The 72,089-nt window shown below is 39.0% G+C and overlaps 1 protein-coding gene across 1 annotated transcript; it reads right to left on the reverse strand.

The window, feature by feature from the left end:
* Nucleotides 1-10,359: 10,359 nt before the first annotated feature.
* Nucleotides 10,360-53,249, reverse strand: FGF9 (fibroblast growth factor 9). Its single transcript, XM_070943910.1, has 3 exons — nucleotides 52,973-53,249; nucleotides 34,087-34,190; nucleotides 10,360-10,605 (listed from the first exon to the last, which is right to left on the reverse strand). Exons 1-3 carry the CDS (start codon nucleotides 53,247-53,249, stop codon nucleotides 10,360-10,362), a joined length of 627 nt encoding a protein of 208 aa, XP_070800011.1.
* Nucleotides 53,250-72,089: the final 18,840 nt, after the last annotated feature.

The raw sequence follows: 72,089 nt of genomic DNA on the forward strand, positions 1-72,089 counted from the left end.
GCAACTGTCCATTTATCTGGATACAGGATGTCTCTGTTGCAAGAAAACCTGTGCACATCCACCAATCCCTCATTTTGTACTAGCAACTAACAATTATTTTGCTCTTCAAAAATAACAGTGATCCCTACTATTAGGTCAAATTCAACAACATCAGAGATAAACCAAATATATTATGACAAAATAACGCTTCCAGCGTAACAATTTACTTAGAGTAACTCAGTCTACATTAAAAAGAGAGAGAATGTTTTGAAGTAGATCCGAAAATGGCTCTTTTTCTGATTTTTGACTCTGTCTTCAACAGTAAGCATTATGCTTCACTGAATTTGTTTTGGAGTCAGCAGACAAGCACAGTTGTTGGCATAAAAATGTGAATTCCTCTCCACTGCAAACTGACAGATGTTACTGCAAGATTTTCTTGCACTTTTGCTGACTCATTGCAGCACTGATATTTTTTTTAAAGAACGTGCATAAAAAAGCCATTAGCACATTAGATAAAACTCAAGATCTGCCAAAATGACTTGTGAATCAGCTTTTTTAATGCATAAATTTACATATTTATAATACAGGGAATCAGTTCTCCATTAATTCTATACTGTCATATACTATCCCCACATCATCCTTGCTAAGAAAAAGAAAGAAGCTAAGGATTAACTGAAATATAGCAAGAAGATCAATTTCATGTGGCCGCAGTGACTAATGCTGACATATAGCCTTCATGTCCACAACAGTGTAGACATTTAATGGGCCAAGAATCAAACATGCCAAGAATTAAAGGGCAAAAAAGCAAAGTGCTAGGTTGACTTGAATAATGGTCTTCCTGGAGTAATTTGAGTAGCCTATTTTCTGTAATCACTGTTGATCAGTATCTTTCGGTAGAGGCTAAGAGCTTCCAGTATAAAACTCTTTGTTTAGAACTCTTAAATGTTGGAACACTTTCTACTGTTTGTGGCAGGCTGATTTCAACATTCTGCATTTTGAAGTGTCTTTCACTATTATTTATTTGACCTTTGTTGATGATTTCCTGCCAAACTACTGAACTTGCAATTGATTAGGAGCAGTACTTTTTCCTATTATTTTTACTATAATTGCCTCCTTAGTTTTGACCCTGAATTGTCAGCCTATAGCTTCTACCCTGCCATGGGAACCCTAAAACAGGCCAATCCTGCCTCTAGTTTGATTAATTTTGTGCATATCAAAGGTTACATGAAACAATAATTGAAATTGTATACTATTTATGGTTCTAGGTTTAGCTATAACAACTGATATTCTTGACAAAGTATTGAGACATGGCAAGCTTTCTTCTCCATCCATAAAAAGATGCTTTCTGTTTGTTTATGTTGGATAAATTATAGAACTGATTTCATTAATACAGATTAAATCTGCAGGTCTGAAAATTCTCAGCCATTGTTTGGTCAAATTAAACAGTACACTGTTCAGTGTTTTTTGAATGTGAAAAAAAGTGAGATTACACCAGTGGCACATTAACAGTAGCACTTAGACTTAATATACTGACCCATAGTGCTTTACACACTCTCTGAGCGGTTTACAATATTGTCCCCAATATTCTGGGTCCTCATTTCATTGACCTCAGAAGGATGGAAGGCTGAATCAATCTTGTGCTGGTCAGCATGAAACTCCTGGCTATGGGCAGAGTTGGCCTGCAATGCTGCATTCTAACCACTGCACCACCATGTCTCACATAAAGACTTCACTCTGTTCCCTATGCACATACAGACTTTATATATGAAAAAGATTATGCTTCTTCTTGGATATCCAACTGTGTGAACATAGCTATGCACAAGTTCTAGATAGTCATATGTGTGTATAGGAGTATGTTACAGTATATTACATATAATATGTCACTTTATGATATTATTATTACATTACAGAATATAGATGTATGGTCTTAGATGTGGCCACTCCTTTCCTCTGTGTATGTTTAGAAAATTCTGCGAAATCTAACTATCTATATTTCATCCATTTATCCATCCAGCCAAGGGTTAAATGAAACATAATGCCTTCTGTGTTATAAGTCACGATACTCTGATATGCACTACTGATGTGTTAAAAGGTCTGGCATATTATTTAGTATCTGGCATTTTATTTTTTCAGTTGTTGACAAGTTGCTCTGAGAATAAGTTTTTATTATTTGTGAAATGAAAACCTGCAGTGAGAACTTACCAGTGCAATGCTTTATGCTTTTTGACTGCTGAAGACATCTCCAGAATTTAAATTCATTGCCAAATGCAGATTATTTATGGTAAATGACTGTTGACATGACTGGGGCAAAAAAATATATAAAAATCAGGAACTAGGAAGAGCTGATTCATGTGATCAAGAATGACGTGGATGGCCTGTGACAGGGACAACCGGTAGTGATTTTTAAGTGAGAAAAGTTGATGATCTGATTAAGGACAATTGCAAAAATTACTTAAAGGGAAACTATTTCAAGTCTCGCATTTTCTAGAATGTATGGGTCACATTACCAATTTTTTTCCAATATCAGAAGAGTTGTACAAGACGGGTTTCTTACATGCTGATGGAGCAGATGAAAGCTTTAAGTATCAAAATATGCCAGGGATTGTTGTCATGCTATAAGAAGCTGAAGAATTTCTTCATACTATTGTTATAGCCAGTGAAACATTGGTTCATCATTATGACCCAAAAAATTTGTGTAAGTCTATGGGGATGTCACCAAGTTTTAACTGTGTGTGGGGGGGGGAGAGAATTCAAAACTATACTTTGACAGGAAAAGTCATGATTACTGTTTTCTGGAATCAAGATGGTGGTATTTACATGGACTGCCTTGAATTTGGCACCACTGTCAACTCTGGGTGCTAGATCACAACATTCCAAACTTTGAAACAACGATTAAGTTCAGGAGCACAAGCAGGAAGTTTATCTTCCTTGTTGCATAAAGAGAGAGAAACTCTAAGGGGCTCTACAAATTAATTCCTTGAAAAAAATACTACCGTAAGTAGATCAGGGAAAAATCTTATTGGAAAACTACTTGTCTTCTTTACTTCTGGTAGCTAACTTAAAGAGATATAAATTAGTTTAACAGCCTCTGAAAATGAGACCTAAAAACTTTAACAGGACCAGACCTGGGTAATTTTTTAGATAATTAGGGACTTACTGGGATCTACCTAACAGCAGGACTTAAGTTTCTGTCTCTGTCATGCTATCAGATTTAAACACAATTTACTGGTTTAAGTTGACAAAGATGTTGACAAAGATGTTGACAAAGATCAATAATGACATCTAGTTTCACCTACCTAGAAAAAGCAATGCAGCTGACTTTTTCTCATGTTTAAGAGATGTACTCTATGATATAATAATGCTCCAATGCTGTAGTTCTTAAGATCTGAATTGCCTTAAATTGCAGTTGGATGATTTTTATGGAATTCTAATGATGTTTAGTATTTTAATTATGCTACTGTCCCTTAATAATTTTATAACTGCAAATTGGGTGCTTTTGTATGAATGGGACAGAAGGGGGAGGAGAAATTTACTACATTCAATGACTATTAAAAAGTGGGTTTTTGTGAAATCCAAAACTAAGGCAGCTCTGAATAAAATGTTGTTACAGAATATTCAAAAACTTTTGTTAGCTTCCATGAGTGAATTAAAGTCAACCCTGTCTATCTTGTAAGCTGAGATTAATCGGTGTTCTATATGCAAGAATTTATCTCCAAAGTGGTGACAGGGAGATGAATCAAGGAGATTTTGGTTCTAAACAACTGAAAAGGTGAATCTCTAGAAACTGGTTTAAATGCTATTATCCATAATTATAATAGAGGTAGATGTGAAATCTGCCTATTTTATCAAAAAAGAGTGTTTTGAATGCAATAAACAATTTTACCCTTTACATAAAGACTGTGTTGAATACAAAAGCAGCTCTCAGTCTAGCAGTTGAAATGAGAACAGGAATATGCATCCTTATTCCTTATATCAAAAGGAAGGATGAAGAAGTGAATTCATCTATTCTAAAAATAGCATATAGATTCTTTACTTAAATGGCATGTTGAAGAATTTACTATGTCAGTTAGCTTCATCTGTGTTCTGCAGAAATGGTCCAAATATTTTTGCCATAAGGCTGATTCGTTAATGGAAAATGGGAGAATCTCACTGATTTCCACAAGAAGAGATTGGTCCTTTAATATCTGATAAATAACATACAGAAACCAAAGTTAGGCATCATGAGTAGCTCCATGGATTCCAAAGTATATCTAAAGAACACAAAATTGCCCCACAAAATTTAAGAGGTTTCACATGACAGGCAATTCTGTGAGTACAATTTGATGGCAAAAAATCCTAACAATAAATATGTACAAAGCGCAAATCTTTTTTGTCTTCATAGTTTCATGTAATCAGGTAACATTAACGGATTTAGCATTTTTGTCTGTGTGGATTATTAAAAAGTGCCAGTGTTATGTGTTTACTTGTGTATAGAACTGAATAGCAACAATAAAGGTTTCTTCATATTACTAAATAAATAAATAAATGTCTCTCTAAAATCAGTAGGTTATAGTAAAATCAAGATACTGACTGTGGTGGTGTCATTAAAGCTTGCTCTTTATACACAATATATCCCTGACTAGAAACCAGGAGACTGATGTCTATGGAGATTCTCAGTCATTTAGGTCATGGTTGTCCCAACGGTGCTTTTTCAAAAGCCCAGACTGCCAGGAATAAAAATCCTTCCATTCTCCACCATTTAATTAGAACAGAAGTAGTTTATTGGATGAGAATCAAAATATCTTCAAGGAAAAACAAAGAAAATCCAGTTTGCCTTTTGAAAAAGCACCTTTGGGACAGGATACGGTGAGTTCTACTCCTGCTTTAGGCACAAAGACAGTAGGATGACCTTGGACCAGTCACTCAGCTTCCAGCCCTAGGAAGGAGACTATGGCAAACGACTTCTGAAATTTAGCCAAAAAATTTACTCCAAGCGGTTATGATGGAATGTAGTCCAGATTTCCGGGAGGGAAAGAGAGCATTCCAGATGAGCAAATCTGGAATCTCTGAGTTAAAACCACTCCTCCATAGTTGTTCTCAGAGTATGAGTTTAATGGCGGAAGTAGTCTATAGGCCAAGAACCATTTTAAAAAACTGTTTAGAAAAACCTCATCACCTCTTTGTTTTTAGAGCTCAACGGGCAGTCAAAAGGAGCCAACACTAACTTTAGATCCCCAAAAAAACACATATACCATCTTGATTTTTTCTGCCATACTTGGAGAACCCTCTCTAATAGAAGGCACTTTCTTTTCTTTTTCCAAATGCATAAGTGCTAGATGTAGCCTTGTCAAGTCCTCTTTGGAATAAGCCATCATCTGTAAGGCCACACAATTACCGGTAATATAAAAACAAATATCTATACACCAAAGGTCAGTAAAGGATGCAACCCTTGATACAGTATTTACTTGCTTGATGCCTTATCGGGAGGAAGATAACATTTATCTTAAACCCTATTTTGGAATTATTGTATTCTGCTTAGAGGAATGAATGGATAAGAGTGATACGTGAAAAACAGTGTCTTGCTGAATAGAAATTGTTAAGTCATTGGTGTCTTTGGTTTTACTTGTTTTTCATATGGTACAAAAAGCTCTGAAGTCTGTTGCTATGAGTCGAAATATCCATGTCCAAGAAAATATCTATAATTCCGGATCTCTAAATATTCAAATATCCAACACAACACTATGGGTTATTTGAATATATTGGTTATAGTTTATTGTATCAACTGCCACAAAGTCATAACATTTTTTTCTTGCTTATTTTTAGTCCTTTCTTTAAAAAATACAAAAAAATAAATTAAAACACATTAAGTAATATTAATGATCTGTCTGTGATCAATCCCTCCCTCCCCCCCCCAGCAAATTCCACATTAAGGCTAAAAATATGGACTTGTTTATTCTGGTCAGTTGTGGCAAAGCTGACCTTGTTTATGGGTGTCCTTAATATTTTTGTGGACATAGTGCAAATCTGGATGCTTATTGCTCCTTGAATCCATCTTTATGCAACTACACAGGTAGACATACATACATACACACATACCTATATCTATCATACATATAGATAGATATACATATACATACTTTTATCCATATAGATATACATGTGTACATCTTTCTGCTACTAGATGTTGAACATACTGTCTTTTATCCCACTTCCTCGTAAGATGATCAATTTACCGTCTAAATTTTAAGGATACAGTTGAAAAGTAATTTATATTTAAAGTCATCTTAAAAACTCTTTATCATTTTTCCAATGAAAGTGGTTTGACCATTAGAACAAGAGGTCTGTACAACTTGTGAACCATCAAGTTGAATACAGACCAGCATTAAGGCTTATCAGGTGCTTGACATGCCACCTATGTCTGCAGTCTCTGGCAGGCAATTTTATAAAGCTGTAGATGGGTTGCTCATGCGCTGCCAATGAGCTTTGATCTTGTTACTTAATACTGTATTGCATGTGCCTACTTTATAGATAAAGATGCAACTGATTCATTATTTCAATGTGAAGCAAAGGTTAAAAAAGATAACTGACAAGTGGTGATAAAAAATGTTATTACAAAATAGAATAAACTTCTTAAATAATTGGCTCTGAGCAAAAATTAACAGTTCAATCCTGGTCATACTTATTAAAGAATAAGTTATTCTGGATTTCAAAGGGTTGATTCTCAGTTCAGTATTCAAGATACCATTCAAGCTATATGTATATAGTCTATAGGTTTAATTGGTCTGTAATTATGTTTGGTGTTTCTTGGGGTCAATCTAGGTGTCGGTTTGAAAGGATTAATCCTAGTCTAATTTTCTTAGCAATTCAAACTAAATTCAGAAAGTCTTACATTTGGTTATAATATGAACTGAAAATAGATTGATAATAGCCTTTTCATTTTAATGTCATGGAGAGCTCTCATTGACCCTAATACAATGAACATTTTTTGGTGCTAAACCAGCAATGAATAATGTACATATTAGGACATTCAGCAATGTCTTGGGAAAGGGTGGAGGTGGTTTAAAAAAAGGCAAGATGGCATCAAGGCATTACAAGAGACACATGCAAATTCAAAGATATACACAAAGGGGAAGAGTTTCTACTGTGCTGTCATGACCTCATCTTGACTTTTTTGAGGCCCTTCTCCCTTGTGGATGCTGCTTATGGCATTCACACCAATACAGCTAATAATTATATGGGACAGCTCTCCAACAAACTAATCATGAATAGCTGCATCTTATCATATCTAAAAATTACCCAAGACTAGGTGTTGTAGATTAGCTAACACTATGGATACATTTGACACAAGGTTATTCCTAAAACAATAGTCCCATATTTGTTTTCCATTTCCCATAGTATGTATGTCTGTGTCTTCATAATTACAGCCTTGCACCATTGATTATTTTAGAAATGGCAGGAAAACATTTAACTCACTGACTTCAAGGGTAGAGATGGTTTAATACTTCAGCAGAACAAGTAGAAAATAAGAAATTGTTCTGACCTAAAATTGATCGTATGAATTCACTGCATTTTCTTGTCATCTTTCTTTCCAAAGGGCACCATACAACCAATTAAAAGAATATTTAATTCATCTTGAATATATTAACCATTTTTTTGGTATATTCGTAAGCACATACATCAAGATTTATTCCTAATTGATTGCTACTTCAGACCTGAAACTGCTTGCTGTTTGAGAAGACCTTCTTGTGGAAAGTCAGGGTATAAATATATGGTTCTGAGATTGCTTCAATAGCAATAGAAATAGCACTTAAGACTTATATACCACTTCACAGTGTTATACAGCACTCTCTGAGCAGTTTACAATGTCAGCATATTGCCCCCAACAATCTGGGTCCTCATTTTACCAACCTCGGAAGGATGGAAGGCTGAGTCAACCTTGAGCCCGGCAGGATTGAACTCCAGACTGTGGTCAGAGATAGCCTGCAATATTGCATTCAAACCACTGCACTACAAGGGCTCCTAGTAGCTTCCAGTAGAACAACTGTCCTGCTTTTAACAGAGGTCGAGATGGATTTTGAGTTCACAATGAGCAACTCTTTACTTTCTAGGAAATTATTTTGCACTGCAGCACAATCAATGCATATAGTATCCTCTTACAATTCCTTTAGGCTTGACTATAATGCAAAGCACACATTTCTTATGTATACTACTTTTTGCATCTAATTCTAATCCAGAATTTTTAACCATGTTTCATTAAACATCAATCAGTTTTGCAGCTGAAATATATATAATGATTTGTTTTCCAACTCCTCCATTTTTTTTATTGCAAAAACAAAAACAAAAACCCAAAACAAACAAACAAAAAAGGCAGGATTCTGGTATATGACAAAGTATAATGAACAGAAGCCAGATCTTCTTGTAACTCAGCAGCAATATTAATTTTAGACTGAGGTTTGCTGCCCCCCAAAAATACATTTTCTTTATTTATTGGGGCCATTCTGTATATTATACATTATGCATGTTATTCACTAATCTTTATTGTATGGCATGGTGTTATGTGCATATCCTGCTACAGAGAACAAAAGAGCACTCCATTTTACACAGAATCCAGGCTATAACCAGAACCATGTTGAGCTGACTGTATTACTGTAGTCTAAACTCCCTACATTTCCTCTGCCAACTTTTATTGAAATGGTATGTACATGTAAGTGCATGAACTGCAGTCATTGTCAAGGTTTCTGCGGCCTCTGTTGATCTTAGGGCTTTATGACAAAGCCTCTCCTCTATGGGTAAGCCCAAATTATAGCTACTAACAAAAGATATGCTTGCACTCATTATGTTACACAATCCTCACTGATACACATTATGCAGTGCAGCCAGCACAATATGCTTTAAGAACATTTGAAACATAATTTAAGTATAGTACTTTCACCCACATTGTAATTCTCAATAGAAATGTACTCTTGTCATCTGCAAGAGTCCTATATGTATTATGATAGACCACAATGAAAGCATTTTTCCCATGAAAGATAATAACCCCCATGGAACTTGTGTAATTTCAGAGTAGATAATCAAGTGCACAATTAAACAAGTTTACAAGAGTGAGAGCCTTGTCTCTGGCCTTTGTTACTACTTGTGTGAGAGAACCTTAATTGGTACAAAAATATCCTAATAGACATTAGAATGTTTCTGATATTCTGCTTAAGTAAAAAAAAAAAAAAAACCCATACATATTTATGATGTAGCTTTGGTATTATCTGCAGTAGGTTTAACAAGTAGAATATATCATATACCAACCCTTTGTTTTATTTCCTTGTGTTTTATATTCCACAATTGGGAAGTTTGTAGATTTAAGTTTGATAAGTTGCCTATCAAAGAGGAAATACTACAGACACAGAATTAAAGTTTTGAAGACCCAGTTTTATCTTTAATCCTCAGTAAGAGAGGGAGAGGAAAGGGGGAGATTTTAAGCTATGAAACAAGCAGTCAGAAGAGTAAGCACTCAAGAGTCATGAGTGGTGTGCATAATTTTACAATAATATGGGCACAAAAAATATTGTTGCCTTTAGTACATTAGGATCCCTAGATTCCTCCTTGCCTCCATGCATCTTTATGTTTGACTTGTATGACCGTCGTAGCGGTCTTTGCTGTTGAAATGTTTTCCAGAGCCTATAGCTTCCAATCTGCCTATCTGGCCTGTACATATGTCATTAAAAATAAACTCTATATAATAAATAAATATATAAAATAAATAAAATGTTGCCTTTGGATTTCTATAAATAAATTTAACTTTTTTAAAAAAAAAAAATCCTGTATTACTAAGAGGTCTTTACTTGAAATTCATTAAGGGGTGACTCTCAACTGAGCAGTCAAACTGAAAATAAGTCTCTTTTTTTTTCCTGTGTGGATTTTAGACAGACCATACCCTCCATGCCTTTACTTAAAAAAAAAAAAAATGCAGCGTACACTTGAGCAGGCCACCAGCCAAAATTCTTCATGAGTCAAAGTATGGCAGCTATGCTGATCTAGGATGAAGTATACAACAGACCAAAAAATTTAAAAGCGTGTCTATTTCCCAGCATGCATCAGGCCTTTCCCACCTTCCTTCCTTCCTTCGTTCTTCAGCTTCTGCTTTCACTCTCAAACATTCTCACTCTTTCTTTCTTTCTCACTCAATAAATCAAGCGATGGGCATAGGCTCTCTTCCAGAAGACAAACCTTTTAAGTGCAGTACACCATCAGCAAGTTTCATCCAAGCCTCCATCATATATTATGCATGCGACATAGTTTGGCAACAGTGGAGCTGATGTGATGACACAGCTAATCAATTAAGAACCCACCGCATGAAACCTTTATAGTGGTTGTTGGTTTTTAAGGGCTCAAGTGAAGGAAATGTCTTTGTCAACTTTGGCTTAAAATATCCTTATATAGTTCAGGGACTTTCTCAGGGTCCACTGGCCTAGGTAAAAAATGCGTGAATTTCTGATGCCGTTTAGTCCTGGTCCCTTCTCTGGGAGTTCCATCTCTATTTAATGCGACATAATATCGTCTTCCAGTGTCCACATGCTTATATAGGTTTGATGAGTATGTGTTATACCAGTTCTCTTCAAATTGCTCTCTGAACACACACTCCTGGGTTAATTTATCCTGTAAATATAAGAGAGAGAAAAAAGTCATGAGTGGATTATTTTCGCACAAGGGTGTTGCATTTAGAACAAAGATGAATAAAAGTTTTATTTCCCCTTTATTATTTTTAACTCAAAGTGATGAACAGAGTCAATACTCCTTTTTCCTTTGATTTTCCCCATAACAACAACCTTGTGAAGTTGAGTTGGGCTGTGAGTAACTAACCTAAATATTTTGTGCCTCCTATTGGTTTCTAATTCATTTATTTCTTAAGCATCTGAATCTTTGACCAGCTCATAGCTCTACATTATTACTATACTCTTTTCTCAGCTACTGCCCTTCAAATCTATTGGATTACAGCATTTCTCATTCAGCAATCTCCCAGGAAAAATCATATCTAAACGCCACCTGAGTGGGAAGGCTAAAGTATTAGGATGCATAATTAACTAGGTCTTCAGTAATTTCTAAATCCTAAACATTTAACAATAAAAACATCTTTTGCTTAAAAAAAATAGGATTGTCCAATTTGAACAGTGTTGCTACAATTATAAAGATATATATTAAAAAATGCTTAGAATATATTTCTGCCAGTGTTTTCCAAAGATATTTCCATGGTCATGTGGCCAGCATGACTATACACTGAGACATATGGAACACTATTACCTTTCCACCAATATGGTATCTATTTTTCTACTCGCATTTGCATGCTTTTGAACTGCTAGGTAGGCAGGAGCTGGGGCAAGTAACGGGAGCTCACCAATTGCACAGCACTCCGGTCTTGAACCCAGGCTATCAGCTTTCCAGCTGACAACTCAGCGTCCTTAACTGCTGAGCCACCACACCCTTCGGAATAAAATAATAGGATAATATTATGATGCAATATTGTAACAGGGTGGGTTTTTCTGTTTACACATAGCATATAATCTAGTAGTTTGTAAAATAGCAAGTTGTAGGGCCACAACAGAATGAGGTGGCTGGATGGAGTCACTGAAGCAGTAGGCGTGAGCTTAAATGGACTCCAGAGGATGATAGAGGACAGGAAGGCCTGGAGGAACGTTGTCCATGGGGTCGCGATGGGTCGGACATGACTTTGCAACTAACAACAGGGCCCTTAAACCAACACATTTATTGAGATATACTCTTTAAGAGGGGTTATATACCTTCAAGATTCTTGCTCCCTAACATTGGCTTAAAATAGATATTTTAAAAATCCATTGAATGACAATAAAAGAATAAGACAACACTTCTACATTCATTAAGTGTTAGATCTTAAGAACAACATGTAGCAACTAAAAGAAACCTCTACTATCAAGGAATTAAGAATGTAATGGGAAGAAAGGTTAATGAAGTGAAAAGAAGAAAACAAAATTAAAGTTACTCTTTAGCTCAAATGCTAATAATATGCTCCACACACAACTTCTTAAATGCAAGACCATGCTTTGCCAGATGACACATTATCTGACACTACATTGGCTGCATACAATGAAAAACTTTTTAAAATAAAACTCAGTTACTGTACCACATCCCATCAAAAAATATCAAGTGGTTTCCAATACATTTCTATATGAAATGTACAGTGCAACACAATTATAATCCATATATTTTCTTTTCAGGACAGTTTCATTTATAGCAAATGTATAGCTTTGAGGTAATCTCAGATAGTTGTAATTATTTCAGTATCTATATATACTCCTTCAAGCTGGTCAAGAAGCTGCTTTGAATTTTGAATAAAGGAAAAGCAATGTAGAAATTTTATACATAAAATGATGAATAAAAATGTTTATATTGCATTGCAGATGGTGAACATATGGGCTTATCTGAAAGGGAAACATCCACTTATATTTCCCATAATGAATTCAAGAGCTGTTTAGGCAGTGATAGTTACAAGCTGAACATATTTAGTGAGAATGACTACACCATTCCCACCACACACAGAGATTATGTATTAAAAGGACTAGAGATTTCAGTACTACAACCAAGTGGAAGATATCATTATTCTCACACTCTACATATGAATTTCCTGAAAGTTACTCATTGAAGGAAGAGAGTTTTATTGAAACATATTTGGCCATAATAATTATTCTTATTATGGTCTTAAACTGCCCTTTTGGTAGTGGGAAATACCCTTCAAAGACCCAATGAAAGACAGATGTTCTCAGTTCCAGATATGACCTTATGGTGTACACAAATCTTTTCACACTGATTTTTATTGTGCTCTTAAATTTAAAGTACGTTTTTTTAGGGAGGATTTGCCATCCCATGTCTTTTTTCAACTTTTCCCCCCTCTGGCTTCCTAGCAAGCTTGGCTGACCTTGAAAGAAACTAAAGAGAGGTAGGCCTGGTTATTACTTGGATTGAAAACCACAAGGAAATCACAAAGCTGTAGGCTCAACTGGAAAATTAAAAAAAAACACAGACAAAGGATATGGTAAACCTCTTCCACATTGTATCAAAAAAAACCCCACCCTTCACTGTGATATCCATGTAACCACCATTAACTGAATTTGAGTTTAGGATGTTTTACCTTTATGTTAAATTTACAAATACTGTAAATAATTTTCCATTGTTCCTGCAATTTTAACTACCAAAGTAGTTGTTCATATAATCAATTAATCATTGTAACCCTCACCATGGATTTCTCAAAACAGCCTTAATATCATATGCTATAAACAAACATACATATTAATCAGTATGGAGGGGGAAGATCCTTACAAAGGCTTAGAATGGATAAGCACTTTACCCATTGTGATTATTAGATCTACTTCAACCAAATTTTTTTAATAGAGAAAAAGAACCAACTCTGATGTTTCAACCTCATTGTGCAACATCAATTTTACTGTATTCTACAATAGGTAAGAGTTGAATGTGTTCTAATAGCCTCCCACAGCTTATCTAAGAAGAAGAATGCAAGCAGCTTTGTAATCAATCTCTTCTTTTTATTTGCTGAATAGTCTTTAAATACAGCACTTGTTGTCTTAACTGGTTCTTTGAACAATTTTTAAAATTACTTTGAGTTCTTTCAATTGTAAATCCAGATGCTGTATAGAAGTCAAATGCACTGGCAAGAAACTTAATGGTTTTTTTTATTCTTATTTTCTTCAGGCAAATTAGATCATATAGAGTTACACTGCAGAATGGCTTCTGATATTAAAAAGAGGCATGATATTAAATGCCTCTCAGTCTATTCTTGAGTCAGTTATTCATTTTTCCATACATATTTGATGCCATGATTTGAAAATAAGTTGCATCTGTAAGATAATTTATTTGTTCTTCTGAAAAACTTAAATTAATTATAAACACCAAAGGATAGTATCAGGCTTCCATTTTGAAGAGAGAATTTGATTATTTCTATAAAGAATTATAACAGAATACACAACAGGATGGTCTATGATAAGACATAGCATCAGATGAAGAAGTTAGTTCATGATTATCCAATCTTTTGACTTGCCTGGGCCACACTGAGGGAACAAGAATTATCTTGGGCTACATATAAAATATATAATATAGTTACTGTATAAAGATAAAAATAATTTATTTATTTATTTTTTATTATGGAGCCACATTACCAGCTATCCAGAGCCGCATATGGCCCACAGGTTGGACATGCCTAGGTTAGTTTGCATATGTCATAATAAATATGGGATATAACTATAATAAAGGTTTACAAAATTAAAACTTAGGAAAAAAATACCTTTGAATTCCATGTTTTGCTTTCTATCTTTTAAACATTTTGTCAGTTCCCAAACAATCAGGGGTGCTATTCAGCAGGTTCTGACAGGTTGTGGAGAACCGATAGTGGAAATTTTGAGTAGTTCAGAGAACCAGCAAATACCACCTCTGGCTGGCCCCCGAGTGGGGTGGGAATGGAAATTTTGCCATATCCTTCCCCCAGAAGTGGGGAGGTAATGGGGATTTTGCAGTATCCTTCCCCTGGAGTGGGGTGGGAATGGAGATTTTGCAATATCCATCTCCGCCACACCCACCAAGCCACGCCCACAGAACCGGTAGTAAAAAAAAAATTAATTCCACCACTGCAAACAATATTAGAATTATACAATAATCACACAGGGTACAATATTTTTAAAAATTATTTGCAGTCAAATAAATGTTTTGTTCCAAAGAATCCCTACTTGCCCTATCACCAATGAGCTGCACCACTGTGCCCCTCCCTAATTCTCCCTATACTGCGGAAGCACTACAGTAGTGGGAAATTGGATGGTAGACATTGGATGACTGCTATTTCTCTATGGACACAAGATTTTGCTTCAGTCAGTCCAAGGACAATATCTCCCACGTTCACAATTGAATTAATTTTTTTTAATACTATGAATGGCCAGAATATGGATATTCCTAAAGGTGTATTAATCAATATGCTATATAATAGAAATTAATGCAATCTATTTAGATTATGCAGCAAGACAACGTTCTTTCTTTAAAGACATATGATAGCCTCTGGGTTTTATGAGCTAGACAGCCACATAATCAAGTCAAAGACTTTAGTTCACAAATACAGAATCACTCAGCAGAATAAATAGCCTGAGAGTGGCTGATCCTACTTTTAATTAAATGAACTAATACAATCTAAGAAAACCTTTTATCCCATTAATGCCATTAGCATCTAAACTGGAAGAAAATCTATCACAAGAACTATTCTTTTAAACTTCTTCCTGTTTTAAAAACCATCATTACAGCATCAAGATTATTATGCTGGACAAGCAATTTAATGCCTACAGTGAAAGACATTGAAATATATATAAATTCACACACACACACACACACACACACACACCACAGATACATACAAACATATATACACAATCACGTATAAAACATTTGAGTAATAATTTTATTAATTGCATAGCCATGGAACAAATATATTCACTGCATATAGATAAATAAATCCAAATTAGCAATAGTTTGAAATAAGGAATGATATATTTCAGTCCATCCGAATGAATTTCAGCTGGATGAAAAACAAAAATACATAACCACATATCAATAATTAGTATCTCCAATTAAAAGTAGGTCAATTAAAGGTATCTTTGAAAATTGTCTTTGAGTAGGAATAAAAAAGAAAGTCCAGCACAATTAATTACTAAGTATATATACATATGCATCAGAGGTATATCAAAAAGCATGTCCTAGAACAGGGGTATTAAACTCAAGGCCCACGGGCTGGATCTGGCCCAAGAGATGCTTAGATCTGGCCCGCGAGGCTGCCTGGAAACAGCGAAGGACTGGTCTTCAGTGCCTCTGCCAGCAAAAATGGAGCAGCCCTCTCGAGCTCTGTTTTCACTGGCAGAGGGTTGCAGGAAGCCATTGCAGCTGAAAACAGAGCTCGGGAGTCCGTTTACTTTGGCAGAGCGCTTGGGCCACCACAGGACCCCCCAACACAAGTGATGTTGAGCTGGCCACACCCACCCTGAAAATGCTCCCCCAGTAGGTCAAACACAACCCTGATGCGGTCCTCAATGAAATCAAGTTTAACACCCGTCTTAGAAGAAGGATAGCCAGGCCAAGCTCCATATCACTAAGTGTTGTATCTTTTTATTCTTGATGAATGTATTTTATTCTCCTTATGTACACTGAGAGCACATACAGCAAAGACAAATTCCTTGTGTGTCCAATCACACTTGGCCAATAAAGAATTCTATTCTATTCTATTCTATTCTATTCTATTCTATTCTATTCTATTCTATTCTATTCGCATCTGAACAAAGGGACATCTGCAGGAATGGTAAATTGGTGGCTTCACCTGTGCAGCTAAAGCCCACACCCTTTTTCATAGGCATTGCACAACTGACACTTTTTTAAAAGGCAAGGCCTCCATATGGCTGTGGATGCTAACTTGACTTTTCTGATCCTCCTATAGATCCTTCCCCACCCCATAAGAGCACCTTTGTGGGAACTTCACAATCCCCTTCCAGTTGCTGAAATCTGGCAGTAACCATTTTGCACTCTTTATTATTACAGATGGGACAATCACAATTGTCTGATTCCAAAGTCTGCTCTAGTATATCTTCTCCATGCCCATTTCTTGGCTACTTCAGATGCCTCCAGCCATGAGATACAAGCTGGATTCCCTGGGTATTTATTGTAGCACTAGCATTCGTCTGCAATCAGGGACATGGATCACTTATGATCAATTTCTCCCCCCTTTTCTTTTCTTTAGAGAGAACCTTGGTAGGTCTGATGATTAGTTAGAGAAGTGAACTCACCTCACTCCATATTAAGAAGCATGATTAATGAGTGTTTTCCCATTACGAAGAGATGCTTGGTGGAAAAGGATATGAAGCCAGGGATCACATGATCACAAGTCAGGTTCTTGGCAATCAGCTCACGGTTACAACTTGTGACTGGGCTCAGATCACATGATCATGATTTGCCAGTTGAATTTTTTTGGGCAAAAAAAAAACTGGCAAAAAAAATCCATTAGGGAAGCTGGGATTTGCTTAACAAGCTTGTGATTCACTTAATGACCACCATAAAAATTGTTGTAAAATCAGGTTTGACTCAATGACTTATGACAGAAATTATGACCGCAATTGTGGCTGTAAGTTCAGGACTACCTGTACCGCCAAGCCAGATATCCCCCACCTTAGACTTGTGCCTTACATTTTTCTGCCTGATGCAAAACTTCACATTTCTATTGTTAAATTCCATCCTGTTCATATCAGTGCATAAGTGAAGCTTATCTAGGTCTTTAGATTCCCCCCCCCATCTCAAAAGTATTAACTATCTCTTCCAGCTCTGTGTCATCTGCAAATAACTCTGTCAGTGTCCTGTCATATTTAAGTGGTAGTCACTAGAATATTAAAATAACCTACTTTTAAGGTCATATATTTACTGAGGCTGTTCTATCCTCACCCAGAATGATTCAGCAAATCTTTTGAAAAAGGTGTGAAAAGAGAAACTAGATATAGACACCACAGAACTGCAGATTTTACAGACAGTTCAGGGGTGGGTTCTACCTTTACCTTTACTACCGGTTTGTATCGGGCGCGCAAGCTCTTCTGCTCATGAGCAGATCACCTATGATGACGTCCAGGTCAGTGGGCAGAGCATCCCGCCGGTTTTACTACCAGTTCTTGTTGGAATAGTCACATCAAGGCCAAGTTACACTGAAGTTGAACAATTTCAAAAATACAGTAAAACTTCAATAATACAGAGACTTAAACCTCTCTGAGAAATAGCATGTATAATACTTTTTTTCAACATGGCCATGAAAGATTGTAAGTAAAGTAAAGAAGAGAGGGCTATCATCTAACTCTAGTATTAACCGGGGAAGGCATTTTATCTTGTTCCCATCAACTTTGCCTCATCTACTGAGAAGGATAATACCTACCCAGCTATCCAGTGTAGAGATTTGTATAGCATTATCTTACTAGATTTACTAAATAAGGAGAGAATTTCCTATGAAACAGAAATGTTTGGAATTTTTCATGTTGATATATAATTCATACTATATAGGCTATTTTTAATCAGTCTATATCAACTTAATTTTAATAGTGTGAAGTTCTAAATTGACAAAAGATACTATAAATATGTAGCACTAATCTAACATTAACATTTTTATTTATTCTTACAAGTCTCTGCTTATAAATCTCTTTTCTATTTCTTTATTATTTTGTTTTGTTTCTTTTCCTTGTGTTCTTAAATGTCTATTAAGATAAATTTTAAAATAATTATTTTTTGTTTAATTTACTCTTAAGTGAAAAAAAAAACTAAGACAGATATGGAAGGTAAGTTAACCTGCATTACATTTTGATAAGAGTATAATTCCAAGGTAGTGGTTAAAGGCAAAAGGCTAGAAATTGGGAGAGTGACTTCTAGATCCACCTTAGACACAAAGCCAGGTGGGTGACTTTAAGCCACTCGCTCTCTCTTAACCATAGGAAGAAGATAGTGACAAACTACTTATGAAATCTTATCAAGAAAACTATATAAAACGTTGAAGTTTTAAAACTATTTAAATTTTCAACCATTAGGAATTGAATAACAATTTGGTATTGTTTCATACAATACCATTTGACACAGTTCTCCAAAATGTTAATGCAATTTTCAAATGAAAAGCTTTGTGTAGTGAGAAAGTGCTCATATAAATACTGGTATGTATAAATGTAGTAACAATATTAATTGGGACCAAAAACTCCAATCTTTAAGCAATATGGTTATTAGTTAAAAAAAACCGTATGATCATGCTGTTTAGGATCCACAGTTCCAGCAATCGTTAAGCAAGGACCATACGTGTTGTTTAAGCAAGGACTTCATGTGATTGCGACTTCCAATTTCCTGCCAGCTTCCTCACTGACTTTGCTTGTGGGAAGTCAGCAAGAAACGTCACAATCTCTAGTCACATGCTCATGAGACACCGCAATGGCCCTAAGTTTGAGGGGTGACTATCCCTCATTCATAGTGTCATAACTTTGAACAGTCACTGAACCAGCAGTACTTAAATACTGTTTGTGTTTTTAAATAGGCTGTACACCGCCCTGAGTCCTTCGGGAGAAGGGCGGTATAGAAATAAAATTATTATTATTATTATTATTATTATTATTATTATTATTATTATTATTATTATTATTATTATTATTATTAAATGAAGATCACGTGTACTGATAAAAATAATGTTCATGGTAATTTTCCAAAGTTTGTATGTAAAAGATGCTTTATTGCACATAAATATGTGTTAAAAATACTCATATTGGCTTTTCATACATATTCTGAGCAAAAATGCATCCAAAATAAGGAAAATAAAGAAGTGTATAAATGATATTTTCTGTTTTGGATATATCTGGAAACAGGCTCTAATGGTATCTGGGAGATGGGGTGAAGAGATTATGTTTAGAAATGGTCAAATAGCCCATAGCTGGATATTGAGTGGAGAAAGGGAAAGAGATTCAGAAGGGACCCTTCCCCAGTTTGTTGAGCTATAAAGGAGACATGCAAGATTCCGTTATTATAGCCTTACAATAAAGTAGAATTAGCTTATCTGATCATATTTTCTGTCTGGTCTATCTGGTAAGGCTTAAAAAAACAGGCAGTGAAGCCACAATTGGGATTGGATCTCAGCTGCTGATTGAAGCAATCTTTAAGTTGAGGTGCCCACATGACTTCTCCTCTCAGTATTCCTGGTTGTGATAATTAAAGTGATCTCACAGGTCTAAGCAGAGTTCCAGATAAGGAAAGGGGGATCCTCATGGGGGCTGGGGGAGAACTTGGGAAGCTACATTTAGGAGCTGAAAATCCTCCATGCTGAAATCCAAGCAGGATTTTCAGCTGAGTGAAGAGAACTCACTTGTGTCCTGCACCAGGCCTTCCAGGGCCTCCCCTACTTGCCTGAGGCACCCCACACACCTTACATTACTGCCTTACCATCTCTTCCGGCTCTATCTTATTTCAGCTCCCTCTTGTCTAAGTGAGTTGGCTGAAAGCCAACATAATTCCAGACCATCATTAAACAAACTTGAAGAATACTGGCACAGGAAGAGATAATATAGTCCTTAAAATTACATGTGATCAGTATCTTCTCATCTGCATTTTATAATAAATTATTTTTTTAAATCGGTTTCGTGCAGAGAGTATTACAATCGTCTGCCTGAGACAAAGCTTTTCCTTCTTCAAATGCATGACAGTATGGAAAGGTCTTAAGATTTGTGACTTGTTTAAGGCTTCTTGAAATTTAATGCTGGCTAATCTAGTAACTGTCAACAATTAATTTTCAGAATTGCCTTGCCCTAAGAAAAATCCATACCTATTTAGTAAATTATGCACAGGAGCTAAGCAGAAATGTGGATGGATAACACAGGCCGGCAATGTTGGTAGCTTCATACCCTCTACCAATTTTAATCTTGGCCAGTAAATCAAGACTGTACACCTAATTTTAGATATCATCAAACAGAAAGTCATCTCCAATTTAAGAATGACTGTTGATGCATTGCCTGGAAGCAAAAATAAGGTTCTGGGAAAGATATTTGAACTGTTTTCACAGTTGAGCATTTCCAATAGCTATATTTAAAATAGCTACTTCTTCAAATAAGGTACTCTTTACTATCTAGTGATGCTGCATTGGTTTTGACCCATAGCACCTTCTTTTGGGCTGCAGATTCTCTTAATGCCTTTTAAAACCTTGGTGCAAAGAAAAAGCAAGTAAAAGATCCATGTGTAATGTTCTAGTTTTACCTCCATGCATCTCTCATATTTAAACAGACAATATACCAAGAACTCTTGCAGACCCCCCAGGCATTCTGTTTTCCACTTCCTGTCAAGTCAGTTTAAAACTCACCCAAGATTGATCTGAATTGTCTTCATTATTTGCAGCTTTATTCTTATATTAAAATGGTTTAGACATCATCATATCTCTACATTTTCAAGTCTGGAGTTCAGAGAGAACACATCCTTTATAGTCTTGTTCATTTGTTTTCCTCCCATCCTTGATTCAGCAGGAAAGTACATCTGTATATGAAAAAGGACTGCCTCGCAGCCTACATTATCAACAATCAGGCCAGTTAATGTTGCTACCAATACACAATTTAAGTCAGGGTGGTTTCAGGCAGTGACTGGTAGGTTGCTTGCTATCTTTAATCTGTTATCCATTAGCGATGGGCAGGAAAAGTAGCCACCAACTGATGAACATGGCTCATCATAATTTTCTGCCTTATTTACCTTGTAAAATCATATTAAAGCAACATCCCCTCATCAACCAATCTTCAGGTGTGCTGGGACTACAATGGCTATAACTGATACAGAATTCCTAGCATTTCTAATACCAGGGAGGAAAATGCTATTTTAAAGTCATAATTATAGTGAGCTGGAGTTGCTTTCTGCAAGTTTTAGTTTAACAATCATCTCTATTCATGCAACAACACGAAAAAACCAATATCCATAGAACTAAAAACTAGGCTAGCAACAGTTACCTGCTTTATTTATCAGTTCAGGAATAACTAAATTTAAAGACACCAATGCTTTGCTGCATGTTTCTCTCACATGCATATTCATCTTCTGTATAGTTAATTTCAACTTGGATGACGTTTTATGTCAATTATTTAATAATTTGTATGCATTCAATTTTTAACTGAACTGGCAAGTGAAGATATCAGAGAATAGGCCATCTTGCTGGAAATCACATTAGACTTTCCTGAGCCCAGAATTTTTTAGCACTCAGGCTCTGAATAGCAACATATATTGCAATTACTGCACTATTTTTCAAAGCTAGAATAGCAGGTAGGAGAAAGTGTCATTTTTTTTTTTAGATCAGTGACCATATAATACACACACACACACACACACACACACACAAACAAACACACACAATCTGATCCCACCCTGCAATTCCTCATTAAATAGCCTTCAGGATTTTCTCGAAGACCAAAGCAAGCACTTCAATGTAGATCCAGTGTTTATGAATCAAATAGAAAATCATATTTAATAATCATATGAAATGCAAGAAAAGGATCAGAAAGGTGGGGAAAATCAATCAAATAAAAATAAATCTACTGCTATTCTAATTTCTATCACTTACCCCCAAATGCTTGGTGAGGAAGTTAAGTTTCTGGCTCTATTTATATCCTCCACCATCAAGGTACTCTCTGACTGTCACACTGTAGGTATTTGAGAATAGTCAGGTTTGTAACTTACAAGCAAAACTAAGTCAAGCAGATTTATTTTTAGAGCCTTTGTCCCATAAACTATGTATGTGTGGAGCTACCAATGATGTGGATAGCATGTATTATTTCAATCCCTACCATGCTTGGTGGACATGTGAAGGGCAATTCATCTAAGGAATCCTTAAGGTAAAGATAAAGGTTCCCCTTGCACATATTTGCTAGTTGTTCCCAACTCTAGGGGGCGGTGCTCATCTCCGTTTCAAAGGCGAAGAGGCAGTACTGTACGAAGACATCTTCGTGGTCATATGGACAGCATGATTAAACGCCAAAGACACATGGAACACTGTTACCTTCCCACCAAAAGTGGTCCCTATTTTTCTACTTGCATTTTTTACGTGCTTTCGAATGGACGCTCCCCACCCCCAAATGTCACCTCTCCACCTCTCAAGTGGGGATGCACTTTTATTAACCCTGGGCCTTTTTGTCATAGCAGAACCAGGAAATCAACTTTCCTGAATATGTATTTTTACATTCTGCCTTACCTTGACCTGAATTAAATTGCTCATGTATAAATTCTGTCACGGGTGCCTAATAAGATACTGGCAACATTTTTATTGTGCTGTAATACAGTTGTGATCTGTGAAAAGGCCATCTCTTGTTCAGATCATTCTTTTGCCACTAATTTAAGGATTCCTTAATAGGGACGCAGTGGCTCAGTGGCTAAGACGATGAGCTTGTCGATCGAAAGGTTGGCAGTTCAGCAGTTCAAACCCTAGTGCCGCGTAACTTTGTGAGCTCCCATTACTTGTCCCAGCTTCTGCCAACCTAGCAGTTTCATCTCACATTACCTTCAATATCTAAAAAGATGAATTTGACAAATATCTGGTAATAAAAGTTGAAGCTCTGAGATCAAAGAGACTTGTTATTGCTTGGTTACTCATTTGGCTTCATAGCATCTTTTCTGACTCTGACCAAAAAAAAAACACCTTGTGGGATATTCTGTAAATACAGTATTGCAGGCTATAGTATTCAGTATAGTGTGTAAATACAATCCAAGTTACTATGAACTATAACTGTTAAAATATGGTGCTGCTGAAACTCTACAAGACAGACTTAAAAACATTGCTATCAAAGCTAACAACCTGATCATCACTTTTCTGTCCTGTTAAGGCTTCATAATATACTGAAATCTAGGTTTCATAATACAGTGAACAAATGAAATCTGTCAAAACACTTCCCAAAAGCAATCCAAGGCCTGGGATTTGGAATTCTGCTCTTAAAATAGAGAATAAAAGGATTAAGTCCTTATTACACAAAAAGACTCCAATTCGCTCCTGTTTCCAAATGTGTGCATGCTTGCTAGGAAATAAACCCAATGAATACTGTTGAATTTAATTAAAATAAATGTAACCAGCCTGTGAAAGAAAGATTTGACTGTCTACCTTTCTGGGTACTCCTTGATTTTTCCATATATCCAGCAGATTCAACACAACCAAATAACCTTATAGCTATTGCCAAATTAAGCTAAAATGTTTTATTATAGGAACCCTATTGAAGTCCTCCCTCCTTCTCTAATATGATTTTCATTTCTATTTTTGAATTGCAATTATTTGTTGCATCAAAACCGTCCTCAACTATAATTTCAGAGGTTGAAGTTTAGCCAGCTTTAGACCACTGAACATTGTCATCCTGCATAATATTCTGGTTTGAGGCCAGTATTTTTCTTCTTTTATAAACGTGCCAATAATCTGCAGTCATCTGAGGTCCTGTTGTATGTCTTGCCTATTAAAAATACGACACTGATGAAGATACACAAAATGCAGCTTAGCTGTACTGTGTGTCCACCAGCCTCGTGCTTAATTGCTTTGAATGGTACATCACTTTTAAATCTGTCTTGAGTATTATAGTACAACTAAAATATAGAAATAGGTTTTTGCTTGAAAATATAAGAAATTAGGCAAGAGGTATTTTCGAGATCATTTATTTTTTATTTTTAACTCTATACCTGACCATGCTGGCTGGATATTTTGGAATAATTATGTTTTAAAATATTCCACTCATAGGTTTTATGAATACTAGATGATATTAGTTTTCATGCAATTCAAGGTCAGTATTTAGTAGTCACATGCATTTTGTGTAGTTCATATACACACTGCATATTATCACATACAATATTATTCTACATACAAAAAAAAAAGAGGATTCAAAAGGAATGTTATATTGAAAATGGAGAACAAAGGATGGTGAAATTATTCTTACTTATAAATAATTGAATTTCTTCTTGAGTGTTCTACATGTTAAGCAGTGGAAGGAAAGCCTGCCTCCTGGGGTCATAGATGCTCCTTTGGTGGAGGCTTGCAAGCAAAGGTTGGATAATCCTCTCCCTGGAATGATCAGAGCATTCCTGCTCATTCATAAGAATACAGACTCGGAGATAGTGCATGATGGGCTTTAAGAAATCCAGGGTGGATTTTTTTATTATCAATATTAACAAGGACAAATTGAGATGCTTGGATGTCTCTTTTTATATCTGCCCTTTGAGGCTGTCCAGAACATAAAAGACTCCAGGGGTCCTTGGTGCTCTCTGAGTTTGTTTGTTTTCTTGCAGACATTTAATTACCCAAAATAGGTAACATCATCAGTGCTAGTAAGGAATGTGTATTGCTGTCAGTTTATAAGGTATTCTAGTGGCTTGTCCTTTCAGTGTTGGTGAGGATTCTTAAGAGATTCTTTGGTTGGGCTGTTTACTGTTAGCTTCTTTGGTAATTTCTTGATTGGGGTATTGTTTTCCCCAATAACAGAACACTGAATAGTAAAGTTGGTCTGATGTTAATTTTGGAGTTATTCTATCCTGATCTAGGTGCTAATTGCTGGTGAAGATGTGCTTGAGTCTTTTTGTTCCCTTTTTGGCTGGTTATAGTTGTCTCTTTTGTATAGTCTATAGATGTTGTTAATGACTATGCGTCTATTGATGGCTAATTTGTCAAGAGTACCAGGCTTCTAGAAATTCCCTGGCTTTTTTGGACTTGGCTTGATCTAAGATGGTCACAATTTCCCAATTGAAACTATGATAAAGTCTGTCTATATGTTATGAAATTAAATAGTTTTCTGACTGCTAGTTGGTATTCATGGATGAGTTCTGATAGTCTTCTGCCTGTTTGTCCTACATAGTGATTGTTGAAGACATTACATTGTATGTTGTAGATTACTTCTATTTCTGGGGCTGGGTCTTTTGGTTTGTTTAGGATGTTTTGAAGGACTTTTAGTTGGCATGTGTGCTAGGCTGATTCCATGTGGTTGCAGTAGGCTGTTGGTGGTTTCTGAGATATTCTTGATAAAAGTATCAAGAATATTAAGATACAATGTCTTGAAAAGGACTCCAATACTACAAAATATGAAGTTAGGGATTGAACTCCAGAAAACTAGAACTATTCTTGACTGAGATTGGCTGTGGAAATAAAATCTTGCAAGTCCAATTCAGTTTTCCCTTCCTTCCCTGTTATACCCAATGAGTCAAAGAGGAGGCAGTCCGAGTCTCTTCCTAATATTTTTTCTTTCTCCTGGATTCAAAATGTCCTTTTGCACTTTTTGATTTTATAACTGTTTTGGTTTTTTCCTTCCCAAGGTTATCTCTATGGCTTCTCCACATCACCTCCTCCATTACATTCAATCTTCTTGTCCATATGGAATAAAAAACCCAGAACAAAACTATGGGAACAAATTTCAAATGCACACACACATACACACATTCCTCACTCAGCAGCTCCCAAGATTACTAGAGTAGTCCTGCAATGCAGAGGTGGAAGAACTGGGCACCTCCCTCTTTCTGTTGTCTGGACTGTGCCTCCTTCTGATGGCTTCCCCAATCTATCCAGCAAATCCTGCAACCCAGAAGAAGATGGGAGCTAGGAAACATTTCCTCCCCTCAGCTACATACTCATCTGCTCTAGGGAGTATATCTTGCTGGCAAACAAGAGCCTACTTCATCCTGAGACTCACAGTCATTTTGTAGCATTGGCAAATCATGGGGGTTTAGTTGGAAAGGACCTCAAAGGTCTTCTAGTCCAACCCCCTGCTTGATCAGGAGACCCTATATCATTTCAGAAAAATGGTTGTCCAATCTATTTTTGAAAGCCTTCAGTGATGGAGCATCTACAACTTCTGAAAGCAAGTTATTCCATTGGTTAATTGTTCTCACCATTAGGAAATTTCTCCTTAGTTCTAGGTTGCTTCTCTCCTTGGTTAGTTTCCAAACATTGTTTCTTGACTTGCCTTTTGGTGCTTTGGAAAATAGTTTGACCCCTTTTTCTTTGTTAGGTCTTTTGTCTTTGTAGGGATGAAGGTTTCCTGGGAATTATAGATGAAACCTATAAGCACAGGCATGAATGTCTGTCATTCTCCTGTTCTCCTATGATCTCTCCAAATCTGGATGGCCCTCCAGTGAATCAGATATTCCAATTATTTTCCTTGCAACTAGAACACAGAATAGTTTCCACTTCATATGTCTCTTTTTTACCCATCAAAATGGGAAGGGTAAATTTTCTTACAGATTAAGCTGTGTACAATGGAAGATGGGTTGAACCTTCATTGATGCAGGCAACTTCAGATAAAGGCCATTGATTAATTTATTGTACTATTAGGATGGGACCAATAAAATTTTTGAGGGTCATACTAAAGACAAAAAAATTAGTTGAAATCCAGGTCAAATCCCCTCTGCAATTTTGGTACCTTCTTGCCTGTGCATGTCTGCAGTTTGATTGTGCAAAGCCTTTGCCAAAACCAGCTTTTCCTTTAAGAAAAGCTCTGATGCAGAAAGCATGAAGTGTGAAGAACTGCAGATGTTGGGGTTCTGGGGAACAAAATATAGAAGTACAAACTATAAGTTGCATGTGCGAACTATAAGGTACTAAAATATAGAAGTGCAAATTATAAGGTATTAAGTTGTTGTAAGCAAATTCTGCAGTGCAGTCCAATTGTCTATTAGACAAGAGACATAACACCATATTGTTCCTGAATCTGTTTTTAATGTTCAGCTTGACCATTAAAGGTTGAATGTCAAGAAGATGACAAATGGATTTTAATGTCTAATAATTGGAAGAGGGCCTTCTAAAAGTTGGAAGTAAATTGAGGTCCACAATTTGATATGATGATTGACTAGGTTTCTGTACCTAAAAACATGTTTTTAAAAAATTGTGCTTTTTCCTATGATGGGACCTCTTGCAAAGGAATGAAATGAGCCATTTTTGTAAACAAATCTATAACCCCAAGAATGCCAGTATAATCTTACAAGAAGTGTGGAAGTGTAATCCCAGGTCATAAACAAGAACTCAGAGGGAGAAGCAAGTCAATGGGTTTTCCATGAATAGACTTTGTTCAGCATCAAACATGACAAGATGAAATGTAATCTCTGTCATCACTCTCACACTTGACCATGAGAACTATCTGAGAACCCAATGCAGTTTTAAACACATCCCAATGTCCAGCAGTTCTATGATCACGACAGTGTTATAAACCTTTCTCTCCTTAAAGAAAGGGGAACCTACAAATGGCTATTGAGATACCATCCTTTCAGACATGTAGGGTGAAAAACCATCTTGCAAGGCTCCTGGATATTATCCATCCAAGACCTAGAGTAAGCATCCTGTGGTTCCTGCGTTTTCATTTGATCTAAAAGACCAACATTCTGCCTCTCTGCGCCAATCTTTCAGGAGGGCCTAACTCCTGGGCAATGGCAAAGTTACAGCAGGGGAAGATTATCATGTTCTGGTTTATGTGACAGGGTATTTAATAGCCTAATCTGTGAATCAGGGAAAATAAGACACGGGAATTGAACTGGGAGAATTGTGCCCACCTGATCTTCCAAGTTCTACATTTTGCAGAACTTCCAAATTCACATGGTCTGTGCATATTTGTACTAGGTGTCCTGCCCTTCCAGGAAGTGTCTCCATTGCTGGAATGCTGCCTTCATATAATTGTATTCAGCTAATCGAAGCAATTTAGAATAAAATGCATATGACAAGAGATCCATCCTGCCCTCATTCTGTGCTTGGAGAACTACTTCAGCCACCATTTCTAAAGCATTAGCTCACATCATGAATTGGAAAGTGATGTTTAGACAACTGAGTAGCAGTTGTAATGAGAAAAGTTCTTTCTATTTCTAAAATGCTGTTTGCTTTTGAGTAGACTATATGGATGTATGTCCTATCTTTAGTAGATGAGTCTTATGCAGTCTGCAAATTTATGAACTTTTAGGAAAACCATAAAATCCTTCACATTTTGAGGTAATTGCTGTGAAAGTATGGCTTGTAGTTCTAAAGGACCCATTTGTATGTATTCAGCAGAAATCCTGTAACTGAAATCATCCATTCATTGTAGATCAAACACACATTTCTCCAATGTAGCAAAAAGCTTGTGTTTGGAGTCTTTTAAAAATCCTTCTAGCATGGGTTGTGTGTCAGGAAGGGTCTTCCCCCCAAAAAATCAGTATGTCATCAAACATATTTGCCCAAAATATCAAAAGCTTTTAATTCATAAATCTAATATCTGATATCATGAATCAAAAAATTCTACTTTACTGAAAAAGGCTATAGCAACAGACTCTTGCAAGGCTGATTATATTGTTCCATCCCTCCCTCTTATACCCTTCGGAATCAGGGAGCAGTAAGTGTGAGTCTTTTCCTAATACTTTCTCTTTTCTCAAAGCTCAGGGCAAGCTTCTGCACATTTTCTTTTTGCAGTGGTTTCTGAATCTTTTTCCCCCAAGGTCATCTCCATGGCTCCCTACATTTTACATGACTTTCGTAACCACATTCTCTGAACGTCTGTAGATCTTTAAAAGTCTAGCATGGCTGTCACCCTGGAAGAAGGAATTTACAACAATAAACTATTTCAGCACAGGCTATATTTGCTAATGGATGCATGTGTCATTTGGCAAGTGTCAGTACTGCAGTGTCAGCATCCAGCCACACTTTTACAGCTTTGGCACCCAGTATACCACAGTCACCCCCAGCTTTTTAACCCTGTACCAATATGGTACTTAAAATAAGCCAGTACTTTGAACACTATTTGTTAGCATATGCTTCAAGAACCTAGGAGTATAGGAAAATATACACTGACTCCAGACCACAACCAGAATATTTCTGCCACTGCTGGCAGTTGTTAAAATGTAGGTATTAATTATGCCAGTGTCAACAAGACCCTAAAGGATCATGAATATTAGATGATACATTTCATTGAAACTAATGGAATTACACTACAGCCACTTTTCATCGCATTGCAGTTTAGAAGTAAAGCCCATTTTCTGTTAGCAGCATTTCAAGCCTTGGGGGACAATGCCCCAGGCATTTTTTCCTATGCAAGCCCCACAAGTGGAAATAAGAATTTCCACAGCATATGGCCCAAACACACCATTGCCAAGTATTTCATTAAGCTTTGTGTACATTTCATCTTCAACAACAACAAAAAGCTTCTGTACTTCAACATGGCATTAAAATGTCCATAGGTACCTATTGCAAAATTAACTGAGGAAGGAAAAATACCCACTCAGATTCAAAACCAGTTACTTACCAAACCAATTTCATTAGTGAAATAAACCAGTATCAAGCATTTGGTTTTGATACATTTAAATATTTGTTTTACACTGCAGTAGCTGTTAGGTAACATTGTCTTTTTAAATTTGAGTGCTAGCTTGTTTCTATGCAAACTTGATTTCAGAACTAAAATACTTCAGACAGCCAATAGTAGTTTTCAATCTTGTTACACAATTAGCAAATGTTATGCTAATTTACACATTTTTCATATGTTATATTGTAAGGCAATTTCTAATATGAAACAATGAATATATTTAATAAGTACAGTTGCATTTTTCAGTGTCATTGTTTTGTCTTAGAAGGACTCTTGGAACTCGGTTGCAAGTCACCCAGAGTTGCTTCAAAATGAGATGGGTGGCAAATAAATTTAATAAATAAATAATGCTGTAATAGAACCTCAGTTTGGTAATTTTTCCACAGATCTTTTTTTTTCCTTTTTAAAAAGAAAGCTAAAGATATCTATCTTTAAGTGTAAGCTTTTTTTTCCTGCAAATTCTTAAAATTCTCACCTCAAATCATCAAATATTTAGAAGAGATATATGGTTCTACAAAAAGAGGAATGGAGATTTGGCCCCATTTAACATTTCTTCCATTTACTTACATTTCCCTCGTTCAAATTACACCATTTTTTAAAAGCACCTGAACAACCGGGGAGTTCTCTTTTGATTGTTTCACATTCTAAAAGGTCCCAGAAATTCAGATGTATTGATAAAATTTGCAAATACAGAAATAAATGGGAGTATACCATTATATGAAGAAATGTAGGGGAATGTAGAACTCGATTCTTACAAATTTATTGTCTTTTATTTATAGCTGTAAATGTTCCTGTCCTGGATAGGATTTTTGAGAATTGAATTCCACTCATTTGAATGACTCTAGGTTAGGAAAGGCCACATTAAATTGAGGGAGAAATACAGATAATCCTCGACTTATGACCACAATTGAGTCCAAAATTTCTGTGATTAAATGAGACATTTGTTAAGTGAGTTTAGCCCCCTTTCACAACCATTCTTGCCATGGTTGTTAAGTGAATCACTGCGGCTGATATGTCAGTAACTTAGTTGTTAAGTGAATCTGGCTTCCCCATTGACTTTGCTTGTCAGAAGGTTGCAGAAGGGGATCACATGACACTGCAACCGTCATAAATATGAACCAGTTGCCAAGTGTCCGAATTTTGATCACATGACCATGGGGATGCTGCAAGGTCGTAATTCTGAAAAACGGTCATAAATCACTTTTTCCAGTGCCGTTGTAACTTTGTTTGAACGGTCACTAAATGAACTGTTGTAAGTCAAGGACTACCTGTACAGAGACTGAGAGTGGTCTTCAATTTAGTTCTCCTCAATTGACTGAATGCTACAGTACTACTTTTGATGACACAATTACATAACTTCATGCCAGCACAAAGCAGTTTTTCCTCTGACTGACTGCCTGTACTAATTCCTATTCAGAGAGGAATGAGGCAAACGTTCATTCTAGTCCCACATTTTCCATTTTAACTCGAGCCAAACTTTAACAATGAACTACATCCCCCTAAACTAGCAGTCCTTCTTTATACTAATGACACAACATCTCATCTACAACACAAGTAGAATTAAGGCAGAGAATCCAAGCCTTGGCCCCATAACATAGACATCACAACTTAATAATCAGCATTCCAAGACAAAAACAGTGATCGTTATTCAAAAGTAAGATGGGCATAATAACTATTTGAAAATGAGATCTACATAGAACAAATCAAGGCCATTAAGTACCGGAGACCATTTTTTAAATCTTCTTCTATTTGGAATGAAACAAATAAGTGCTTTCATTAGTCCGTAAGATTGCTAACACAGTTTTATTTTTACTAGTAGAAAAGTAAGTGCCATATGTCTGTTGCCATAATCATTTATAACGGTAAGGGGACTAGACCTCAGATTTCCTCAGATATGGTTTTCAGTTATCGTGGAAAAAAGACACTGAATCGGACCTCAGGTCTTTCAGCCCAATTTTTGGTTTCAACTGGACTTGAGAGCATAAATGTGGAGCTGAAACTGAAATCTTTCGTACTGGTCTCCAGAGTAACTGGAACACAATCCATGCTTTTACACAATTGGTCTATGGAAGACCTTCAATTCAGCAAGTTACTTTTCCAATGTCCCTTCCATGCCATACCAATTTCTCCCAACGTACATTTGGTTCTCTGCCACCTATACTAGTGTTCTATAATTGTGTTTCCCTATTGTTCTAGATAGAGCATGGTCAATTATGATTTTGCCCATTGTGGGAAATTGCACTGTATGTCCTGCCCTTTTTACATGGCCTGCTGCCTACATTTAATAACTCTCTAACTGCTTAATTGTGTTGGTAGGATGAGGAAAAAGTTATTTTACAAGCCTGTTTATCTTCAGAAATATCACATAGCTATATTGTGAGGCTAATAGCTTGCAGTCTTTGTGTGTGTGAGAGGGGGGGAAGGAGGGGGTAGAGAGAGAGGCATCTCCCCCACATCAGTAATAAGTAATTCGCTTCAGCATTCTGCTTTTTTTTCCTTCCCATTGTGCCTTTCTGATCTGTAATATGCACTGACAGTTCATCTCCAACTATAAATATTTACTAACCTTCTAAAGCTGAGGAAGAAAAAGATACAAGATGAAGTGGGACCCGTTTTTCTGAATAAAAGAGCATTCCCCCCAAGGATCATTTATTATGGCTGTATGCCAGTGACATCACTTGCTCTCTGTGGTTATGAAGCTTGAAAGGAAGACAGATAACTGTAACAAAAATATTAAGCAACTGCTTATGTAAGGCTTTTGAAGTTAAGATTATGGTCCTGATGGGATTCTGGAGATGCAGTTTCCATCTACTGTGTCCACCAAATGCAACATGCTCCAGTATAGCTATCAAGATGCCATTCAATCTATAATGGTTCCATAGGGATTGGAATGCCTTAGAATTTCTAAGTATTCTGCTATATCAAATCCTACCACTGTTTATTTATATGCCATATAAAAGCTTTGCCAACAGCACAGGAATTAAACATTTATTGTATTTCTGGGCTGTTCTTGAGCCTTGGTAGAACAGTGGTTTAATGCACCCTGTTATTAACACAGCTGCCTGCAATTTCTGCAGGTTCGAATCTTACCAGGCTCAAGGTTGACTCAGCCTTCCATCCTTTCTAAGGTAGGTTAAATGAGGACCCAGTTTGTGGGGGCAATAAGATGACTTTGTATAAATATACAAAAGTATGAAGGCTATTGCTTAGCGCATTGTAAGCCGCCCTGAGTCTCCGGAGAAGGGCGGCATATAAATCAAATTAAAAAAAAAAAAGCAAACAAGGTTGAGTCTGGTTTTCCTGATATATCAATCATTAGCAAAACTCAGGATTATAGGCAATACTAGGAAATTGGAAAAACAGCTCAGACAGCTCCTTATTATTTTTGAGAATTACAGGCATATTTTCAGATAATCATCAGGAATTAATTTTGATTCACAGAAGTTTTTATCTACACCTAAGAAAGATAGCTGCTATGTGATGCTATCCAAGTGATATGCCAGTATAACACTGTAGGTCAGGGGTGTCAAACTCGATTTCATTGAGGGCGGCATCAGGACTGTGTTTGACCTCGGGGGAGCTGGAGGGCGTGGCCAGGAGGACGTGGCTAGCTCAATGTCACTTGTACCAGGGCCAGTCCTTCGCTGTTTCCAGGGCAGCCCTGCCAGCCCAGATCTAAACACCCTGTGGGTCGGATCTGGCCCCCGGACCTTGAGTTTGACACCCCTGCTGTAGATGAAATAACACAAACAGCAGCAACAGTAGTAGTAGTAGTAGTAGTAGTAGTAGTAGTAGTAGTAAGAAGAAGAAGAGGAGGAAGAGGAAGAGGAAGAGGAAGAGGAAGAGGAAGAAGAAGAAGAAGAAGAAGAAGAAGAAGAAGAAGAAGAAGAAGAAGAAGAAGAAGAAGAAGAAGAAGTCGTCTTAGGTAGTACTTGAATTGTTAAATTTCCAGCAGTCTTAGACTGTGAATTTAACTGTAGATTACCTACACATAAAGCAGATTACATTAATAGTCCTCAAAAAATCAAATTCTGAGCACAGAAGAAATGCATACAAAAATGTGCACCTTTCTTTAAATGAAATCTAAGATTCACCAAAATTGAATTAAATAAAATTCAAAAAATAAGCATTGATAGATTTGGGTATTTTCCTAATAATGTTACATAATTGCTAATGATATGGTTGAATAATGTATTTTAAAAGAAGCCCATTAGACACAAAAATAACCAAAATTGTCTAGGTAAAGACAAATTTTTAACTGCATAATACTTACCGAACCATATAATTCTCCTTTTTCATTCATTCCCAAATAAAGTCCACTGTCTACCCCTCGAATGCTGACCAGGCCGACTGCTATACTGATAAATTCCAGGATACCTGCAAAATATATAAAGCAAGCGTATTAACAACTTTCATTCTCCTGTTTTAATATACTTGTGTTGACTTTGAATTGACTCAGACGTATTGTTAACATTGCAGCTGTTTTTCTGCCAAAAAGAAGAATGTCAACACATCAGCAGTTATTAGAGCTTCAGGAAGTTCTAATGCAGGGCTGTCAAACTCCCGGCCCACGGGCCAGATGTGTCACGCACTGGCCATGCCCACGCCTGGTTTAGCAAAGGGAGAAAAAATCCTGATAAGTCAAGTAACGCTGCCATGACGACATGTATTTGACACCTCTGTTCTAATGCATAAGGCAGTATTGAGCTTTTCCTCGAATTATTGCGGAAGAACAAATCATTATACAAGAATAAAGACAAGGAGTTTTAACACATACAACTGTCAATAGATAAGGTATTTGTAATCTGATATGTTACCTGCATCTGCATAGCCAACCCATCTTTTCCTCCTCCTATTACCAGTAGAATAACAGTTTTATCAAATAATAAACAAGCCAAAATAATCAATAGAACAATCGATGCAAAATTATGCAAAAAATATGCAAAAAGGATAGGGAATTTGCCCAGATAAAAATGCAGTCAGCTTGTTCTGAATGTCCAATTGATGTTCTAATGCTAGGCCTTATGAAGCCATGACTTTAATGACAAAAGCTATGAGACCAATTATGTTTTTTTGCATAATTTGGCATGGATTGTTCTGAACAGCAGCTGGCCATCAAAGGTGGCAGGGAGGGCTAAGCAGGGAAGCAGGACAGAGAAACCCAGCTCACTTTCTGATGCTTCAAAATAGAACTCAGTTGTTGATTGGACTATTTTTGAACTATTCCAGGAAAGCACTATTCCCTTTGAATATATTCATAAAAAACATTTACAGAATGAGTTTGAACAATGATTAAACTTGCTAGCGTAGCCATCTGTCAAAATTTACCTCTTGCCCAACCTATTCTAATAGAATTACAGAATATCACCAATTGGTGATATTGGGTGAAATGGAAGGAAAATGAAGCCAAGAGAATCCTCACCCCCAACCACACCATGTCCTCTATAGCAATAGCACTTAAGACTTATATACCACTTCACAGTGCTTTTACAGCCCTCTCTAAGCAGTTTACAGAGTCAGCCTATTGCCCCCAACAATCTGGGTCCTCATTTTACCCACCTCGGAAGGATGGAAGGCTGAGTCAACCTTGAGCCTGGTGATTCGATCTGCCAAATTGCAGACAGCTGGCAGGCAGCAGAAGTAGCCTGCAGTACTGCACTCTAACCACTGCGCCACCATGGCTTTTTATAGAGAATTATGGTATATAGATAGCAATGTTTGCTAAGCTAGGGACAGGGTGGATTTGATTGAAATCAAGTCAATTTAAATCATGATTTAAATCATGATTTAAATCACTAGTAAAAAGGCTTGATTGAAATCAACTCGATTTAAATCATAATTTTAAAAGAGCAACTGTCATCTCTATCCTGCAGCGGCTCCTCCTCTGACCTGCTATTGACTCACCAACAGTCCCAATATTGCAGAATATACAGCCTCATGCTACATAACTAAGATCCATTTCATGCTGAATAAACTAAATTATTAATGTATATTAAAAAGGAAACTATCTTTAGATAGATTTTTACTCCCAAAGCATTTTATTAAAATAAATTTGATTTTTTTAAAAAAATCCTATTTAAATTTTAAAAAATCTGATTTTTTTTAAATCATCAATTTTTATCCACCCTGGCTAGGGACCACCAATGGGATAGTGAAAGTTATACCATTATAAATTTCTGCTGGCACGAGTGTAGCACTAAATTTGGCTATGAAGAATAGCCCTGAATTACCGATCTATAATACATACAATCTGTATATCAGAATGATTATTTATAAATCATCCTGCCAGCTGCATATGGCCATTTCCTGTTGGATATAATGCAACGTTCTTTCAAAGCTGCATTCAACTGTTTTCATTCTGCTGTTGAATGTATGCAGTTTACTGCAATTCTCCTTGAGACATTTAAAAGGTAGGTGACCAAACATATTTTTCATCAGCAAAAAGGTCGCCTATATTTACAAAACATGCTAAACTGTGATCTGCTTAATCATCATTTATTGAATATAACCAGAATAGCTGGGTTCATATGATATGCTAGGCCATTTATAAACATAACTGGTAGATCTTTAAAATCAGGAAGTCTACATTCTGATTTATGTTTACTCTACCCAGAATTGGACGTAAAATTTAATCCAAGCTTTTCTTCAATCCAGAATCTGCAACTGAGGTCTGAATTACGGCTTCTTGAAATAAAACTGTTGCACATCTGTTCTACTCTTCACAACAGCAGAACTAAACACTTTGCAATGCAATCTATCCCACTGTGACTTACTTTATTGTTAAGTCCCATAGAAGGATGTTTCTCCAAGCAGTTCTTCTAATACTGGAATAAAGATGACATCACCCTAAATGTTTAAATCTCCCTCAAATCCTGCTGTGCCACCTTACAGGTAGTCCTCGATTTATGACCTCAATTGGAACTGGAACTTCCATTACTAAGCAATGCAGTAAATACTTTGGGATATCCTGAAACCAGCACATAATCCTAGGTACCTCAGAATTCCCTCTAGCACTGGAGGACTTAACATGTTATTAACAAAATAATAAACCTATATGCTATGTATATGCAATTCACTAAACCACTATAGTTTAAAATTACAATTGCATCCATAAAAGTACTGCTTTGTTTGTATTAAATACCTATGATCTTTACCCCCTGTTGGCTAGATAGTACCCATCAATAGAAGTGATGACTTCGCAGCTTGATGTCAAAGAATCTGAAAGAATGCCTCTCCATATACGTTTCTACCTGTACCTTAAGGTCATCTTCAGCCATCCCAGACCATCAAATCACCCCCAGCCCATAACAGAGGCTACTTAAAACCATATTCACCCATTCTGAAATTGTGTTTTCTCTGTTCTTACTACACAATGAATACAATCTAGAACTCTTAATCAACCGATGTGGTTAGAGGTTGGGATTTCCCAGTCGCTCACTGGCTACTTTAGGCTGTTTCGGGTATGACTCTTCTCTCCAATCACTGGACACTGGCCTCCAAGGCCATTTTGGTTTTGGCTGCATAGCACAGTTATTTTCAGAAGACATCTGCCACTTGATGCCTGATCAGCATCTTCCAAAGCATTTGCCAAATCTGAATGTAATAAAGTTTCCTTATTACATGGGTTTAATGGGGGTTTTTTGGGGGGACGGGGGATGTTTTTGAGAACATGTGAGTTCAATGGTGCACAAGTTAATTCAAACAGGAAAGAAATGAGCTCAGCTATTCAAAGCTGACTCAGCCTTCCATCCTTCCGAGGTGGGTAAAATGAGGACCCAGATTGTTGGGGCCAATATGCTGACTCTGTAAACTGCTTAGAGGGGGCTGAAAAGCACTGTAAAGTGATATATAAGTCTAAGTGCTATTGCTGTTACTATCTATATAGTTCTGGTTCTATCCTCAATAGGGATATTATAGGTTTTCTGATGTTTCTGCTGACAAAGAGTTTTCACATGGCCATATCATCTGTGCTTTTGAGGGGGTGGATGAGAAGCAGCTACACTTTGTGACATTTTGGTTATTCCATGTTAGAACTAGCTGAGGATGAAACTCTCATATTCCTGGCTGCTCCCTCCTGTTTCATGTTGAGCCAAAAGTATCACATTAGCATGTGAGCCAAGTTCTTCTAATGTGAGTCTATTGCATTCTTTTGAAAGAGTGCTAGAGCATTTTCAGAAAAAGCTCGACTTCCAGGACACTAGCAAAGAGGAAAGTCTATACCAGGAGTGTCAAATTTGCAGCCTGCGGGCCGGATGCGTCACGTGCTAGCCCCGCCCCCGCCTGGTTTAGCGAAGGGGGGGGAAAAGTCCCAATACATCACATGATGCCGCAGTGATGACACAAGTTTGACACTCCTGGTCTATACTGAGCACAACCTTCAGGAAAACTCTTTTCCTTTCCCACTTCACACTGTGGATCTCCTCCATTGATTTAATTTAATTAATTCAATTTATATGCCTCCCCTCTCCAAAGACTCAGGGCGGCTCACAATACATTTTTAAAAAATCATTATAAAAAACATTTAAAAATTAAAAACATTAAAAACTCATTCACACCATTCATGGCTGGATCTTGCCAGATCACAAAGAGCGAGATCAATGGCCCCAGGCCTGCCAGAAAAGCCAGGTCTTCACCGCTTTTCAGAAGGCCAATAGGGTGGGGATGGTCCGGACCTTAGGAGGTAACTGGTTCCAGAGAGCTGGGGCAGCCACAGAGAAGGCCCTCCCCCACGGGCCCACCAGCCGGCATTATTTAGCTGACGGGACCCGGAGGAGACCAACTCTGTGAGATCTTACCGGTCGCTGGGAGCTATGAGGCAGAAGGCGGTCTCGAAAATAACCTGGCCCTAAGCCAGGTAGGGCTTTAAAGGTAATAACCAACACCTTGAATTGTGACCGGAGACCAACAGGGAACCAGTGCAGCTCACGGAGAATTGGTGTAATGTGGGTGCACCTAGATGCACCCATGACAGCTCACACGGCTGCGTTCTGGACCAACTGTAGTCTCCGAACACTTTTCAAGGGTAGCCCCATGTAGAGCGTGTTGCAATAATCTAACCGTGAGGTGACAAGGGCATGAATGACTGTGAGGAGAGCCTCCTGATCCAAGTAGGATCACAATTGGTGCACCAGGCGAACTTGTGCAAAGGTCCCCCTAGCCACAGATGTTAGATGTTGCTCTAATCTTAGCTGTGAGTCTAGGTGGACATCCAAATTGCGAGCCCGTTCTGAGGGGGACAATTTCTCTCCCCCCCCCAGAACCAAGGATGGACAATCAACATAGTCTTTAGGAGGCAATACCCACAGCCACTTGGTCTTGTCTGGGTTAAGTCTGAGCCTGTTGACTCCCATCCAGACCCTCACAGCCTCCAGGCACCGGCACATCACATCCACCGCATCACTGAATTGACACGGGGTAGAGATATACAGCTGGGTATCATCCGTGTATTGCTGATACCTCACCCCGTGTTGTCGGATGATCTCACCCAGGGGCTTCATGTAGATGTTAAATAGTAGGGGAGAGAGGACCGAGCCCTGAGGCACCCCGCAAACGAGGGGCCTAGGGGTCGACCTCTGTCCTCCTACCAACACTGACTATGACTGACCAGAGAGATAGGCGGAGAACCACCGTTAACACGGTGCCTCCCACTCCCAGCTCCCTTAGTCGTCGCAGAAGGATGCCATGGTCAAAGGTATCAAAAGCCGCTGAGAGGTCAAGTAGCACCAAGATGGAGGAATGACCCCCATCTCGGGCTCACCAGAGATCATCCATCAGCGTGAGCAAAGCAGTTTCTGTGTTGTAGCCAGGCCTGAAGCCAGACTGATAATCCGTTTCCTCCAATGACCGCAGGAGCTGAAGTGCCACCACTTTCTCTGCAACCTTTCCCACAAAGGGTAGGTTGGAGACTGGACAAAAGTTCTTTAATTCTGCTGGATCCAGAGAAGGCTTCTTGAGGAGGGGCCTTACAACCGCTTCCTTTAATGGAAGGCCCCTTCCCTCAAGGACCCGTTAACTAAAGCCTGAAGCCAGCCTCGTATCACCTTCCTGCTGGCCAAAACCAGCCAGGAGGGGCACGGGTCCAAAAAAAGGTGGAGGAACTCATCACTCCTACAGCCTTGTCCACTTCCTCAGGAGTCACCGGCTCAAACTCATCCCACACAATAGGACTAAGACCTGCCCCCATCATCTCGGTCGGAATTGCCCAATCAGAGTCCAGGTCCATCCGAATCTGAGCGACTTTATCCAATAGAAACTGCACAAACTCCTCAGCTCTACCCTGCAAGGGCTCCTCCACTCCCCCTACATTAAGGAGGGAGCGAGTCACCCTAAATAGGGTGGCTGGGCGCGAATCAGCAGATGCAATAAGTGCGGAAAAATGCGAACATTTTGCCGCCCGTATCGCCACTAAATAAGTCCTAATAAAGGCTCTTAAGACTGTTCGGTCAGATTCGGAGTTACTGCTCCTCCAGCGTCACTCTAGATGTCTCTTCTGACGCTTCATCTCCCGGAGCTCCTCGGTAAACCAGGGAGCTTTCCTGGATCCACCGCCATGGAGAGGTCACAAAGGCGCAATCCGGTCCAGTGTCCCAGATGCCGCCCTATTCCAGGCAGCCGCCAGGGACTCAGCCAGACTGTGGACAAGGGAGTCAGGTATCTCCCGAAGCTCCTCCTGGAACCCTTCAGGGTCCATTAGGCACCTGGGGCGGAACCACTTAATTGGTTCCGCCTTCCTGCGATGGAGTAGTAGCGTCCTAAAGTCTAACCTCAGCAGGAAATGATCTGACCACGACAAGGGAAAAGCATCTATACCCCTTAATTCCAGATCATATCTCCACTGCCCCGAGAGAAACACCAGGTCAAGTGTGTCCCCCCCTATGAATCGGACCCTGAACTACTTGGGTCAGGTCCATGGTTGTCATGGAAGGCATGAACTCCTGAGCTGCATCTGAGGATTCACCAAGTGATGGCAAATTGACTGCAATCTGTCAGTTGAGCTGTTTTGAGAAATGGATTTAGCATTTTTCCAGAAGATGCTTAGACCCACATTCAGAATTAACATGCCTAAGAGATAACAAGTGAGAGGCACCTCTATACCTATGATGTATTAAATGAGCAACTTGAGTTAATCCAGCTGGTTCAAATAATTTAGCTACACTCTTCCCACAAGAGACATTAATGAAGTTAACTGGTGATTGTTTTTGCTACTAGTAGGTAGGTGGTGCTTGATGGGTTGAAAAATATGCCAGGGGATTTATCATTTGCTTTTCTTACTTTTTCCACATTAAAAACGAACTACAATTCCTTGGCATCTTTACTGAGAGAATAAGGATTAGCAATGAGATCAGCAATATTTATGGCAATAGATTTTTAAAGATTTGTTTTAGATTAATAGTTTGCAATGGATCATGGCACACTACAGTTAACTATGATTAATTTCAAACAAGTCAATTTCATACTGAATGCTGAACCTATCTTCCCTACCTATAATTGTAATTAATCACAGTTTAGGATTTAGGTTAAAGAAAATGGAGACAAGGTAGAAGGTGATAGAGCTATAGTTCAACTTAGTAGTATTAAACCAAGCATCACTTATTCAAAAAGAAAAAAAAATCTCAAGACAAAATAAAACAGAACTCAAGGCCAAAAGTATTAGTCTCAGAATTGGGCTAAGTTTCATATGTATGTTTCTTAGCATGTAAAACTAACTGCACTCTTGAAAGAATTGCTGAAAATTGAAATACTTCCAAGTTCCAAGGAGAATTTTAAGTGCCAAGGAGAAATTTCAGACTCAGAAATACAATGAGGTAACAATCAGTACATCAAGAAGTAGGACATGACAATGAGAGATATCCAGGGTAAAGCTGTGACACTGTACTTTCTATAACAGAGACTGACAATGCTTAAATCAGTAAATTATGAACATCAGAATTTTTGCAAATGTTGGCTTGGAAGACATATGCTGGATATTCTTATCAACTTAATAGGGGGATCTGTAAAATACCAAGTCATAAATCATTCTTTAAAAATCACAAGGCAAAATGGGCAGCAAAGAAATCTAATAAATAAAAACTGACAAGCACATACCATGCTATTCCAATACAAAACAAACCCAATTATGGTTTGTTACATAGCTGAACCCCTAAAAGAGATGATACTTTCATACCAAACTGTTTTCAGCTTGCACTACCCCCAAAGCAGTGTGAACTGCTGCAGCCTGAAAAAGTAAGGAACTCACCAAATCATTCTGATCTGATCTGTATTCCCTGCAACTGACCAACAAGGAAATGCAAAAGCACAATTTGAGAGCAAACCCCTATATTAGTTGCTGCAGGTATTAAGAGAAGCTAGAAATTAAATCCCTCCCAACTTCACACAAAAAAGAAATCAAGACAAATAATGTCTTCTCATACACACATGATGGGAAACAATATCCTAAGAAGGGGAAGATATCTAAAACCCTCTTATAACCAACACTACATTGTTTATAACAGTATATGAAGGTTATTTATTAAATTAGATTCATAATTAAGGTAAAGGTTCCCCTCGCACATGCGTACTAGACGTTTCCGACTCTAGGGGGTGGTGCTCATCTCCGTTTCAAAGCCGAAGAACCAGCGCTGTCCGAAGACATCTCCATAGTCATGTGGCTGGCGCGACTAAATGTCAGAGGCGCATGGAATGCTGTTACCTTCCCACCAAACGTGGTCCTTATTTTTCTACTTGCATTTTTTATGTGCTTTCGAACTGCTAGGTTGGCAGAAGCTGGGACAGGTAATGGGAGCTCACCCCATTACACGGCACTATGGATTTGAACCGCTGAACTGCCGACCTTCTGATCAACAAGCTCAGCATCTTAGCCACTGAGCCACCGCATCCCCTAGATTCATAATTAGCTTCCCTTTAATCTATTCATTTTGCCTCACTTGTTCAAAAGCAATACTTGCATCAGCCAGATGCACCCACAGAACTAATGAAAACATCCAGTTTCAAGGGAATTAATATATCAGGCCACTAGGACTATGTAGGTTTGAGGGCCAGCCTAATAATACAGGTATCTTCTATCTGTTGACCTGAAAATATTCTGCCCATTGCAATTCTATAGATTGCAGATTCTATAAAACAGCTGGCAATATAGTTGAATGTAGAATATGCAGTTACTGCATTTCATCTGCAGTCTTTCTGAAAATCCGAACTGTGTTACAGCTGCAGCTTTTCCTGGTCCTTGCAAAGATCTGACTGCTGCATCATCACCAATGTGAGCTGGAGTCACAAGCTATGCATGGAAGGTCACAGATTGCAGAAGAATGGAAAAAAAAAACTCGGGGACTCTTCAGACCCTCCCCAGAAACATGTATGTTTTTGCTTTGTTTTTTAATCTGCTGCCTTTCCATCTAAGAGGATTAATTATCTTCCATTCAGAAATTGTTTTTGCCTGGAGGAGAATGTGAAGAAAACTCCCTGAAGGTAATGGGAAATGTATTTGCCAAATGCCTTCCCATTTCAAAGTGTTGGCTCTGCTTCCAGAACAGCATAAATAATAAAAGTTAACAGGCATCTTTTATTTAAGGAATCTATAACTCTATAGAAAAGGGAAAATCCACACACCTGCCAAACGTTTCATTTTTTTTAAATGCCCATCATTAAAACAGGCAGGTGTGTATGTGACAGGAAGGCTTATATATTGCAGGAACTTCTAAGAATCAAGACATGTGATTTAATTTCCATCTCATTTTTCCTTCAACAAACTCAGGGCAACATATGTAGTGTTTACTGTTTCATACATTTATTGTGAGAAGTTAGGAAATAATTTGTAATACAGAGGGAATACCCTACTTCTGCAGTTTGACACACAGTCCGTTGAAAAATGTCATGGGTGCCAAAAACTGATGATATGGCATAAAATCTTATGTCACTTCCTTGGGGTCTTTGCAAGATATACAGGTAGTCCTCAATTTACGACCACAACTGAACCCAACATTTCTGTTGCTAAGCAAAATATGTTTTTGTTTCTGTTGCTAAGCAAAAAATGAGTTTTGCCCTTTTTTGCCAGTTAGGCAAATCACCAGTTGTTTCATGCAGTTAATAAGTGAATCTGGCTTTCCCTGGTGACTTTGTTAGTTGGAAGCCAGCTGGGAAGATTACAAATGGTGATCCCAGGACAATGCAAGTTACCAAGTGCCTGAATTTTGATCCCGAGAATGTTGCAATGGTTGTAAGTATGAAAACTAGTCATAAGTCACCCATTTCAGTGCTGTTATAATTTTGAATGGTCAGTAACTGAATGGTTGTTAAATCCAGGACTATCTGTACCTGGAAAATTAAAAATGGTAGTTTGCCATAGCCCACAGCTTAGTTTGTATCTATGCACACTTTCCGGGGGGGGGGGAGAGTTAACTTGAATAGTAGAAAAGTATTTGAGGGACTTAAATAGGCAAGACAAAGCAACCGCAACAGTGTCCTTTAGGTAAGTGGAAAAGTTGTCAGTAGCCAGGAGGACATTATGGTAGCCATTTTGGGTAACAGATAAACTATCCTGTATTCCAGCTATTTGAGAGATCCAAAAATGCCAAAAGGCCTATTGGGCCTAAAGACAGCCTACCACTCAAGTACAGAAAAGACAACAGAATGAAAAGAGTTACTTGAAGCTCTGATTCCAATAACTTTCTCAGATCAAGAATCCAAATTAAAGCACTCTTGACAGATGATTGCTCAACCTTCAACTTAATAAATTCAATAAATGGGAACTCACCACTTCTCTAGTTACTTGATTTTACTTTTGATCTGAAAGCTAGTTTGGTACAGAGGTTAAGATACCAGGCTAGAAACTGGGAAATTAACTTCTAGTCCCACCTTAGGCATGAAGTCAACTGGGTGACCATCGGCCAGTCACACACTCTAAACCAGGGCTGTCAAACTCCGGGCCCAAGGGCCAGATGCGTCACGTGCTACCCACGCCCAGTTTAGTGAAGGGGGGGGGGAAAGTACCGATACGTCATGTGACATCGCCATGGCAACGTGAGTTGACACTCCTGCTCTAAACCCTGGAAGGAGGCAATGGCAAACCACTTTTGAAAAATCTTGGAAAGAAAACTGCAGGGAGTCAACACTAATTTGAAGGTGTACACACACACACATCCCCTTTGGATTGCTCTTATTACAAGGAAAATAACTTCTAATATTCAGTTGGAACCTGCTCTCCTCAAATGCATTATTCCATGTCATGGGAAACCTTCTTCTAGGCAATATCTTTTCAGGTATTTACCAAGTGCTCCCATATGCTCCTGCCATAGCCTCTCAGGGCTAAACATGCCCTGTTCCTTCCACCTGTCTTCAGAGAACTTAATTCCTAGACTCCTAATTCTCCCTGTTGTCTAAATCATTTTTATAATGTGGTAAGCAGAATGCAGAATAAACTGGAACATTATTTTGTGTAATTTAGAAGCTATAGTTCTGCACCTTAAAATTGCATTTGTCCTTCTGGCAGCCACATCACATTGACTTATATTTAGTTCTCAATAAGCTATTATTCCTATTTCACCAGAATCATTACCAAGCCAGAAAACTCCTATCTTATACATGTAGATTTCATTTATTTTTCTTTAAGATCATTTTACATTTCTCTCTGCTAAACTTCATTCTATTCAGCCAACTTTTATTTAATATTTCAAGTTTATCAGCAAATGTTATGTCAGTCTCTACTAACTTACATACTGTACTGCCAGAAAAGCACAACTCTGACAAAACTGAGTTCTGCCACGGATCAGCATTTCTTCTCAGGAGACGCCAATCTTGTCAGCTAGCATGCCTATCCAATCAATCCACCTGACAGTTCATGGGCATAACATCTATACCACTCAATAAGGCCACATTCATAGGTATTATTCCCAACTTCTGTCAGAAGTCAAACTTTTCCAATAGTTCCTGCATAATTTAACACATTGTCAAATCTAGCAATGAAAGAGTCCTGGGATGGGGCGGTGGGGTGGAGATGGAACAACCTAACAGTTAGCTATTTAATGGTCATATCTAATTAAGTGCCAAGTACTCCAACCAACTTTTCAAAAGCTTGCTAATTAGAAGGTCAGAATTATATTGTCAAAAAAAGACAAATTATGTCTATAGCATTCCAACAGTTACTATTCAGGAAGTTTTAAGGTTTGCCTGAGTGAGGAACCAACTGAAAATTCCAGGAATATTACCATATTGAAAAAATATCTTTGAAGAAGTAAATGATAAGCCACGTCCCCAAATCCTTGCATGGATGCAGTCACATCACCTCCTAGAGTTCTATTCCATTTTCAAAGCTTCTTTTCCCCCCCCCCTCAAGATTCTTGAAGATTTTTAAACAGGTATAGATACTTCTAACACAACTTCTCCTCCCTTCCTATTGTTTCTGTTCTTTGAATAAATTGCATCCTCAGCTGCTAAATTCCTGTTTGGAGAGTCAAGATATCCTTTACATGTTTGATTAAGCACTTCAGATATGGAGTATAGTTGAATGGATAGATCTGGACTTCCATTAAACTATGGAAGTTGGGACTTATCTGGGAAATTGTCTTAATAAAGAATAGATGCCCCCAAACATTCTGTATTGCTTAACTTGCCCCACAGGTTGAATTTACGCAATGCACTAAAATGTAAATTTGAATTGAACACATTTCCTAAGGTCACATTAGATTTGACTGATTACAGACCATCAAGATGTTACTTAGTGACTACAGATATATCCTCTTCATGATGATCTGTCCCTAACCTGGTCCTTCAGCTTTTCTGAACTTATCACCACAATAACAAAGTCTATTGACCGTGCTGCTGATGGTCCTATTCTTTTCTTCTATCTTTTTCACCATTAGACCAGTGATGGGTTTCAAAATGTTTTACTACCGGTTCTGTGGGTGTGGCTTGGTGGGCGTGGCAGGGGAAGGATACTGTAAAATCTCCTTTCCCTCCCGAATCCAGGGGAAAGTTACTGCAAAATCCCCATTTACTCCCGATCAGCTGGGATTCGAGGGGCAGAGAATAGATGGGGGCGGGGCTAGTCAGAGGTGATATTTACCGGTTCTCCGAACTACTCAAAATTTCCGCTGCCGGTTCTCCAGAACTGGTCAGAACCTGCTGAAACCCACCTCTGCATTAGACCTTTCTCCAGAGGTCACATAAGAAAGATTCTTTGCCCAAATAATAATTCGTATTATAGCTTAACCAGATGTTCTTCTTCACCCAACATGTTAAGAGAATCACCTGGCTTCCATACAAAACCACATATTGTCCAACTCTACCCTTAGCCTAGCATGCTGTACAAAACCAACTGCAGAACCAATGTTGAATGCACCTACACTAAGTAACCCCTTGTTTAACGCATGATCTGCCCAGGGCACCTCAGTACCCGCTTCCTTGATAGATAAGCATCACAGTCTCCATTTAAATTTTTCCAATTGTGTAAAGGGCAGCTTCCCAACCAGATGTTCCAATGTCAAACAACTTTTCCTTTCAGAGCGTTAACCCCCCCACAAAAGTCCTGAACATTTTTGCCATCATTACATTTTCTAATCCTTTCTGAACAGTAGAAAACAAGGCGATCTCCTTCTGAAGGGGCAAGTCCTGGATACTTCGAACCACATCTTTTGTACCAGCCCATTAGGGGCAGGAAGAACAGGAGAAACAATAAACAAGGAAGGCAGATATATACATCTAACCATCAGTTTACTACATACATGGGAGCACAAACTAAAAACGAGCCTGGCGGCTGAATTTCAGTTTTGGCTCTGCGGCTGCACGGTGGAAGGAAAAGAAAGGGCGAGAAAAGACCAAAATAGCTCCTGAAGCAGCAAGCTCTGTTTAGCAGCCGCAGGCAGCGAGGGGAAATAAAAGCGGGCCGCGAGGCGAGGTCAGTCCTCCGAGGGAAGAGGCTCGCGCATCTCTCTCCCTCTCTCCTCCGGCACCACCTTACTCTTCAGAGGCCTCAAACCGGGGAGGGCAGCGGAAAGCCCGGGCAAAAAAGAGAGAGAAGGGCTCCCTCCGCACACCGTCCCCAAAAGTGTGACTGCGGGTCCCCCTTCTCCATTTTCCCAGCGATTTCACTGCAACTGGATTTCCTAGTCCGCTCCGGGGAGGGGGGGGGGTAGTGAAATAATGAACGGCGGGGGAGGGAAGGAAACACACACCTGCAGTAGTTGGGCTTTTACGTCCCCGCGGGACGGACTGCAAAAAAAAAAAGGGGGGGGGTTGACCCTGAAAGCCGTTTGGAGCCGTGAGAACAAGGCTCCCATCTTTCCGCTGCACAATTCCGGACGACCAGTGGGGGGGGGGGCTCCAAGTGTGGCTCTCCTTGCCACACACCCTTGGCGGCATTCCTGTGACCCAGCTCCCTAGTTTTTTTAGTGGGTGCACTGCAGTCTTGCCAGGCGGTTGAAGGACCTCGCCGGAGGACGTTCCGCGCTTCACGGAGATGTGCGCCCCCGCCCCCACTCGGGACGGCGCGTGGGCATATCCTTGCACCACGATTTCCCTACGTCAGAATTGGCCCTGCTGCCAACCTTTTATCCGGGAGGCGCGAACCGCCCTGTCACGCATCTGCCGGGTTTTCCCCTGCCCGCTATTGCGTAGACAAGAGCTCACTGGATAGATAGAGCGCGCGGGCTCCCAATGGCGCGTGCGTTCTTGTCTCGGTTCCGCGGCCTTTAAATTACTCGGGCTGAATTTATTGGACAACTAAAACCGTGGATGGTTACTTTGCGGTTTAGTCAATTTTCTTTCTCTCTCTCTCTCTCCCGCTTTTGCCAGCAGCTAACTGCGGAAAGGGGAGGGGCAGTAAGAGAAATCCGCGAGGGATGCGTGTAGTACTAGAGAGTAGGGCCAACGCAATAGGCACGCCTTTCCACCACACTAATTCTAGAGATCACGGTGGCCAAATTTTGGGAGACTGCGATACTTTGTATAGTGGATAGGTTTTAAAAAAACACAAAACAACAACGGCCTTGGTCACCCAGAATCGCGTTACAGGGTTTTCAAGTCCAGAAGACTAAAAATGTTGCAGAAAAGATGTAAACTTTATAGCAAGCTAAAACTGGCACATAGGTTGTTGTTTTTTTTACATCGCTGAACACATTTACTAATGTGAGGAGGGTGTAAACACCACAGTGAATCTATATGTTAGATTCTTTGGCATGAAGCTACAATGGACTTAAAATCAAATGCAAAAATCAATGTAATTGCTGGACAATGGCAGAGTTTTCTATATTTCTTGGCTAGTAACCATTAATAGCCTGAATTTTTGCAGTACACTTCTGGTGGCAGCCTAAATAAATGGGTAAATAACCTGAAAACTATATACAATCATTGAGAGATAGACTGTAGAACAGCCTTTCCAAACCCAGTGCCTTCTAGATATGCTGGAAATTTGGAATTTGCACATCTGGAAGGCACTGGGGAAGAGTTTTTCAGAAGCTATTATGAATATTTTAGTTGCACTACTAACTGCAATCCCCAAACATACTAGAACAGTATTCTGGACTGAATAGAAATCTCCTGTCAACTATAGCTAATTTGAGGAGAAGAGTGGGTGCAAGTATAAATTAGGGATGGTACTGAATGAATTCCTGTTACTGATCTTAATAAAAAGGCAAACTTTTTTTAAAAAGCATATTCTACAGCTTTTATATAACTGCATAACTACCCTGGTCTCTGTACAATCTAGAAACCAAACTAGGTATAAAATAAGTCAAGATATATAAAGCTTGATGTCTTGCCAGGGATATTCAGTGAGGCTCAGTCCTAGATTTCCCCCCCCCCTCTAAAAGATATAATGTATACCACAGGTGGTTTTTATTCTTTTGGAGTCACCTGTGCTCTGCAGGTGCCATTCCAGGAATCTGAATTGTGCACGCAGCTTTTCTTTCATGTTTATCGCTCTATTAATCTAGTTCATCTACAATCAGGATTCCTTTGCAACAGCTGGACATACTGTAAGCCAGTTTGCAGCCTGCACAGCTTCAGAAATAGCACCTGTGGGTTTGCTTCACACAATGTGCATGCTGAAAATATGGCCTATCAACTCAGGAAGTTGGATTTATTCAGTTAATGATGGAGCAACAAGTTATATGTAAATAGCTACTGAATTCAGTGGAATCTGCCCTAAATGGGTGGTCATGAGGGGTTAGCAGCCATATAATTTTCACTGCATAATTTGCTGTGATGAAGCAAAACCCATATTTATTACTTATTACTAATAGACATTGACCACACTGGCACTTTCAATACATTTCGGACTTCTGCAGCCACAATTACCCAGCCCAAAGTTACTGGATCTGAATTCCAATACCAGTAGAAAATAAGGAGGTTGGCAGGGGGTGTAAAAAAAATTGAAGGTGGTGTTCAGAGCTATGTATTGCAATCTACGCACCACCTTTTTTTTTCAGGGTGCTTTGTGATAAATATTTAAAAGATAAGGAAGGTGTTGGATTGCATGGTGGTGGGTGCCCCTTGACTTTTTGACTACTCTGCAAACATCCTGCTAGAAAAGAGGATACCACCACATCCAGCCCTTATAACTTTATGTAATCTTCCAGATTTTCTTTTGCACCACTCCAAAGCTATTCTTTTCAAGTGAAGAAAACAACTGAATTTTTGTTACATTAAAAGAAGCAAAAAAAAAAAACACCACCAACCCTCCAGTATTTCTGATTTATAAAACAGAATAATAGCTGGCATAATTTCCCCATTCTGTGTAATAAGCAGTCCCCTAATTAAATTTTCCTTGAGTCAAAGTCAACTCTACCTGGATAGCCCATAGTGTTTCCCTGATAACAATGCAGAAGTGATTTGCCACTTGTCTTCTTAGCCATCTGATCTGCTCTGCTGGGATTTTCTAAATGCTTCCCATCCAGCTACTACTTAACTCTCACTTTTCTTAGACTTCAAAATCAACAGAGGTCTTCCTTCACCACTTTTAAGAGCCCCTAGTTGTAGCAGGTAAGATGGATAGCCATTTAAATCAAAAGGAAGGATCTTGAATGATGCATTGCTCTGAACCGCTGGCATAGCCAGTGCCCTTTGGATTTCTTCTTTTTTTAAAGTGCTGTCCTTCTGTAAAGGGGGCTATTCAATTCAGGCGAGTGGAGATAAAGAGGAGCTGGCGGAGTTTAGGACCCCGCGGCATTGTCTTCGAGCTGCTGCTGTTGCCGCCGCGCAAATGCGCGAGGGAGCAGCAGCTTCAGCTTCAGCTCGGCCACCGTACACCTGCTGCCAGCTGAGCCCGCGGACTGGTGCTGAGCGTTAGACCGGATTGCAGACCTCGGCTTTTAACACGCCGCCGCTTCCGACTTTCGACCTCGCGCCCGAAAATGTACCGTGACGCTTCCAGCCCGATCTTTGAGCGCGCGCATGCATGCATTATATAGACACATGCATGCATGCTCATCACACCCTGCACCAGATCTCAAAACGCTGCAGAAGGGCCACGCAAAGCCATTTCGGAGCAAAAGGGGCGTGCGGAAGACAGAGCAGGCTCAAAAAACTCAATTCCTGCTTAATCGCCCAACTTTCTTCCCTCCGGGAATTGCTACCGCCTCTTAAAGATTCCTTTCAATGTCACACGCACGCCCCCGCGTCTGCACTTCAAGCCACCTTTTATTAAGGAAAAGGGTTCCTAGGAGCTTCGCAAGTCTGGTTCTCTCCGAAAACCGCGTTGGGGTGGAGGGGGGGGCTGAAAAGCGGGTGTGTGTCCTCGGAGCTAAGGAAACCCAATTCAGGCAAGAATAAAAGAAGGTGGGGGGGGGGTTATAACAAGATCTGATTCACGTTTCCCCATGGAAGGACATCCTTTCGTTACAGAACTGCGGCATTTCCAATTGGCTCTCTCGAAAGCAGTAAAGGACACGAAATGGAGATTTTGTTCACTAACAACTGGTTTTAAAGCACGACCGGGGAAAGGGAAGGGAAATCCCCACTGAACTTTTTATCTTGCATGATCTGGGCCAAGTGCAGTCAGGTGGATTTCCTCGCAAATCAAGTCCTACCAACAGCACTTGGAGCCCGGCTCTCTAAAGTGGGATTGTTTCATCATCTCCATTTCCCAAACTTCAGTCCGTACAATTAAATTAAGACCCCTCGACTTAAACCCAGCGATATAAATCAAAACGCGCGGACGGTCCCATTGAATGCCTGGCATAGCATCCTCCCTGCAACAAGAGATAGGGACTACAACTCACATCATTCCCAAATTTTGGGGACAAAGGCATTTGCGATTCCAGGACCTCTGAAGTGCGGCGAGTCGGGGAAGGCTGAACAAGTTCGCCGGCTGTCTATGCTGAGTCAGAGAAGATTTCTTGAGAGAGGGCTTTAAAATAATAACAATTTAAAAAAAAACTTTTAAGCGAAGTCTGTATTCAGCTGCTAGCCAGCTCGGGTCTTTCATTTGACACTGGGATATCTAAGCATGCGGACATCCACCCATGCAACAGAAACGCCAAGATAAGCAAAGGCTAATTATTTCGGGACCAAAATGTATTGGTTTATTATGCCGGTACCGACAGACAGCGGGTCTCGCTGTGTGCGGACAGCCCTTCTCTCTCTCTCTCTCTCTCTCTCAAAAAAAAAGGGGGGGGTCCCTTCAGCAGCGAAGAGCTAGTGCAGGGACGAGACGTTCTGCTGCAGTTTAAGCAGGTGGATGGGAGCAGATAGCAAAGGGGGGGTAGGGAGAACAGATCGCGAAAACACTTTACAGAATTATGAAAGTGAAAAGCCCAATTCTCTGCACGTCTGCTTACTTAAAAGAGACGCCCGGGCTAAACAGGCAGAGAATTCCTGCCCTGATTGGAAACTGAGTCACTGAAAGACGGGCAGCACCTCTGCGGAGAGGACCCTTCCCTGTCCGTTATTAACGCTTGCCTTTACTTCCTAAGCAAAGGAAGGAGAGCGAGCGCGGGACACATCTGTGGTTTTTACCACGCTATACTGCTCCCCCCCCCCCAAACTCTTACTTGGACACTTGCAAGGGGTCGCAAATTCTCGAGGTTTCACCACAATGCCATCCACCAGCAGCGCCCACTCCTTTTCCTCCCCCCCCACCTACCCACCCACCTTGCGCAGGAAAGGGGTCAGGATGACTTCTGGCATAGCCCTCCCACGGCCACCAGGGGGTTAACCGCCCATATACCTACCAAATCTGCTGTGGTCTTGCCTGGTTCCTTGGATCGTACCATTGGGGAAAATCTCTAAATGAAATCCAGTCCTGCAATAGAGCTGCCTCCGCCTCAGGATGCCTTTTAAGTGATCCAAGTCCGTTACCGCAGGCCCCCGGGGGAGTCCACCTGCTTCGGACTGCCCCAGGTGGTCGCTTAACAAAACCGGGCTGTCCGCCGGCAACACGGGCACGTTCCCAAAGGGGCCCGCGTCTTGGACCCCGAGATAGTTCCCAACTTCACCTAAAGGAGCCATCAGGAGCGGGGAAGGGAGGAGGAGGGGGGGAAGGTAAGCGCTTTTTTTTTTACTGGCAGCAAATTGTAATTGCTGGTGCCCAACCTAAGATAATTTTTTCTTCTTCCTTTAATTTTTTTTTTTAAAAGAATGTGTTTCCACTCCGTTCTTCCCCCTTCCACTTGCAGTTACATTGAGGGAAGGTGGGGAGGGGGGGAAAAGATTTCTGCTTTAATCCATCAATAATCGCACGGATCCCAAACTAAAAAATAAAAATAAAAATAAAAATAGGACACCAGAATAAAATAGCCCGCTGTTTTGGCTGGCCTGGGGTTCAAGGTCAAATCGCCACTCAGTCTGAAAAAAGCAGCGCGCTCGCTCCGCACCGGGACATAGCTCTCGGCCCCCTCGGGTTGTGGGTCTAGAAGCAGCGGACGGGGTCTATGTTCCCGGGGCTCTTAGCAGGCGGTGAGATCTTCTGCCCATTCAGCCGTAAAAAGAATAAAAATCCGTAGTTTCTCCATGGGGTTTAGGAGCGGAATGACCATAGCAACTTCGGCGCCTTAGGCGTTACAGAAGGCAGTGGGGACATACATTATCGATATATGGCATCTCAGATGCCCGGCCGACGCCAGGCTCTTTTTTTATGGGTTCTGCTTCCCCAAAGACATACGCTCTTTTTTAAGTCTATACCAGACTGCATCTATCAGCATGAATCCTAAAAAGGAGGGGAGAAGAATAAAGGGGGGGGGACATTCACATTTGCTGGCCGAGGTAAATCCTCCCCCCGAAAGGAGAACGGGATTTCTTAAAATAATAATATTTTAAAAAACTTTTTGACGTCCAGATCTATTATCCAGAATCCTACGCGGATGCTCCTCGGTTCCAGCCCGGCCGACGTTCCAGCTTCGAACCACCCAGGCAAGAGGGGAAGGCAGCTCCGTCCAAGTGCGGGGATCTTTTCCTCGGAACAGGTGTAGCTTCGGCAGAGCTTAGCCGGGCGATGTTGTACTCCAGCCCCCCGAGCTGCTGCGGCTCTCGTCTGTGTGGCTCTCCCATCCAAGCACGCAGGGAAAAGTGGCGCAGGAAGAGGCATTGGGCTGGGTTTAAGGTAGTCCAGCTTGCGGGCGGCGGAGGGGCTCTCCCAGGTCCTAGCGCTCAACATTACCTGCTGCAATAGAAGCTACCCCCACCCCCAGCCTACTCCAGGCAGTTGAATCGCCGCTCTCTCACCAGGACCGACACCCGCACACACACACTTTTTTTTTTTACTGGTCTGCGACACTCCTGGGTCCGTGGGTATGCAGTAGGGCAGAAAACGATGCGGACCAGAAACTTTGAAGCCGCAATTGAATCAGGAGCTCACACAAGGGGTGGGGGGGGAGGGGAAGAGGAAGAAAGAGGGAGGGAGAGGAAGAGCAGCACGGCCTTAGATCAAAGTAAATCTGGTTGGGATTTTTATTTTATTTTATTTTTGCTTTTGGTCACTGAATTCGCCGAGTATGTAAAAGGGAGGGCCTTCCCCCCCCCCCAAAAAAACCCCAAAGCTTGATATTCTGCATTCAGCCCGGCTCTAGTTTTCCCAGGAGGCTAAGTGGTTATTTTAAAAAACCCAAAGCTGGCAGCTTGAGCTTTAAACGCGTTTACTTGGGACGAAGTTTTTTATGGTGGGAGAAACAGGCGCGCTCTGCAAACGCAGGCGCTGTTTTTTTTTTCTTTTTCTTCTTTTTTTTTTTTCTCTCCCAGCGGCAAGTCCGCGTTCACAACTTCCCTGGGAAGCAACTTCCACGCGTCTCCAGAATTCGCGCACGGAACGGTCCTTTGGGGCTCCCAAATAAATAAATAAATAAATAAATAAAAGACCTGACGAGGCTCGAAGGGTTTATTATTATTATTATTATTATTATTATTATTATTATTATTATTATTATTATTATTATTATTATTATTATTATTATTATTATTTGCTACCCGGAAGTCCAACCACCAGAAGACCGGGGTGTGGGGTGGATCTGGAGTGATCAGGCTGCCAAACTTAGGGGCGCTTCCTCAGAAGGATCTCCCCACGAATGCGGAGGGAGCGTTTTTCTGAAGGCGCCTGAGGTGGGGGTTGTTGCTGTTGTCCTCCTTGGAGAGTTCTTCTGCCCTAACCCTCTAGTTTCGAGTCATTTTTCTAGCATCTTTAGCCGTTTCCCACTCCAGCAGCTCCGAATTCACGCGGGCGCCCATCGCTTCTGCAGCAATACAGCAGGCTGCTGAAGAAACCCACGCGGGAGGGAAAGCAGGAAAAGCTTCGTTGCTCAGCCGCACCGGCCGCGAGGCGAGGTGGCCTTGATAAGGCGCCACGTGCTCGAGTTTTTTTTTTTAAATTATTATTATTATTATTTGCCGGGGCGCAAAGCTGATTAGGAAACCCCGCCTGGAGTTTTTCCCCCTGCCCGGAGGTTGGGATGCGGTTTTCCACGTGGAATCTGGAACCTGGGTGATGGTGGTGTTTTTTAAACGGCTGGCTGAATGCTTGAATGCAAACGGTTTGAGCAAAAGACCCACGCAAGAGACACACTTGGAGCGCTTGAAAATGTTCCGGGTTCGGTTGTGAGGAAGACCCTCCCTCGTGTGGTAAGCGCCCCTATCAAAGAACATCAAAAGTTCAGCCACAGGATTGCTTTTTCGTGTCAGGGTACAGTTTTCAACCATGTAATGTCAGAATCAGACTTTGCTAGGGCTGTAATTTACAGCCAGCGTGGAGTTGTCCTCCTAGCATTAGCAGAATGCCACCTTTAATTTGATGGCAAGATGGATGTCAGACACTTTTTAAGTTGCCTTGAAATGTGAGAGGCATTGCCTGTATATTTAGTGTTTCAGTTCCTCACAAATACCTAATAAAATCGCCATTGCCCTGCACAACTATATATATATAAATGTACATCCAGTGGTGAAATCCAATTTTTTACTACCGGTTCTGTGGGCGTGGCCTGGTGGGCGTGGTGTGGCTTGATCAGCGTGGCAGGGAAAGGATACTGCAAAATCTCCAATCCCACCCCACTCCAGGGGAAGGATACTGCAAAATCCCCATTTCCTCTCCACTTCTGGGAGAAGGATGCTGCAAAATCTCCATTCACACCCCACTCTGGGGCCAGCCAGAAATGGTATTTGCCAGTTCTCCGAATGACTCAAAATTTCCACTACCAGTTCTTCGAACTGCTCAAAATTTCTGCTACCTGTTCTCCAGAACTTGTCAGAACCTGCTGGATTTCACCTCCATGTACATCCTCTTAAACTGGGATAACATATGCAGCAGCCTGATGCAATATCTGTTCTCCATCTAAACTTCTGAAATAATACATCTTAAGATGCAACAAGACATGCTAAACTAAGGGTTTGTTGATTGAATTTCAATTGATTGTATTCATACCTAACTTTAAACCACAATCTATACAGCATGATGATTGTGTCCACACAATATCCAAAGCCAACCTTATGATGACTTAGATAGAATGATGTTCAAAACCCATCAGTGATGTTATTGTGAAACAGAAATTCAGCTAAAATAGCTTGCAACTGTGTTTTTTGAGGACCACAAGATGCAACAAGGTTACTCTGGTCTCAAAAAGCTAAGCAAGGACAGGAATAGGAAACCACTGGAAAGTTCGAAGACTTTGGCTAGACTCCTAGTCCTAACTAGACTCCTCATCCTTGATTTCTTAAATCAAAAGGTTCTGGAAGAAGCCATTGGCAAATACTGTTAAATTTCCCATTTTTGCCTATAAGAATTCATGTAGTCACAGGAGTGAAACTCAAATGATAGAATCAGAAGTTAATAGTCAGAAGGCATCTTGGAGATGCCTTCAACTCCCTAACCAATGCAGAAATCCACAGCTACAGCATCCCCCACAGATGGCCACCCAGTCTCTCATTAAAAACTTCTATTAAAGGAGAATTCAACACCTAAAAAAGCTCATGTCATTGTTGAACAGGTCTTCTCATTAGGATATTTTTCCTGATATCCAACTAAAAATCTACTTCTTTGCCATTTAAATCAATTGGCTTTAAATGACTTCAAAGGTGTTTTGTTTGTATAATTTAGCTAACATATTGAGTTTCACGTCAGCTTCTTAAAATTATTTTTGTATTCTGATGTTGAGCATCATTTGTGAAAATGTCCTGACAGTAGGTTCTCAGTAGAAGCCACACAATATGTCAGCCCAGAAGAAAACTGAGCTTTGGAGATCACACACACATATACCCCAATAAACGTTTTAAGGTGACAGTCTGACTCTTAGGTAGCAGTTCAGTCAAATTCTTAATGAAATTCTGTATTCAGTATCTTTAATCATGTTTTTAATAGAGTGCTTTGGAACCGCAATTCTAAGTTCCATTATGGTCTATTTCATTTTCAAAGAAATCCAGAAAAATTAAGATTTCTTCTTTTTAATCCCATGCTTCAGTATCTCTCTATTCTGCTTTAACTATGAAAAAAAACATGCTCTTTCAAATGAAATCTCCATAACCAGAAATTTGAAAGAAGTGGCTACATAAGCATCTGTCAAGATACTGCTTCATTTTCCTGCCTGTAGGCAGTGGGTTGGACTAGCGATGCTTCCTGTGGTTATTTCTATGGTTGCATTCACCTGAACAAAGGCAGAGCATCAGGTAATTCTGTAGGAATTAATCAAATCTCTCTTCTGCTTTGTTCCATAAGATTATGCCCAGGAGATCTTGTTTTGCCATCCTGATCCCAAGAATCATGTAAAACAAGGCACTTTGTATTGACTTTCCTTCTTTTTTTTAATTCCACTGAAGACATCTAAATCGTTTAATATATCAGACTAAGGAGATGTTTAAAAACCAATAAAGACATAATTTAAAACAACAATACATTATAGAATACCCTGATTCGTTTAAGGCTACAATTACAGTTTCTACTTAGAATGTGCAAAATTCATTGATCCAGAAAAAAACTTTGTTTCATTCCAGACCACACTATTCTAGAGGGAGAGAGGGCATTTTGGCAGTTTCTAGAAGCAAATCCTTCAAAAAAGTAGTTCAAGTTATTATGAAGCGTGGTCTGAGCCTCACAGGCTTGCTTTATTAAGAATGTTATGCTCACAACCTGTCATATGGCATCCTTTTCAGAGTATTTACTTCTGGGATCTGTCCCCTTGGAATGGCATGGTTCAGAGAATTCCACCTGGAAAGAAATAGAATGTTCTGGAGTTATCTGGAATGGCCCATTCTCTGTACAACATCCATATCCTACTACCGGTATTTACTTTCCTGATATTAAATCCTACTGAAACCCATAGGAATTATTTTTGACTAAGGGTAGTAATGGACTATAAATCATTCCCTTATCTAAATTGTTACAGGGCTCTTGCAGTTAATAATTTTGCTTTAGTATTTTACTGTCTGTTGTTGTATAAATTGTTTTGATTATGTTAAATGCATACTACTCTTTTAAGATTTATAAAAACAAAAGGCTGCTCGGAGAAAGATTTAATGAATCTATATACAACTAAAACTTTGTTCTCAGGGAAGGGAAGGGAAGGGAAGGGAAGGGAAGGGAAGGGAAGGGAAGGGAAATTTCTACTGCTCCCTGCCATATTCTTACAAGGAAATGCAATGGGGAAGCCGAAGGAAGTTGGACTCCCGCCACTCCTTTTGCCTGCCGTTGGTCAATCTGTTTCTTTGTTTAGATAAGAAAATATCTCTAAAATGATGACCCAACAGGATACAGGCTGTGTAGTAAATATTAAAACTGTCATTTTCTAGATTCTCCCTTGATTTGTATAAATTAATCCAGGAGAAGGCTGCTTAAATACATCATGAGTACTATTCTAAAGCAGGTTTGGTGCCAGGTGTGTTTCTTTTAATGAGGTATTTCAGAGCAAAGGCGAAAAACAGAAAAATGCATTGTTCAACTACTTTATGGACATTAAGTAACAGGAAGAAAGGAATCATCTTAACAATTTTACAATTTTTCTGGCATTAATTTTGCAACATACTAAATATGCACATAGCTTTATAGAAGTCTCTTTCCTATGGATATGTCCTTGCCCGTCCCACAACTTGAATTTTGGTTAGAATATCCTGCATTTATTTTGTATAGCTCAAGATAAGGCTCCTATCTCCTATTTTCCCCACAATAACCATATAAGGTGGATTGGGAATTTGCCTAAATGACCCAACCAGCTTTCATATCTAAGGGAACATTAGAACTATGATCTCCAGCACCTTAAACGCTATATCAAGCTAGGTCCGATTCAATCTGAACCTCTTTTGTACATGCAGCAGACATTACAATGCACAGGGGACAAAGCTTGCCATTTGATAATGCAGTATACTGCATCATTTCTACCTCACCACCTACTCCCCATTTGACAGACATCTCTATGGAAGTGAAAGTTGGGTTTTGAAAAAGCAAGATGGGAACAGTATTAACGTTTTTGAACTTTATTGTTGGACAAGATTCCTGAGAATATTATGGACAATCAAGAAAACAAACAAATGGATCATTGAACAAATCAACCCAGAGTTCTCACTTGAAAAACAAATGAACAAGCTCATATTATTTACTTCAGACACATCATGTAAACCCAGCTCTCTAGAGAAGGATCTAATGCTGAGAAAGTAGACACAGCAATAGTAAGGTGCATAGACTCAATTACAGTGGCAGTGAATGCACACTTGGAAGATCTGAAAGGAACAGATGGGCCTGGAGAAGATCTATCTATGTGGTCACTAAGAGTGAACAACAAATAGAGGCACATAATGAATCAAAAAATAGATACGTTGGGATAAAGAACTGCCTGGAAATTGTAGGCCTGCCTGTCATCTAAGCCATGAAGCTGAAAAAAAAAACATTTCAAAGATGACAACGGCAAGATACCTCCATAATTCTGCCAAGAAAAATTCATGGCTGCAATAATCAGAGTTGTTGGGTGTTGGGCAGCACACAAATTTAATAAGTAAATTTAATAAGTGAATGAAATCTGAAATCTTTATGTTTTTACTTTTGGATTTGTGCAAGATGCTGAACACTAACTCAATCCCTTGTTCACATTCAACTGTGAAGATTTCCTGGTTTGTGGCTAATTTCATCCTGCCCTTGACCCACGGAGAAATGCACCTTATCTGAAACATTCATCTCATACTTTAATAACTTTGGCCTGCAAACCTGTTTTTAACATTCATTAGATCACTATCCTCATGCTTTCATGAGTAGGAACATCCAAATTTATTTATTTAATTAGAAAATTTATATTGCCACTAACTTTCACATAGCGACTCAAGGCGGCTTACAAAGACAAAAAGCACATATAAAAGAAAGAAACATAGTAAGAAAAATAATAAAACATTAACCCCACCCTGGTGACAACACACCTTCATACCAGCCATTTAATGGGCTCCATCCCACTCTGGGTTCCCCAGGCCCACTGGCAGAATCATGTCTTCTCATTCCAGAGACTGACTTCCATCTGTGTTCACTGTTTATGCTATACGCTTGTATCACATACAAAACCACCAAGTGGACAACCACATTTTAGTTACTATGTTATGTGAACCAAACTCACAAAGTTAGCTTTTGTTTCAGTGTGTCATAGCAACCACAGAAAATTATTAGATTGTTCCACCCTGGGCAATTAATGGGCCCAATTATGTTTCAATGGGAACGTCAGCTTGTTCTGGAAGGTCTGTTGCATGGTTCAACCAAAGCCCTTGCAGCTACAAAAGGGCCAGCTAGAGCTATGGATCTCATTGCACTCAATTGATCTCTCTGCTGCCACGGATCCTGGAACTCCACCTGGTTTACAGGGAGGCTAAGGGAGATGAAGTAGGAAGGGACTTGCTTAGAGCACTCTAGGCTCAGATGAGAAGGAGCGAACCACGAGCTAGACATGCTAGAATAAAGGGGACAAAATGTCAATATTTCTCCACCTTTATAGGGATAGCTATCCAGCAACCTTGTTTCAGGTAACCCGAGGCCTCGTAGGAAGGAGTAGCCCTGGAATTTGGTTAAAAGTGCTTAGTGAAACATGAACTGATTTATGCAAAATACAGTAGGTTTTTAAAAAAACCCACTACAGTAGTTATGTAAGAGCCTTGGTAGTACAGTGGTCTAAAGCACCCTGTTATTAAGACCAGCTGCCTGCAATTACTGCAGGTTCGAATCTCGCCAGGCTCAAGATTGACTCAGCCTTCCATCCTTTCTAAGGTAGGTAAATTGAGGACCCAGTTTGTGGGGGCAATAAGCTGACTTTATATAAATATACAAAAGGATGAAGGCTATTGCTTAGCACATTGTAAGCCGCCCTGAGTCTCCGGAGAAGGGCGGCATATAAATCAAATTAAAAAAAAAAAGTGTCTGTGTGTGTGTCTAGATAAATTTTCATAATATATGTGCGTGTGTAACTGATTACTGTTATAACAACATATTACACCATGCTAAGTAAATCTGGCTTCCCCATTGACTGCTTGTCAGAAGGTCACAAATCATATGACATTGGGGTACTGCAACCAGTCAGTTGCAAAGTGTATAGATTTTGATCACATGACCATAGGGATGCTGCAATGGTCGTAAGTATGAAAAACAGGCATAAATCTCCATATATCAACAACCTAGGTATCCAACAGTCATTTACCAGCACTACTTTCTCAGTGCATCCTAATTAAGGATCAAGGGCCAGTCTACACAGAGAGCCCAGGAGATTTCCACTGTTGATGGATTTAAAGCTTCAAAAACCTATAGGGTTCCACTTTCTCCATCTAGTTTTGGTGATAACTTGTTCTACAAAGTAACTAAGGCTAAAGTAACTCCATATCATATCCAATATAAAAACCTCAGTGGATACAGACAATTAGTTTATTCTCTCTGGGTAAAATTCAGTCAAAGTCAAGGCATATCAAAGTCTGTTACTTTTCTCCTCTCTCTGAAATTAAAGTAGTTAACCTTGGCTGGTATTCCCCTCGTTTCTTTCCAACACGCAAATCTCAACTACACAGTAATAAAAAATAATACTATCCAGGTGGTTGATTTTTTTTTTTCAGCTGAAAATTTGAAGACATATGCTACACTGTTTTGCCTCTGGGTGGAAAGACAGCAAAACTAATTTTACCAGCAATGCCAAAATAGCTAGGGTTGGCCTGACAATAATAGCTATCGTGTAAACATAATCTTTCTATATAAAGACACTTGGGCCTCATTCCTTGACGGGGATATCAAAATTCTTCATATTCTTCCAGAACACACAGAAAGATCCAAACCAGTACACACACTCTTATTTAGTGCAGAGGTCTTAAAATAGGACTTTTTAAAAATTTCTTTTCTCCAAATTCACAAGGCACAGCAACATATCGGTAACTAATGCTCCCAGAAGCAAGCCAAGGTACATGAGATGGAAGACGGGATTATGGAAATTCTTCCTTTGCTCTTTGCAAAGTAATTTCACATTGGGAAAGAGGAATTAGCAGTGTTAAGTAAGGAATGTGCATTAAAGGGAGTTCCCCTTTAATGTACTTTTAAACTCTTCAAGTTGGCAGAAGATAGATTTTCCATAGGCAGGTCTGCTTCGTTTTTTTAAGCAGTGCCTTCAGTTTGATTCTCATAATATTTAAGGAAATCTTGATTTTTGGCCTGCATTGCTACCAGTTGATTTCAATTCCACTCTTGGAGCAGCAGAAAACATCTTCTGCAGGAGAGTTCCATCAGATATTTCAAGATCGCTCCTCTTAATCTTCTTTCATAGGAAACATCAATTGTTCCTCCAGATGCCTCACTATCCTAATCAACCTACAAAAGTGTTGTTATGCCACTCATGTTCTTCAAAATTCCACTTGTGCACATCAGCCCACAAAAACTGGACACTCTTGTGTTAGGGAGTGCCTCACTGAATATTGTAGGACATATTTCTGAGTAAACCTGTATTTCACTTTGCAATTTGAGCCAAAGAGTTTCACCTATTTCTTGACTTTAAAATATCTCTGCATTATTTTGTAAGGAAGGAAATAGGACAAAAGTGAATCAAATAAGAAGAGGAAAACTAGATTTCTTTGCTGTAACAAATAATAATGTCCTGGCGAAGTGTTGGAAGAAATAGTCATCTGGTTCAATTCCAAGCGGGACACTGGAAACATGGAAATTGATTGGAAAGATGATTTAATGGTGAAGCAGAACCACCAAGCACATGGTTCTGGGCAGCTGACCACATTGGGTTGAGAGTGTGGGGGGTTTATACCTTCTCTTGGGCTTTAAACTTGAACTTCATGTTCCTATGCAAGAACATGTATTCTATTGGCTGTTGTCATGTATTCTATTGGCTGGGGTCATGTTTGTCTGAGCTCTCAGATTTGGTTGAAGTTTGCTGAGTGATGCAATGTCCTTAGGAGATTGTGCAATGCAGTGAGCTCTGTGTCTTCTGCTAAATGGTCCTATTATGTCCTAAAGGGCGATGTCTTAATCCCATCACCCTGGAGCTGAAGGTCTTTTGTCTTGTAGATAGGCTGGCTCAGTCCTGCTGGGGCTATTAAGAAAGCTGCTTTCAAAGAGCATGTTTCTTCTTTAGGGAAATATAATATTCTGCCTTTTTAATATTTCTCAAAATATTCCATTCTTCTAAGAGAGGGGTGGGTGCTAACTTTGTACAATAAAAAACATCTGTAAATCTGCTTTTAAATATATATCTTTAGATTTTATAAATACACATTTATTTTTGGAAATAAACATATATATTATAAGGCTATGTCTGTATCATGATGGTTTGGAATAAGTCTTTCTGACCTTATGCTAAAGCAGTACCTTCTACTTTTTATGAAAGCAAGTGCCTGAAAGAAATGCAGCTGGTTTAGAAAGATAGTTTATTAAAATGACTCTTAAAGCAGCAACATCCTTTCTGCATGGAAGTGTGGAAAAAGACATGGCTCCTTAATGAATAAAGAAGTGATTTGCTTATCCAAGTCCAAGGCACTTCTGAATAATTTTCTATATGTGCATAAACCTCCTATTTTTCATTTAAAAGACATGCATTTGGTTCATTATCAAAATATAAGACAAGTCAAATTCGTCATTGTTAGCATTATCCTTGATTTATAGCTGCATTTTCTGCCTCACTATACCATGAATCATAGCCTTTTATTATATCTAGAAATTGGCATAACCTATGGAACATTTCACCCGTTCTCAGGGAAAAACATAAAATTATTTTGGTCTTTTGGAATGAAGTGATTATATGATTACAAGTATCATATCTTAAGTACAGTGGTAGAAATCCCATTATCAATCAGCCTGACCTCAGTACCTTGCTCTAACTACCAATGTGATTTCATATAATTTATATCTGTAGCGTATATGCTAAGAAAGATAAGAAGGAAGAAAGCATTTGTTAAACATGCCAAAAATGCCTGAAGTTGCTCCTACACATTTCTCTTCTATGATCAGGCATAAACATTAATTGGTAGCACATATCTTGCTTTAACTAGTGATAATTATAGTCCTCATATTGTGAAGGCACTGAAACATATGTAGAAGAACACACTCAATTAAATTTCTTGTATTTTTTATTTAAAGATGGGCAAATCTCTCAATTTTGGTTACTCTGTTTCTCATTTTTACAAATCTGTCAAACTTGTAAATTGTTCAGTCTTCCAACTGAATTAAATCCCCATATAGCCATTTTTGTTCTGAGCATACATGCTATAATAAGTAAAGCAGATGAGCTGTAATGAAGGTTGGGGAGAAGGCACTGGTCTCATGAAGTTTTGTTGCAGTGATCTTGTGTACTGTACTTACACAATGGGGAGACACAAAAATAATAGGCATTTTTCTGACATATAAACCATCTTATATGGCCTGTCAAGTAAAGGACACTCAAAAACTTACTCTCCCAGAAGTTCTCTGGAGCTTCATCTCCTACTTTGAGCTTGTGGATGTCACAACCTGTCTTGCAGGGGGTAACTTGTATCCTGACTTTGTTGTGTGAGAGAAATAAGCTCTCATAACTAGTACTACCTTACTTCTGATTAAAAGGTAAAAATGCAAAAAGTGAAATAATTTCTGTAGTGCCACTTTTTGGCTATGTGGCATAGAGGCATATGGATGGAGTCCTTCATTTGGGGCTATATCAATCTCACAGGAGATAAACAAAATGAAATTAATTTTAACAAGATTTTATTGAACAAATGAAAAGAAAAATATCACAATCCTTTTTAAGATACAATCATCCATTGTTGTAAACATTAAATTACAGAGCTGAGCAGATCAATTAGAACTTGCTTAAAGATAAATCCAGCAGAAAATATAAAAATTTAGGCAGACCACAAGATGGTGCTGGTTTGCTACAAACGAATGCTTTCTGCCAAGATCTCAAAAGGAATTTATGTAAAAAGGCATTAAGATATTCTTGCAAATCACACAGACACAAAACATTACAAATAAATATATTCATGCCCAACTTGAAAGATGAACTGATGTTCATACTCCCCAGTTCTATAATTTATACAAAGAGATAGTGAGTCAGTGAGATTTTAGCATACCACACACCCCAAAAAAAGTTGATGTAGGAAATGATCAGGCTGAGCTCAAGGGAAGGGTCAAATGTGTCATAAGTCACAAGTTACTGTGCACACACAAGAGATCTAAGTCCAGCCCAGCTGGAAAGCCTTTCTTATCTCCCACTCATTTCTCTTGTCTGTTAGTTGGTCAGATTCTTGTAGAGAGCTTAAGCTTGCAATAAATCTTTATATTCATTTGAATTGCCTGAATCTCCTGATTTCCCCAGCATTTGACGTTAAAAACCTAATGCACCATTCCTTACTAGATTGTTTAATGTATTTGTTAATACATTAAAATAGCACTATCTGAACCATTTGTTCTTCTGTTTCACTCTTCCTGGAATTCCCCATTGCTTGGGAATTTCAAACCCAATCAGATGCTGAAGCAACGAACCTTAGTCCCCATTTTTTAAATTATTGGTACAACAACTTTCTGACCAATCAACTATTTTTTTCTAAAGCCAGAAAATGCTGGCTCAGTACATGATATATAGAGCACATATTTCCTTGGTGGGAAATATGGTTTGGTGATGTGTATTGACAATCTGGAATGAAAGGCTGTTCTTTATCCTGGGAATGGACTGACAGAGCTGGCAGATTGTGCAAGCTACATTTACAGAGGTATGTTTTATCATTTCCTTTCTTACTAGTAGTAGATATATTGGGCTAGATACTGTAGTCAAATGTAAGAATTTCCTGCGCTCTTAAAAATCTAATTCTAAAATGTGAATATAAATAGACACACGAGGAATGAATGAAAAATAATGCATCCGGCTCCATTACTTAATATGGGATATTTTAATAAATGAAACAGGAAAATAATGGTTATAATGGGGTCTTTTGTTATCTGTCTTTTCTTCTCCTCATAATCACATCAGTTGTTACATACTTCTGCCAACAATAGAGAAGCTTCTAAAGCTCTTATGAAAGAACTCCACTCATAAGAGTCCTTTCGACTGAGTCAATAGAGTATTCTTTCAGGATCCAATCTGAGTTGGTCATCAGGACCAGAGGTTTTGTCTTCCAAGCTTTTGGGCTCGTGGTTGAGCCAATCTTCAAGGAACTTCTCTTTAGCCTTTCTAACTTCTCTCTAGAAAGACGTTCCAGCACAAGTCTGAAAGCTCAGAAGACAAAATCTCTGGTCCAGGTGACTGACCCAGATTGGATCCTGCAACATTATCCTGGGACACATATATTCGCCTTCATTCCTGAGTATTCTTTCAGTCTTGAGAAAGATGGATGTCACAATGTACCAAGGCTGGAGTGTACGGCAGAGAGGTAAGACAATGAAATCCAATTTATAATTGTGTGGCTTGGGTGGCTTGTGAAGCCCAGCTCACAAATCATTCATAATACAGTAAAATTTCCTTCTTGTGTTCTGCGTTCTGCGTAATCATGGTGTCAAAGTTTTGAGGGGTGTTCAATGATTATTTGAAAACATCATTTTTCATTTAATTCTCATACACCCTCAACAACAAAGTATTTTTATCCAGGAAAAAAAAACCTTAATTGAAGTTTCCATTATTTAAAAGAGAAGAGATTACTCTTCAGTTACTCGATGGCTAGATTCACAGATCACATCAAGCCATAACATATGGTTTATAAGCCACAATGGCTGGATTTACATGATACTAAGCTAAATCAAAACAAACCACATTACAGTCTTAAGCACTGTGCAGATTCAACCACTATAAGAACTAGACAAATTCTATTTTACCATCTTTTGGAGGCAAGCGATGAGGTAAAATAGATTACTTAAGAAAATAAATATGAATACTAAGGAGACAGAATTTATTTGTGACTGCTCCCTATAGTATTTATTAATAACACTAATGAATTCATTATTGACAGCTACTAAAGCCTTATTAAATCAATGGTAGATAGCGTAAGTAGCCATTACAAATTTAATAAACGGCATAAAAGGAAAAAAAAATAGATTAGTTCTTCATCTTCAGTAGTGATTTATAATAGCATAATTTGCAGAGGTGATTCACTGGCAAATACAATGTATATAGAAATGTGCAACCTTTCCAATATTTGTGTTTTAATTGCTCTATCACTCCCAAACTGCTTAAAAGTAATTCAATAACTGTAACAAGTCGGGGAAAATACTAATCAGAAAGTATCAGAACTGAAGGGTGATACTTTTTCAACTTGTGGTTAGTGAGTGGTGAGGCACAAATAACCAGACCCACACATGTGGAGTTTGAACTAATTACTTTATTATGTTTTGCCTACAATACAGGAATCTCTCGTCTGGCAGCTCTTCCTCGGGAACAATTAGATAAGGCTCCAAGGAATTCAGGGAGGGCCACTTCTGGCCCCTTTATGGTTGTGCAGTGATTCTAGACAGATCTGTGCTTCATCCTTCCTCTCTGCCAGGTTGGATGTTTCCCAACGTGAGTACTGCTACAATATAAACAAAGCTGAAGCAATGAACTCTTAAACTTTAAAAATATAATGATAATGTAATGATAATATTATGGAGATGTAATTTAGGCTATGGAAAGCATTATTTCACTAGCATGTCATTTACCATTAGGAAAGCAAGTCCTAGTATGCAGACATAATGAAAACTGAGTAGCTGAAGAAAAAGGGAAAAGGAAGGAAGGCGGAAGAAAGAAAGAGAGGAAGGAAGGAAGGAAGGATGAAAGGAAGGAAGGAAAGAAAGAAAGAAAGAAAGAAAGAAAGAAAGAAAGAAAGAAAGAAAGAAAGAAAGAAAGAAAGAAAGAAATCCAAACTCTGCATAGATCCAGATCTGAGCTATCAATGAGTAAGTAATCAGAAAAGAAATGTTGAAATCATGGTGAGAAATCAGCTTAGCAACCATATCACACAGCCCCAATTGCCATCCTAACTTTAGGATCATGCAGGTTATTAAGGGGCAAGAGTTGGGATTCCCAGGCAAGCAGGGTGGCAGGTCAAAGCTACAGGTGAGCAAGTGGGGAGTGTCACAGGCATGCATCCCAGAGCACATGCAGTTACTGTGAGGGGGCAGAAGGTGCCATGGTGAGGTATTCCAGAGCGTGGATGGGTGTGCGGGTGCTGTGGGAGTGGGGTAGTAACACTGGAAAACACTACAGACTGTGGGAGAGTATATGGGTGGCACTGGGGTGGGTGGATGCCATGGGCAGGTGCAGGGCAAGGGCAGATGTGCAGATGGCACGGGGATGCTACTGGCAGGATACAGAATGCAAAGACATGTTGCAAGGGGTGCCATGGTGGGCAATAAAACACAGAACTGGGAGTGACTTGTGATTTCCTACTGGCTTCCCCATTGACTTTGCTTGTGGGAAGCCATCAGGGAACATCAGATATCACAATCATATAACTACAGCTTGCTGTGACATCATAAGTGTGACCTGGGCTTCAAATGTCCGGATTGTTATCACATGACCATGGAGATGCTGTAATGGCCAGAACTCCAAGGACCAGTCAAAGTCTCTTCATTCAGTTCCATCTTAACTCTGAATGGTCACTGAACAAAATATCATAAAATAAGGATTGCTTATAGAATTTGAATACTACATGCAGCCATGGTCATCACTCCTGAAAAAAGAATAATGTAGCCGCTAGTATGGAAGCGCGACTATAAATTGTATTTTTTTTTCTCTCAACAAAGTTTTTGTTTTTTTTTTTAATTTGATTTATATGCCGCCCTTCTCCGGAGACTCAGGGCGGCTTACAATGCGTTAAGCAATAGTTCAACCTTTAACTTGTCAATTAAAACTAAATACTGTATGAAGAGATTCAAGACTGGTAAAAAGGAAGATCTTCTTCATTCAGCAACAGTGCAACTATGAAATTTGCTGCCCTTTAATATGATGATGGCCAGCAATTTATTGTTTTAGAAAAAAGATGATTGGACATTGGGAAGTGTTCTGTTTCAGGATTTAATGCTTATGGTCTAGACAACAGATTTCCTGACATTTCACTGACAATTGCAGCTGGCATCTTCAGAGGCAAGGTGGCCTACTATGCAGACCATGAACATTATGGTTAGCAGTGACCATAATGAGCCACAACGATAACAATATTCAAATACACAAAAGTCTAAAACATGAAATTATTATGTACAAACTAGTATACAAGAGACACTACTGAGATTCACAAACATCCCAAGAGTTTTACAAGAAGGAAGGAAGTCTGAAGATTAACCTGGATTACTGTAACTGCCTTGTGCCACACCAAGGTCCTGCCCAAAAGCAGAAATAACCAGGAATTGGTCACCCCAAAACAGGCAGATGTAATGATTGGGAGACTGGAGGGAGAGCCACAGACTAATCAACCTGAATGTAAAAGATATCTCAGCCCACACAAGAAGGGAAGGTATGGGAAACATTTCAGAAGAGATCTTTCCTAGTTTTCTGGTGAGTAAAAGGAGAGAAGGGAGAAATAATTTAAGTCTTGCAAGCTTCTGTAAGTGTAACCTTACAATATAGAGGTAGTACTGCTGATTGTGTTTTTTCTTGTCTAGACTACCTCATAGGGTAATCTTGCTAGACTGGAATCCAAGTGCTAGGAATTTAAATACCAGTTGCTAGAGAGCACAATTAAATAGAATTATCACCCCCATTCCATATTTGTAAACCTGTAAATTACCTGATAAAATTTATTTTATTTATTTATTTATTTATTTATTTATTTATTTATTTATTTATTTATTTATTTATTTATTTATTATATTTCTATACCGCCTTTCTCCCGTAGGACTCAAGGTGGTGTACAGTCAAGAAAAATATAGACACACAAACATCATAAAATTGCTAATTAAAATTATTACTTAGTTTGGTCAATTAAATAAAACCCAGAATTAGATAACATTTAAAAAATCATTCACATGTTTGTATGTTTAGCCCTGCCTGTTGGAACATCAGGGTCTTGAGGGCACAGCGGAAAGCACGGAGATCAGGGATATTCCGTATCTCCGGGGGCAGTTCATTCCAAAGGGTTGGAGCCCCCACAGAGAAGGCCCTCCCCCTGGGAGTCGCCAGTCAACATAATTTGACTGACGGTACCCTGAGTAGTCCCTCCCTGTGAGAACGAACTGGTCGGTGGGAGGCTATTGGTGGCAAAAGACGGTCTCGTAGGTACCCAGGTCCTAAGCCATGGAGTGCTTTAAAGGTGATAACTAACACCTTGAATCGCACCCGGAAGACCACCGGGAGCCAGTGCAGCTCGCGTAGGAGAGGTGTTACATGGGCGTAACGAGCTGCGCCCATAATCACCCGTGCGGCTACATTCTGGACCAGTTGGAGCCTCCGGGTGTTTTTCAAGGGGAGCCCCATGTAGAGAGCATTACAGTAGTCCATACGGGAGGTAACTAGGTAACTAAAATACCACGACTAGATTAGATGGGCCACAAGCCTGACCAATGGGCCCCTTCATAGGTTCTTAAATGAAAATTAATCAATTTAGGCATAAATTTTAGAGTTATATATATAATAATTGTAGATTTCTAAATACCCCAATCCATTAATGTTATTCATGTTAATAATAGCTAGCTTTACTTATGATAAGGGTCATTAGGCTAACTATGGTTCAGCCATTAGATTTGTACAACATGCTCAGCCGTAAACTATATTTTATAAATCTTAATGCTAGATTGCCCGTCTTCAACCAAAACCAAACAAATCATATTATACTTACGTATAATCCAACTTTTTTCTTCTATTTCAAAATGTAGCTCATCAGCAAATATTAGGAAATAGACAACAGAAGAAAATTGTAATATTCTAGAAGTTCCAGAGGAATTTTTAGTTTTGCTTTTTGCAGCACATTATATTTGTAATATTTATTTTTGGGCATTATCTCCTCACATGATTAGGTTACTGACAATTAATAATGAAATCAAGTTATAAACTAATTGTATGGAATTAAAAGTGGTTGACTAAAATTATAAAAATGCAAGTCTTTAAAACAATTTAATTGACTAATTGCTTAGCAAATTAAAAACAAGCAAGGGAGTAACAACTCATGGTCCAAAGGACTGCCAAAAAGAAAAAAATTATTAAAGCAGAGGAATATTTTTCAAGCTGAGTATTCTACCAAGAAAAAGCTTTCCATAGATGGAAATAACTTCTTAGAAGCAAGAGAGTGGTATTCAATCTGAGCCACGTTATTGGGGCGTTCTTTATTAGATTTCTGCTAGTTTGACAGAAAATGTCTGATTTTTGGATTCAGACATTGTGATATGCTATAATTTAGTTTAGCCATTTAGCCATAACTGTAAACCCTGTCAGGATATACTGTAGACCTAACAATTTACTAAGCTAAGTATGATCTGTGAACTAAATTAGTATTTTGGCTATATTA

Source organism: Pituophis catenifer, unplaced genomic scaffold (genome assembly GCF_029215685.1).
Source record: "Pituophis catenifer annectens isolate HBS135680 unplaced genomic scaffold, rPitCat1.0.hap2 SCAF_4, whole genome shotgun sequence".
NCBI lineage: Eukaryota > Metazoa > Chordata > Lepidosauria > Squamata > Colubridae > Pituophis > Pituophis catenifer.

Excerpts from the sequence above, each read along its gene's own strand:
- FGF9 (XM_070943910.1), bottom strand. The coding sequence starts at position 53,249 with ATGGCTCCTTTAGGTGAAGTTGGGAACTATCTCGGGGTCCAAGACGCG. Across the intron at positions 34,191-52,972 it reads GCAAGACCACAGCAGATTTG|GTATCCTGGAATTTATCAGT; the intron begins GTAGGTATATGG and ends TATATTTTGCAG. Across the intron at positions 10,606-34,086 it reads AAGGAGAATTATATGGTTCG|GATAAATTAACCCAGGAGTG; the intron begins GTAAGTATTATG and ends TTATATTTACAG.